Genomic DNA, 72,089 nt, shown 5'->3' with positions numbered 1-72,089 from the left:
TGTGTCCCGCCACCACGTGAAGTGGCCCCAAAAAGTGGTCCTAATGATGACCTTTCTGCATAATTCTCACAAGAAAAAATCCACGTTGTGTCCGTCCTCATCCGCGTGCAAATATTGACCTCGTTCGCCCTCCTGACGCCACTAGATGCCATCTGACGCACCTACTGACCTCACTTCGTCGGCCCGCGGATAGCTTCCTCAAGAAGTTTTATGCGCTACCAACTCCTCCTTATTGTAGAAAAAACACACTAGTATTGATAATAGTGAAAATCGCTGCACTATGTACATGCTCTCCTACCTGTACACATGTGGGCCCCACGTAACCACCTGGCTCTGAAAAATGGGCAATTATTTATTTGATGCACCATGCATGTATATGTACATATGCGCAATCCCTTGCTCCAAAAAACTCCTGACATCGATTGCTAGCGTCGATCTTCTGAATGCTGGCGTCGATCTTCTGAATGGTCATAGATTTGAAGACCCTCTGCTCCCATTCCAAGGCTTCCTTTGTGCTTTCTCTGAGCTCTGCCTCTATTGCCTTATGCAATTTTTCCTCCTCTTCTTGTGTTAGATCCTGTGGCTCTTGAGAGGATCCTGCTATGCTTTCCTCTGGCATGGCTGTGTCCACAGGATCTGCCACATTGTCGATGTCGATGCCCTCATTGGCAGCTGGCCATGAGCTTTCTGCTTCTGCTTGTTGCGGGCCTTTCAACTCCTCAGTTTGCTTGAGGAGTGTCTGCTTTTCCGCTTCAGCTTCTCCGTCCATAGTCACGAGGAGGTCATTAAGTTCAGTGTTTACTCTTTTTGCCTCCTTGAGCTTTATCTTTATGCTCTCCAATCCTTCTTGTAGGGCTTTTTGGCTATCCTCCATTCTTGTTTGCATTGCGATAGAACCTTCAGCCATCATTAATCTCTGCTTCTTCTCGAGAGTCAGCTCCTTCTGGAGTTCTTGCATCTGCTCTTCATATATTTGACTCTCGGAAATGATTTGATTCGAGCTCGTAGCTCTAACTCTAGCATGCGATGCTCGCAGCCTCTGGATGGTTTGATCTTTGACTTTTAATTGGTCCTTGAGCTCAAGGACTTCATCCAGGCTTGCTTCTTGTTCTATCTCTGCCTTTTCCTTGGCATTCCTCATGGCCTCTACTTCTTTTGTTTCTTCTGCCAGCTATAGTGTCAGATTATCCCGTTCTCTTTCAGCATCTCGCAGTGACTTGCTGAGCTGCAGCCACTCTTCTTCAGCTACTTGTATTCTTTTTGCTGCTGCCTCATTTGCTTCTTCCTTTTCTTGGCAATTTTGTAGAGTCGTTGCCAAGCTAGACTGGAGTTCAACTTCTCTCTCTTTTAGACCTTGGCTTTGTGTTTGCAGATAATCCCTTTCCATATTGGTCTTTTCTTCGGTGGCCTTTAGAGTTATCATTTCTTCGTCTGATGCCATAGATTGTGCTCGTATTCTAGCTAGCATTGTCATCACCACGTCCCAGTCATTAGAGGGCGGGTGCAGGTCTACCGTGTCGGTAGCAATTTCCTTTAGCTCCACTAGCCTGATGTCTGGCATCTGTTCTTTATGCCCTATCCTCGCCAAGTCGAATGCGACTATGGAGAGTTCTTCTCTTTTATAGCCTGCAGCTAGCAGGTCCAAACATGCATAATATGCCTCCTCTAGTCCTTTTTGCTGAGACTCATGCTTGGCCTCTTCCTTTGGCTCAGGTTCTTGCCTTTGCTCTTGCTCCTCAGCTTGGTATTCTTCTTGTTTGTCCTCAGCCTCCTTATCTTTTGGTGGGGGGTTGCTAGGCGGTGGTGATGGGTGCGGGCTGGGTTTAGGGCTATCTAGTAAAGCTGCAGGTTTGCCCTTTAAGTCCCTGTCTGCTTTTGTTTTTCTTTCCCTTTCTTGGCTTTCTTGTTCATCTAGCAATGTCTGTCTTATCTTCTCCACTTCTTCCTCGGTGAAAGGGACATGGGGAATGTTTTCCGCTGCAGCATCAAGAATCTAGAAATTCTTGATATAATCTTCAAAGCGGTCCCTCTGCACCCTTCTGGATGATCCGGACATAGACTCTATAGATGGCTTCCATAGTTCGTTTAAATTACCCTTGAGGGCTCTTTCTGCTTGGGAACTCTCCATCAGCCTCTTGAGTCTTGCCGCTTTTTGTGATCTTGTCTCTTTGACCGGCACTTGAGCAGATTCCTTTTTTCCTTTCTTCTGCTCAGGTTTCTCCTCTGCAACTGGCTCTAGCCGTCTCTTCAACCTCGTAGCCACCCTTGGTGCTCGTTGTGGCTCGTCTTCTTTGTCTTCTTTTACTCTTAGCCAATCATTTTGAGATGGGGGATCAGGCCACCTTCCTTTAGCGTGTAGTGCTGCATAAATCACCTTGGTTATCATTTCTCCTGGTACTATGTAGTTTGGCTTTTTGTTGCCCATTTTTACCAAGCTGTCATGTATGTATGCCGCATAGTTGATTATCTTTGGGGTGCCTTTTGTCATTGCCCAAGTAAACGTTGTGGCAATTGCACCTGGCGGCATCCTGTACTTCTGTGTCCTCTTCGTGCACATGTGGAAGTACTGGTTGTACAATTGGCTCATGATTGCCACCATTGGGTTGGCAATGTCTTCAAAGGTGTAATTTGCCTATTTCTCTTTGTACACCTTGACTTCATCCCTTCTTTTTGTCACACTGTCTCCCTGATTGGAGAGATCTAGTGCATCGGCTACAACCCGCTCCGTGATTATAATCTCTGTATCGGGTCTACCTTGCAAATCTGTCACCTTGGCCACTCCATCCTCTTTAATGATTGTTACAAACTCCCATACTCTTTTGACGTCCACCCCTGCTGGTATTGCTTCGAAATAGTTATGGAGGTCAATTTTCTCCAAGTAGCCAGTCATCTTGCTTTGGACAAATTCATTGAGCTCTCTTGGCAGCATTGGTAGCTCTATTACATTGCCTTCAATGTCTTTGAACACTCCCTGGTAGATCTTTAGGTCGTTTGACTCTAACAGATCTTCCTGTATCTAGGTGCTGGTGGGCTTTAGTGTTCCCTCTGGAATGACAAAAGGTTCCACCTCGTCTAGATAGTCTTTGATTGTCATTCTTTTCTTCTTTGCCGGCGACTTCGAGGCTGCCATAGATCCCGTTGCACTCAGTAATCCAAAGTTAGCGTTTTTTCTATATTAGCTGCGAAACTGAGTTTTACTTATCCAAATGACTTGAAAATTGAAATTATAGCTTAAAAGGAACTTGTGAAGATGTGCATGTGCTCACAGTGTAAATGTGGCCAAAAATTTCCATCTAGACATCCTACGCGTAGGATGTCTTTTTCTTCAAAATTGGTTCATACTTGACATGCAGGTAGTGTAAGGCTCATGGAACATGGCTATAGGCCTGGATTTGAACTTGGATATCAAAAAGTAGATTTTTGGGCTGATTCGGGCTTTAGGTCACAATTTGGGTAGAATGTCTATCATAGGTAGCAATTGATGTCCAAATAGGTTGAAAATTGGTATATGGGCTCAGTGCACCATGGTATTGGCTCCCATGATGTCATTCTTTGCACACAAGGTTAAATTTATGATGAAGACATCCTACGCGTAGGATGTCTTTTTCATAAGAATTGCATGAAACTTGTTCTGTGGGTTTTCCTTGGCCTATGGAACATGGCCATGTTCTTGGATTTGAATTTGGATAAGATTTGCTGCTTGTAGGGCTCTGTGTGGTTTTTTTGGGCTCAAAAAGTGTATCTTGAAGGTGTTGGGGTCAAAAGTGATTAGAATGGCTTCAAACTTGTCCTATGGGATCTTGATGATGAGGTAATTAGATCTGGAATTACAAAACATCCCTTCCATGCCAAAAAGGTCCATTAGACATCCTACGCGTAGGATGTCTTTTTCATGATTTGGACTCCTGACCACACAGATTGGTTGTTGATGTGTATGTGAATGTGTTGTGAAAGTTTCATGAGATTTGGACAAGATTTGGTAGGTCAATGACCCATTATTGCCTCTATGCCCTAACTTTGCGTTTTTCCATGCATATGAGGTCAAATCTGGTCCAAATGTGATGAAACTTGGTGTATGGCTCGTAAATGTCATTCAGAACATGTGCATGACAAAAATTGATGATGTTTATGCCAAAAAGTGTCCTTGAGACATCCTATGCGTAGGATGTCTCCTGGTAATGTTTTCAGTGCTAGTGCTCCCAGTGCTTGCCCTTTGCCCCCCTAAGTCCCTTTTGAGCCTAATTTCAACAAAAAAGTCAAATAAATAGAGTATAACTCCCTGTGTGGGCTTCAGAGCCTCCGAGCCATTTTCTGACTTTTGTAGTGCTTTATGGCGATGAAATTTCTCGATGTTGGTCTCCATAGCTTCCCAATCCCTTGGGGATCCTTGCCATATGGTTTTTGTCGACTTTGGCTTCACCCGAGCTCCATTTGGCAATTTATCGCTCTAGTAGCACCCGTGGTTGCGTTTACATATCTTTGATGATTTGTGGTGGTCTACCAGCATAGGACTTGGTTGTTGATGGTCTAGAAAAGCCGCTCGTGAAGTTTGGTGGCAAACGAGCTTGCGGTTTGGCCGCAAGCGCATTTTGACGCTTTGTGTGTCTGATACCGTTGATAGCCGTTTTTCCAGCTCTTTGTAATTGCCACAGTGAGTTACCTCACCCTACCAAAATCACCCAAACAATGTGGCCATCCCTACCATTTCACTGTATATAGGTGCGTGTGAGTTACGGGACTTTTCCCATATCTTCTTAAAAAACCCTCAATTAGCTAGTCATTGGGCTAGTTGAGCCAAAAAAAAAATAAAAAATATAAAAAAATAAGTATATTATGGCCCATGCGTATGTAAATATTTTTTTGTATATAGGGCCTAAATAAAAATTTTTTCATATTTTTTTTGGTATTTATTTAAATATTTCTACCTAGGTGTGTGCTATTTATGCTCTGTACATTGCCTCACCATTACCACAATTTTTTCTTACCATTTTTCATACTCTTTATTCCATATAGAAATATTTTCATGTAAGCTTCTCTTATATTTGGTGTAACTCCACCCCAACAAAAATCCAAAAAAACTAGTTTTATTTATGTGTATATTTTTTCACTATTGTGATTTTTCCCTTCCTACATCTATTTTGTTTTTTTAGAACACCAAAAATATTTATCTTTTTATGGTAGCCTCATAATGAGAGAGATTTCTTTTGACCCCTTTATATTTTTTCCACTTATATTATTTATATTTGACATGTACATATTTTTTAGACCCCTAAATATTTGAATTTCTTAGTTGTACTATTCACTTATATCATAATCTCAACAATATCTTCAATTATAGACCTACCAAATAAGGTCAAGGGTAGGTGGCATGCATACATGCACTATGGAGGGCTCACTCTTGGAGGTATTCAAAAGAATCATCCAAAGAAGGACCCCACAAGGACCTTGTGCAGTGGAAAAAAACGGTCGGTTTTGCTGAATTTTTAAAGTTCACTTGCTCTCCGAATTTGAAAAGGTGATACAAACAAAAGTTGTAGCTCGTGGGCTGAACTTTTGCCTCAAATGTTTTCATATTTTTTTGAGCTACGATCTGTGAGCTATGATTTTATTAGTGGACCCCAGTTTTCCCATGCTATGCAGCCACACTCTCTCTTCCACTTTATCATTTTCCTCTTTCACACACACTTCTCCACTCATCATCCCCACCTCTCTCACCACTCCTCTCTGCACCCTACTCACCTTCTCCTCAACCTTGAAGAATAAGAGAAACCATGGTGAACTCATACCTCCCACACACAATTCCATTCCAAAATTTACCACCTAGTCTCATTTTTCCTCCTCCAATTTACCCATATCTATAAAAAAAACCACAAAATTCAGCCTCTTCTCTTAAAAGACAGCATCATGGTGGTTGATTACTCAGCTTCAATTACCTTGTCTCTCAAGGAAGGTCAAGAGTGGAGAAAAAATGTACCGTCAAAGCTAGTGGACCATCAACAAGCGTAAAAAATTGGCCCTACTCAAGACACTTGGAGCATCAACCTTGTAAGAAATCCACCTTTTCTTACCTCTTAAGATTTTTTATTCCTTATTTGTATCCTACATGGATACTCCCATTGTAAATATCCAATTCCATTTGTAAATTAATACTAACTCTACTAACACTAACCCACTATGAAAAGTCCTATCACCTCCATTTCTCTCCTCTCTCTTTCCCCACCAACTTCCTGATAATTCCAAGCAAAAGAAATTAGATAAATTGCTGAAAATCTAACCCAACCATGGTTAGAGGAGTAACCCTAGCCTTCAAAATTGCTATAAAAGGAGGGTGTAGCTAGCACAAAAGGGAGAGCCATAAGCAAGAGCACTATGCTATAGCTTGAGAAGCCAAGCTCAACCTCTCTAGAAGGAGCTCTTGAGTGGAAGCTCATTGTCTTATGCATGTGCATGTGTTGGAATAGGGGATTAGCAAGGGAACTCTATGCCATTGTAAGAGAGAGAGTGATCATTCAATTGAGAGTAGGAAATCTATCATTTCTCCTACTAGTGTAAGCCCAACATTTACTGAATCAAGGAGGGTGGATTTGGACTAAGCTTGGATACTTTGTCTCCCTTCCAACGTGAAGTAATGGACAACAATGATGCGTAAGTGTCTTGGTGTTTTTTGTTAAGTTCTTGATAGCTTGTCTCTGGTGTTGTCATCAATCTAGCCATAAATCCCACATACTGTAAGAGGGCGACAGGGTGGAGAGGACTCCCCTGGCTTTAAGACAGTGATTGGGGTGGCTTTTCTTGTGATGTGTTGTGGTGAAATTTACGCAAGCTATGTTGAACAAATACTAATCTCACTTTGATTTGTCATGACAGATTTGTAAGAAGGTATTAATGCAACAAGCACCCCCTCCCCCTTTCTCTCTCTTTCTTAAATATATAGTTGTGTTTGCTTGATCATTGCCGATACGTTTCAAAGCAGCCCGAGCACTATCTCTCTCCCTCTCTCTCCCTCTCTCTCCCTCTCTCTCTCTCATGTTTTAGTGTGTGAGAGTGTTCCATGGGTTTTAGGGTTAGTGTAAATTCCTTGCTTGTTTGTGGGTTGCTCTAACGATTCTCCTCTTTTGCGTCCTAGTTCGCTCTTAAACTAGGTGGTGCCTCTTGTGTAGTTGGGATTTGGTTGTGGGTTCGTTGTTTTGGTTTGTGTTGTGTTGTGCCCCAGCCCCATTGAGCAGCACGGGAGCCTTGAAGGGTGTCTAGAGGTTGCTCTTCTTGTTGCCCGCCCCGGACCGCCTCAAATTGGTGCCCCCACTGAGGAACGGCTTGTGTATTTTTGTGTAGAATCAACCTTTAGCATAGTCAAGTAGTTTGCATGAATCACGAAAATTTGTATGATCCCTTCATTCCCATTGCAAGGCAAAAGGTACACATAATTGTTAGTACTAAGTTGCAATTTCAACGTGTCATTCGTAGAATTTTAGGTCCTCTTAGGTTGGCCGAGATAAACGCTTCAGTAAATCCTTTTATTTTGCCTCTCATTAGGTACGACCTTAGTTTGGACGTCTATATTTTTGTTTTGTTTTAAGCATTAGGTCATGCATAGACCATGGATAATGGCCCAGGAATAGAGGTTTTCCATTTCACTCCACACATTAGAATAAACATTGCAATTAGTAGGAAAATCCATTTTCAACAACGTATGGTGTTCATGTTTGGTGCCCAAAGAGTAGGAGAAATTCTCGCATCACCAAACCCTGTCATCCTACCTCTTATTGATTATCATAGGTCGTTTGATGTGAATATCTTTATTTTGTTGTAGAATAGATTGCAAGCTAGAAAACATTATTGTGTAAATCTTTTTAAGAAAGAAAAACAAAAACGGGTGTCACTTTGAAATCAATTCAATGGAAATCCAACGCCAAATGTCTGGTATCCTCTTTTCTTTAGAGAGCCTGGAGAGGATGCAGAATTATTTTTAGCGAATTTCAAGATGTCTTGCCGTATCAAGAGGATAATAACTGATCAAGAACGTGTAGAAATGTTTGAGGTGGTCCTTAGGAAAGATGCTAGCACTTGGTTTGACTCTTTGCCTGAGGAAGTTAAGGGGAATTACACAGAAGTTTTGAATCGTTTCAAGAAATACTTCTTTGATCCCCAAAACACTCAAAAATTATGGCAAGACATTGTTTCTCATAAGCAAAAAGACTTAGATGACTACTACTTGTACAAGCAAGAGTTTCTACGTCTTTGGGCTCTATGGATACGAAATGTTGCTAACCCTGGTGATGGTGCAGAATTTCTAAAGAAGGAGAGGTTCATAGCCGGACTCTTTCCTGACCTTAAGGTAAAAGTTGAGGCGGGTGCACTTGCTACCTTTGATGCAGCTGAAACTAGGGCTGCTGAGAAATATAGGAAACTCAAGTGCTTAAGGGGAGAGGTTCCAATAGAAGGTCTTAGACCCAAAGGTAAGTCACAAGCATCAACATCGAGGGAGCTTCCTGAGGTAACGGCGGAAGTAATTGAGAAGTTTAACGAATCTTTAAGCAGCCTGTCAATTCACCTTGCACAAGCTGTAGGTCCAAAGGGACAAGCAAAGAAGTCTGAAGAGCGAGATCCACGACCTAGGAGAGTCTTGCAATGTTGGAATTGCGGAGAGTCTGGACATGGGATGTATAATTGTCCTTGGCCCCGTGGGGAGCCAGGGAGACCTAACTTGAATTACCGAGTGATGAATGCAGATGAAGGAACTGGTCAACAACATGGGCTTCTACAAAGACCAAATGGACCAAGACCACCTCCACAAGGGGTAGAAGGAGTTCCACCTTTGCCAGATCCAAATGTGCATGTGGTAGAGGTGACAAACTCAAATGAGGTTGACATGGAAGCAAATGGCATTAAGCGTGGCCGAGGAAAAGGTAAAGAGAAAGAGGGTGTCCCATCACAGAGTGACCATGGACAAGGCAAGAAGGCAAAGGAGACCAAGGAAGCTAAGAGGACTCGACGTCGTATCAATCTCAAGACTTCCCTCTTGGACATGGTATGTCTCCATACAACCTGTTGAAAGACATGCGAGGTAAGGGTCCTGATATCTCATGGCCTCAGTTTCTTGCATTATGCCCACAAGTTAGGAGGGATTTAACAAAGGCAGTTAGCACTAGGAGAAAGGTAAAAGAGAGTTTTCCTATTGTAAAAATTGCACATGCTGAAATGAACGAGGATATTACACCGGTGCTAGACTGTTACATCAAAGGAAGATTGGTTAGGAAAGGTCTAGTGGATGGGGGTGCACAAATTTGCATCATGACAGAGGGACTCATGCAAAGACTAGGCATGCACATCCATGAGACACCTGAAATCAAAGTCAAGATGGCAAACAATAGCAAGGCTAGGTGTGTAGGCATTTGTAAAAATGTCTTTGTAGAGGCCTTTGGCATTAAGAAGGCAGTGGATTTCTATGTCATGTCTACCAAAGAAAATGGTTACCCATTTATCCTAGGGAGACCATGGCTAATGAAAATGCGAGCTTTGCAGGATTGGGAGAGTGGAAAGCTAATTTGCAGGAACGAAAATCACAAGAAGGTTGTCTTTGACATGAAGGAGCAACGCCAAGAGGAGCTCCATGAAGAATCATCACAAAGCGAGACGGAGGAAGGCTGGACCGATAGCACTTCAGAAGAAGAAAGTAGCGGGAGCATTACTGAAGAGGAGTCTTCCATCGAAGTCATGGGGGTAAGGTTTAATCCAAGCAACCAAGAGACCTCTTGTCAAGGCTTGGAGGAGGTAGGTCCTCAAGAGAACGAAGGTGTTCAAGATGAAGGGATGCTGGAAGGTATGCTATCAACAACACTTACAAAGGATGAAAGAGAGGAGTTCAAATGTGTGCTAAGGAAGTTTCCTAGGCTTTTTGCTAAAGACTACACCGACGTGCGTGGGGTAGATGTTGTTCAACACAAGATTGAGTTAAAGCCTGAGGCCACACCTAAAGCTCAGAAGCTACGAAGTCTAGGAGTTATAAAGGAGCAGGCTCTACTCAAGGAGGTAAGAAAGCTTCTAGCAGCAAGTTTCATTTATCCAGTGGAGAATTCAGAGTGGGTCTCTCCTGTTGTTGTCACTCCTAAGAAAAATGGCAAGTGGAGGGTGTGTGTGGATTACCGCCCCCTCAATGAGGCAACAAAAAGAGATCACTTTCCCCTCCCATTCCAGGATGAGATACTAAATGAGGTAGCTGGTCATGAGAAGTACATTGTGTGCGATGGTTACTCAGGTTACTTTCAAATAGGGATTGCATTGGAGGATCAATTGAAAACAACCTTTATCACTCCTTGGGGTTGTTATGCTTTTAGAGTCATGCCATTTGGTCTGACAAATGCTCCTGCAACTTTCCAACGCTTCATGAACACTGTGTTTCAAGCATTCTTTGGAAAGTCCATTAGGGTTTTTATTGATGATTTTTGCATTTATAGCTCAAAATCATTGCATCTACAAAGGGTAGAAGAAGGTTTAAAGAAGCTGTATGACATGGGAGGTCAACTCAACCCCGACAAGTGTCACATAGCTGAGGATGAAGTGATCTTGCTTGGTCACAAGGTTTCCTATAAAGGCATTGAGGTGGATCCTTCAAAGGAAAAGGCTCTCATTGAGCTCCCCTCACCCAAGAATCTTAAAGAGGTCATATCATTCATTCAAAAAGTGAAGTATATGTCACGCTTTATTTACTTAGCTTCGGAGTTGTTTCATCCTTTGCAAAAGTTGACACAACAAGTAGAATTTGCATGGTCTGATGAGCTTGAAGAGTATTTTTGTAACATTAAAGTCATTTTGTCAGAGCTACCAACACTCATGCCTCCTTGTTGGGAGTACACATTCTTTGTTAGCTCTAGTGTTGGAAGGGAAACAATTGGTGCTGTGTTGCTACAACAAGATCCCCACAGTACAAGGATGCGACCCATCTACTTTGCTAGTAGGGTCATGAATGCTTTGGAGAGAGACTACACAGAAGCAGAACTCATGATGCTTTCTCTCATGTTTGCGGTGAGAAAGTTTAGATCCTACTTGCTACCAAAACCTTTTGTAATTCTCACTGTAGAGAATTTGTTCCCTTGGGTGTCATCTCAAATGAATCTTAGTACTAGGATCTCAAAGTGGATTATGGAGTTGCAAGAGTTTCAATACTCTTTCAAGGTAGAAGATAGTGTGCGTGCACAATTCGCAGGGATTCTCACTTATAGGGTGCATGAAAAGGAGATTAAGGTGCCTGAAGTAAAGACCCTACCATTGCCACCACCAAAAAGTATTCCTAATGCTTTTACCTTGTTCTTTGATGGAGCTTTTCGTCGAGCCATAGGAAAATCAGGGGGAGGGCTAGTGTTGCTCAACCCAAGTGGAGAGGTGGTCATGAAAGAGAAGTTCAATCTACCAAGTTCAGCTAGCAACAATGAAGCAGAATACGACACACTAATTCATGGTTTAAAGATGTGCATTGGCCAAGGTATACAACGCCTCATGGTAAAGGGAGATGCACTTCTCATTGTTAAACAGATTTTAGGCATTTGGGCATGCAAGAATGAAAGCTTACGGACAAAAGTTCACGCCATTCGTAGATTGTTTAATCAATTTGAAGAAGTGCAACTATATCATATTCCTAGGAAACAGAATGAAGATGCTGATTTACTTGCACAACAAGCCGTTGCATGTGTAAAGAAAGAAGTGCAGGTCATCATGGTGGCGGCTGCTGTGAAGCAACCTAGGTACCAGGGATTGGAGTCGTTGGCTCCCATTATTAGCTACATTTTGGAGGGCAAGTTTCCACAAGACTTCACGAAGGCTCAGAAGAGGAGACTCATGAAGAAGGCAAGCGCATATCTCTTCCTAGAAGGCTCCCTCTATCAAAGAGGGAGGGATCAAGTATGCAGAAGAGTACCAACTATTGAGGAAATTCCAGCCATTCTAAAAGGTTTGCATGAAGAAGCATGTGGTGGTCATTTTGCCCAAAAAATAACTGTGAAGAAGATTTTGCTTGCGGGGTATGTTTGGCCAAGTCTGCATGTGGATGTCCAACATTGGTGTAAAAGTTGTCACAATTGTCAAGTAAATGGGAATAGAAGATTGGTTTATGATCCAAGGCAAATCGTGCTTGCAAATGGACCCTTTGAAAAGTGGGGCATTGATGCTATGGGTCCTCTGCCTAGGACAAAAAATGGTAAACTCTACATTCTAGTGGCTGTAGACTATATGACTAGGTGGGTGGAAGCACAAAGTGTGGCAAAGATAAATGAGAGGACAGTGAGCAAATTCGTCTACACTCACATTTGTTGTAGATTTGGTACACCTTTGGAGATTGTTTCTGATAATGGTCCAGGGTTTAGAAAGGGATTGCTCACAGAAGTCTGTGAAGAACTTCGCATTCTACATCGTCACAGTACACCCTACTATCCCCAATCAAATGGTTTGGTAGAAAAAGCTAATGGTGTCATTGCATGGTGAAAAATAAGACAAAGTTGTGGGATGACTTCTTGGATGGTGCCTTGTGGGCGTATCGAACCACATATAGGGAAGCCACGGAGTTCACACCATTTCACTTGGTCTATGGTCAAGAGGCTTTACAGCCAATTGAACTAAACATTCCAACAATGCGACTTCATGGCAAAGCAGCACAAGATGATCAAGAAGCATGGATGGATCGACTTCTTATCTTAGCTGAGCTTGAGTGGAAAAGAGAAGCAGCATACGAGTGCTACAAGAGGAAAGCTACGCAGGCGAAGGAGAAGCTTGACAAGAAACTAAAGGACAAAGGCATCAATGAAGGAGATCTGGTGCTAAGGTATGACAATCGACTCGATAATCGTTTTGATGCCAAGTTTGAAACTAGATGGCAAGGGCCATACATAGTCAAGAAGGCTTCCAATTCAAGTTACTATCAGCTTATGGACTTGAATGGTAAAGAGCACTCCAGGAAAGTAAACGGGTATCGCTTGAAGCCCTATTTGAGTCGCCTTCTACCAAAGGATCTACCAAAGATCTGTCAAAAGGCCACTGTCTCATGTAAGTATTGTTACATGAAGCATGAGTGTAACTCTAGCCAAAATTCCGAGGGGCCACACAATGAAGATCTTGTCAAGGACTCTGAAGCACTCTCTTTGGAAAAGATGCTCTATGATGGTACATGAATATACCATCATCCAGGGGGAGGGCTAATGATAGCCGTTTTTTCGGCTCTTTGTAATTGCCACAGTGAGTTACCTCACCCTACCAAAATCACCCAAACACTGTGGCTATCCCTACCATTTCACTCTATATAGGTACGTGTGAGTTACGGGACTTTTCCCATATCTTCTTAAAAAACTCTCAATTAGCTAGTCATTGGGTTAGTTGAGCCAAAAAAATTAAAAAAAATAAAAAGTATATTATGGCCCATGCGTATGTAAATATTTCTTTGTATATAGGGCCTAAATAAAAGATTTTTTCATAATTATTTTGGTATTTATTTTAATATTTCTACCTAGGTGTGTGCTATTTATGCTCTGTACATTGCCTCACCATTACCACAATTTTTTCTTACCATTTTTCATACTCTTTACTCCATATAGAAATATTTTCATGTAAGCTTCTCTTATATTTGGTGTAACTCCACCCCAACAAAAATCCAAAAAAACTAGTTTTATTTATGTGTATATTTTTTCACTATTGTGATTTTTCCCTTCCTACATCTATTTTGTTTTTTTAGAACACCAAAAATATTTATCTTTTTATGGTAGCCTCATAATGAGAGAGATTTCTTTTGACCCCTTTATATTTTTTTCCACTTATATTATTTATATTTGACATGTACATATTTTTTAGACCCCTCAATATTTGATTTTCTTAGTTGTACTATTCACTTATATCATAATCTCAACAATATCTTCAATTATAGACCTACCAAATAAGGTCAAGGGTAGGTGGCATGCATACATGCACTATGGAGGGCTCACTCTTGGAGGTATTCAAAAGAATCATCCAAAGAAGGACCCCACAAGGACCTTGTGCAGTGGAAAAAAACGGTCGGTTTTGCTGAATTTTTAAAGTTCACTTGCTCTCCAAATTTGAAAAGGTGATACAAACAAAAGTTGTAGCTCGTGGGCTGAACTTTTGCCTCAAATGTTTTCATATTTTTTTGAGCTACGATCTGTGAGCTATGATTTTATTAGTGGACCCCAGTTTTCCCATGCTATGCAGCCACACTCTCTCTTCCACTTTATCATTTTCCTCTTTCACACACACTTCTCCACTCATCATCCCCATCTCTCTCACCACTCCTCTCTACACCCTACTCACCTTCTCCTCAACCTTGAAGAATAAGAGAAACCATGGTGAACTCATACCTCCCACACACAATTCCATTCCAAAATTGACCACCTAGTCTCATTTTTCCCCCTCCAATTTACCCATATCTATCAAAAAAACCACAAAATTCAGCCTCTTCTCTTAAAAGACAGCATCATGGTGGTTGATTACTCAGCTTCAATTACCTTGTCTCTCAAGGAAGGTCAAGAGTGGAGAAAAAATGTACCGTCAAAGCTAGTGGACCGTCAACAAGCGTCAAAAATTGGCCCTACTCAAGACACTTGGAGCATCAACCTTGTAAGAAATCCACCTTTTCTTACCTCTTAAGAGTTTTTCTTCCTTATTTGTATCCTACATGGATACTCCCATTGTAAATATCCAATTCCATTTGTAAATTAATACTAACTCTACTAACACTAACCCACTATGAAAAGTCCTATCACCTCCATTTCTCTCTTCTCTCTTTCCCCACCAACTTCCTGATAATTCCAAGCAAAAGAAATTAGATAAATTGCTGAAAATCTAACCCAACCATGGTTAGAGGAGTAACCCTAGCCTTCAAAATTGCTATAAAAGGAGGGTGTAGCTAGCACAAAAGGGAGAGCCATAAGCAAGGGCACTATGCTACAGCTTGAGAAGCCAAGCTCAACCTCTCTAGAAGGAGCTCTTGAGTGGAAGCTCATTGTCTTATGCATGTGCATGTGTTGGAATAGGGGATTAGCAAGGGAACTCTATGCCATTGTAAGAGAGAGAGTGATCATTCAATTGAGAGTAGGAAATCTATCATTTCTCCTACTAGTGTAAGCCCAACATTTACTGAATCAAGGAGGGTGGATTTGGACTAAGCTTGGATACTTTGTCTCCCTTCCAACGTGAAGTAATGGACAACAATGATGCGTAAGTGTCTTGGTGTTTTTTGTTAAGTTCTTGATAGCTTGTCTCTGGTGTTGTCATCAATCTAGCCATAAATCCCACATACTGTAAGAGGGCGACAGGGTGGAGAGGACTCCCCTGGCTTTAAGACAGTGATTGGGGTGGCTTTTCTTGTGATGTGTTGTGGTGAAATTTACGCAAGCTATGTTGAACAAATACTAATCTCACTTTGATTTGTCATGACAGATTTGTAAGAAGGTATTAATGCAACAAGCACCCCCTCCCCCTTTCTCTCTCTTTCTTAAATATATAGTTGTGTTTGCTTGATCATTGCCGATACGTTTCAAAGCAGCCCGAGCACTATCTCTCTCCCTCTCTCTCCCTCTCTCTCTCTCTCTCTCTCGTGTTTTAGTGTGTGAGAGTGTTCCATTGGTTTTAGGGTTAGTGTAAATTCCTTGCTTGTTTGTGGGTTGCTCTAACGATTCTCCTCTTTTGCGTCCTAGTTCGCTCTTAAACTAGGTGGTGCCCCTTGTGTAGTTGGGATTTGGTTGTGGGTTCGTTGTTTTGGTTTGTGTTGTGTTGTGCCCCAGCCCCATTGAGCAGCACGGGAGCCTTGAAGGGTGTCTAGAGGTTGCTCTTCTTGTTGCCCGCCCCGGACCGCCTCACCGTTTCTAAGGTTTAGTGCCGCTTCGGGTCACTTTTTGGTCATGCGGGTCATATGGACTTGTCGAGCATGTCGAGATGCTCCTATCCATAAATTTTGGTAGCATTTGGTCTCCGTTTCGTCGATTTCCCATTTGGTGGCCTCTTGCAGGTTTCTGGGAATTAGGATTTTTCTCGATGGTTCCCCACTGGCTTTGGCTATCCAGGACTGGTCTCCTAGACTAGGGCAAGCTACCGATGAAGTCTTGCTGCTTTCGGGTTAGCTGTTAGGCCGCTGTCTCTACTTGCAGGTCTCTACCGCCGCTCGCTTTGTGTGTGATCTCTACGCTAGTTTTCGCGACATAATGACAAATATGCGCAAAAGCTCAAGGTGGTAAGCCTACCTCTCATGTCTGGAGCTGGTCGGGTAGACGTGCGCGTAGTACAAGCTGCTGGAAGGTCGATCCACTCTAGGTGGCAGAAGCTCTCTCCACAAAGTCAATAGTGAGAATGAGCTAAAAATGGGGTGAAAATTTCTTATAATCGAGGTCCCCGAACCATTTTTCATGAAATTTGACATGTGCTCCTATCTTCCTGCGAGATGTAGTTTAGGCTCAAAATTTCTTGATTTGGACTCCATTTGCTCTGTTTCCCAGAAATTTGGCATTTCGGTCAAAACCTGGCTGAAACACGCTTTCCGCTCCAGTCTCATAATTGCACCCCCACTGTACCATAGGTTGTCCTTTAGTCACTGGTCATCCCCATATTTTTTGTTTTTCATTACGACTGTTTTTCACCTTCTTTTTGTATTTTTGAAGTTTTTCTGCCAAAAATTAGCAAAATTAAAATAAAAATAGCAAATCAAACCCAAAAAATCCCCGAAAATCATAATAAATCACAAACATCACCGCAACACACTCACATGCAATTTTTATGGCCGGATTTCTCCGTTTTATCAATATTTTGCCTCAAAAATGGCTATTTCTACTTATATACACACACCTAGGGGCTTGATTTGGCGTTTGGCCCCCTATACCTGTAGCTTCATGCTGTATAAGGGCATATATACTTGGGTTACTCCAGAAAATTTCGCAATCAAACAAAAATCCTTAAAATAGTCAAAAATCATGCCCTTTTTTGCTGTTTCTGTTATTGGTTCCGCATTTGAGAATGCCTTCCTCCCTCCTAGTCGGAGTCCTCCTGGACGATAGGGTTTCGCCTCAAAGTATGTGACGTGCATAGGTTGAAAAATTTGTGCTAATGCCTAGCCAATTAATGTGGCCCTATTTTATGCATATTCGGTCAATGCATGGAAAAATTAATGTTGTGCAAGAGAAGGGAATAAGCAAGGTGCTTATTGGCATTCGCGTCGAGGCTTCCTGTTTTCTTTGTCAGTAGCAGCTGTAACTCTACTGCTCTCTATTTAATTGTCGTTTTGGCAAGAGGCAATTGTTTTGCCGACACTATTGATGGAGTCGTCCCTGTTTTGGAGGATAGAATTGGCTGTGATGTAATAGCTATGGGCCTTATGGCCTTGGCTTTCCATTGGTATCTTGTTGCTGCCGACATTTGTAGAAGGTTTGGCACTTTCTTGGTTGCCACTTGTTTGTCTTTCATCGGCATCCACATATATCGATCCTCCTTGTTGACATGCAGATGTCTGCTTTCCATTGTTGCTTGTATCGTAGGGAGCTCCTTGTGCTTTGGCTTTGGTATCCAAATGTGAGTGACATTGGGGTTATGGCTAAGCATTTTCTTTGGGATCCATATCTGTTTTATGACCTTTGTTTTGGGTTGAACCGTCTGCTATGTTGGAATCCGGTTGCTACATTGTTTCTTTCCCGCCATGGCATTTCTATCCTTCCGCATCCATACTTGTTTACCTTGTTTTGGTAGTCTAGATTTTTGCATTGTGGCCGATGACTTCATCTGTCTGTAATTAGCATGGTTGGCTTTTACCTGGTTGTTGGTCTCAGGTTTCATGTTGATCCTTGATGGCATTTGTGGGTTTGTCTTTTTTGCCATTGATTGCATGGATTGCAGTTGATCATGATGGTATTGCTGAGCAAAAGCTATCACCTGTTGTTCATGTTCATGTTGAATTTTGACTGTCTTTGCTTTCCAATCTATCTGTACATTGTATGCTTTTTGCCAAGGTTGCCCTAGCATCATTGGGTGTTGTGTGCTTTCATCTGTCACCACATAGAACTTGTGTGGGTAAATATATTGATGTAGCTGTACATGCAATATAGTGCATCCTAAGGTTTTCAATGGGCGCGATGTGCTACTTTCCAGCACTTGGGGAGTAGGATGAAGTTGATCTGTGACTTTGAGCTGTTGGTATAATCCGTAAGAGATCAAATTTGCTTGAGCACCCGAATCAAGCAAGGCTGTTGATTCAACTTGATTGTTGCCCACTTTGACTGTAATTATTGGCTCCACTGGTTCTTCCTCCAACTTCATCAGTCGAATGGCATTGATTCTCAATGGTGGTTTACTTTGTTGTTGTTGTCGCAGAAGCCGTCTTTTTGCAATTCGTTCTCGTGCTTCGGCTTGAGCTTCCTCCCGTACTCTCTCTTTTTCCTTTAGTCTTTGCTTTCCTTGATGAATTTGTTGGAGCATCTCCTGTGTGAGTTGTAGGTGATATCTCCTCAGTCGACACCCACTAATCCAGTTTGGCATTTCTTCACCTGCTAATGTAGCAAGCTTGACAGCTCCACTTTGTGATAGATCATGAATCACAAATGGTCCCATCCCTCACTTTTTCAGTTTCTTAGCATGTTGCTTCAAGGTATAAACAAGTACGTAATCACCTGTTTTGAACTCTTTAGTACGCACATGTTTGTCAAAAAATTCCTTTTGTCTTCTCTTTTTAGCATAGATTGAAGCGACAACTCGTAAGCGGAGTTCATCTAGCTTTTCAAGATCATTAATCCTTGAAGAGAGTTCATGCCCTGTCCATTCCAAGCTTGTTGCTACTCGTAGAGTCGGGATCAAAAATTCTATGGTTAGTATAGCATTTAGGTCAAACACAATGTTGTATGGTGTTGTTCGTATTGATTTTTTGTAAGGTACCCTGTATGCCCATAGTGTTGAGTATAGTTGTTGATCCCAATCTGTTCTTGATTCTGACACTATTTTAGTGAGAACCGTGCATAGTGTTTTATTTGTGGCCTCAGCTTGCCCATTGGCCTGTGGATGGTATGGTGCTGATTTCCTATGTATGACCATGAATTCCTCTAGTAGATATTCAATGACTTCATTGAGAAAGTGTGTGCCACGGTCACTGACAATTTCTATTGGTCTCATACAAAAATTGTGCCGTGGTGCGTGCATCAGCTTTTTGTGTTGCTTTGGCTTCGACCCATTTTGTGAGATAGTCCGTATCCACAATGATATATTGGGTATGGATGCGATATGCAGGGGGTGATATAGGTCCCACAAAATCAATGCCCCATTTTGCAAATGCCCTTGCCCCAATCATTGGCCTTAATGGCATCTCATCTCTTTTTATTGGTATCTTGGTGCGTTGACACGCATCACAACGCTTTACAAACTTGTCGGCATCCATGTGCAATGTAGGCCAACAAATTCCCGCGGTTCAGACAGGTTTTGCCGTCTTATCGCCCAAAAATTGGCCTCCACTTATTCTGCTATGTGCATGTTCTAGAATCAGCAGGTATTCTCTTTCACTTGCACAAATTCTAAGTTGATTGTCCTTTCCCCACTTATAGAGTTGATTCCCAATTAACTGAAAGTCACGAGCTTCCAACTCTATAGCTTTTTCCCATGCTCTTGTAATGTTCTCAGGGAACATCCTAGTGGTTAAGAAGTCAATGATATATTGACTCCATGCAGGTGCTATGTTCATCAGAAAAAAAGTTGAGTGATCCACTGGTCGTTTGGCACTACATACTGTACAATTGGTAACATAAGAATGTGTATCCGCATACGTAGTTGTCCAATAAACCCCTAACTGTTTCAGTCTTTGGTGTGTTTTCACTGTCGAACAATGAAATGCACAACCCTGGACATGTGCCTCTTCAAGGTAGCACTCGAATTCTTCCAGATTTATACATAATCGTAGGATTAGTTCAAATTCAAGATGATACAGCCGTCCTGCTATCAACTGGAAGTTTTTTGTTTGTCGAATTGTTTGCTGTTTGGATCTGCATTCCGTTTTATCAAACTCACTTCCGAAGGAAAGAATGCTGACAATTTCCTGAGACCATTTGGGTACCATTTCAATGTTGAAACGATAAGCATCTGGTATGTCATCATCTACCCCTTCAGGAGCTTCCCCGTTTTGTATTCTTGAAAGATGATCTGCTCGCAGATGGGTTTTGCCCTTTTTGACCACAACTGTGAAGTCAAATTCTAGCAATATAATAAACCAGCGTACGATTCTCCCTGTATTGCAAGGTTTATTTACTAGGTACAAAAGAGCTTGATGATCCGTGAAGAACAAAAATTTGTTTGCAAGTAAATAATGCCGAAATTCCTTTACAGCAAATCATTCCTAACCCTTCCCGATCAGTTGTTGTGTAGTTCTTTTCTGCACTGTTTAACTATCGGCTCGCATAGCAAACAGGAAAATCCATTGTTCCGTCTCCAGGTTGAGGTAGAATACTTCCAATGTGCACATGAAATATCTTTTCCCAATCTGGTGCCTTTAGTACAGGTGTTGATATAAGGTTTTCCTTCAGTTTTTGGAATGAAGTTTCGCACTCCTCGGTCCATTCGAAATTGACTAGCAACCGATACAGAGGTTGTGCGATAACTGCATACACGTATATGAATCTTCGATAGTATCCGCAGTGCCCCATGAAGGATTGCACTTGTTTCGCATTAGTAGGCCTAGGCAGGTCTACAATGACTTTGACTTTGTCTAGGTCTGTGGTTATGCCGTTTCTTGAGACAATGTGTCCTAAGATTCGTCCTTGCTTAACCATAAATACACACTTTTCCGCGTTTAGACAGATTCGATATGTTCTGCACTTTTCAAAGACCTTTTGCAAATGGTCAATATGTTCCTCTCGTGGAAGAGAGTGTACACACAGGTCATCCATGTAAATTTCTAAGAATATTCTTAGGTATTCCTTGAAAGCGTGAGTCATTAACCTCTAGAAAGTGGCTGGTGCATTTGTTCAGCCAAATGGCATAACTCGATATGCATAAATCTCCCATTCTGTGGCAAACACTGTTTTATGTTGATCCTCCCTTGCTATTGCAAGTTGGTTGTATCCTGAAAACCCATCCAAAAAGGAATAAGCCCGTTTCCCGGCCACTCGCTCCAGTACATGTTCGTGATTGACAAGGGATAATTATCCCTTATGGTTGCTGCATTTACCTTCTTGAGGTTTACACACACCCGCAGTTTTCCATTCTTTTTGGGAACTACCACAATGGGTGACACCCAATCTGTATGTTCAATCTCATAGATGAATTCCGCTTCCATCAGTTTATCAATCTCTTCCTTGATTCGTTTAGCAAATGTGTCATTATATGTATAAGGACGTTGTTTGCTAGGTTTTGCATCCTATTTCAAAGGAATTGTATGTTGGCATATCAATGGATCAACTCCTTTGAGGTCTTTATAGGACCAAGCAAACACATCTTTATACTTTGTGAGAAGTTGTGTTAGTTGTGCTTCCTCCTCAGGCTCTAAATCGTTAGATATATAGACCGGCTGAGGCTTTTCACCTGGTTCTGCGAGGTCTATTCTTTTTTCATTTTCAGGCCCATCGTAAGATTCTTGGTTGGTTTTCTCCCTGATTGGAGGTGTCATAATGATTTTTCTATCTTGGATAGTAAATTTCCGATAGTGTGCTTGTACATTCATGTTGCCCTTTTCTGACTCCCCCTTACCATCACTATCTTCTTTAGTAGTCCACATCTCTCTCAAAGACCGTTTTAGTTCTTGGTATTTCTGTTTACGCTTTAGTTTGGTCCACTCTTGGTCTTTTGTTGTTTCTTTTTTTGATTTTTCACATTTTTGTGATTTTGTTTCGGTTTTAGCTTTTCTTAGCTGTTTTATTTCTTCTCGCGTTCTTTCTTTTCAATTTTCTGAGAATTTTCTTGATATTTGATCTTTTACACAATCCTTTGCTTTTACAAGCATCAAATAGTGAGTTTTACCTTTTATCCTGGGCATCAGGCTCTCTCTCGCTTTCTTTCCTGCTCTTTTCCTCCTATAGCGTTTTTGGCGTCTAGGGTGTTGATTAGCAAAATCATAAAACTTGATATTCTCGGCTTCATTTCCACGCTCACTTGAGGTGTCTGAACACTCATTATCCGCATCATCAATTACTTCCAATTGTTTAGAGGAGTTGTAAAACTCTTCTTGTTTTGGAGGTTCTACCGTCTCTTTCTTTGGTATAACGCTTACCATGTAATATGGTAGCACATCGTAGCCATCCTTATCGCAAATTTTTTTTGTTGGATTGTCGGTAATGGTACAGACATCTAATTTTTCCAGTATGTGTTCCCATTCTAGAGATTCCAAGGCATCTTCAGGGAAAGGTTCCGGAATATACTCCTTGTCCTCAATTGTTCTTTCTAAGACGCATTCCTCTTTTCTTAAGCTTCCACAATGTGAAGCTCCGCACATCCATAGCTCTTTTGGTTGCCCTAACCATGCTGGTAGTTCCGATCCTACTACTATAGCCGAAGCAAACTCTTCCACTTGTGTTTGGTTTACATCTTTGTAACTATGGTCTTTCAGGTGTATTTTAGTTGTCGTCTCGCCATGTCTGAGGTATATGTGGTCATAACCCCAATCTTGGACCATCTTCAGTTGTCACATGAATGGTCGTCCCAAGATTATCTCATAATTATTCTTTTTGTCAAAATCGACTATTGCGAATGTATGCTCATACTCGATTCCGTAGGAAGTGACAATTACTTTTTCTAAGAGTCCCAGAGGCTTTTCCATGAACCCATCTGCCAATTGCAGTTTCATTCTAGTAGCCCTCAGAGATGGTTTTTCCCATTTTTTCCAGATTTCCTTGGTGGCGATAGCAACTCCCGCTCCGCTATCAAGAGTATCTTTGGAAAGTACTCCTTGGAATTCTACCAGTAGCGTCGTGTTTCCGTCTTCTCCCTCGCAATATTCTCCAACCTTATTCAATGGTACCGGCCTAGTGTTTAGGTTAGGTCTGTCCAACTCCCTGATTCCTTCTTGGAGCTTCTAGGTGGGGTGGGTCTTTCACTCCAAATTTTTCTAGGCATTTTCGTACTGTGGTCCACATGTTTGGCCTTAACCTTAGGAGTTCTGCTAACGTGATTGTGCATGCCACCGGGTGGATAACAACTCAATCAATCCTTGCGAATCAATCACCTTGTTATAAGAAAGTCTTTGAGATGGGATTGCTCTCACTTCCGACTTAGCTTCATATTCTCCCAGGTAAGAGGGTAAAGTTTTCAAAGAGTCTGGTTGGCTGTGCCCTGAACTAATAGATCCTTGGTCTCCCCCTTGTGAATGTATCTCAAAGTTCATTTGTGATCTTGCCTCAAATTCTTCAATAGGAGGTAAGATCACGTTCTTTTCTTTTCTCGTGCTATTCATGTGGTTACTCATCGTGTTAGCCTCGTTGGCCTCTCGGATTTTCTTCCACAGATCATCTAGACCGTTACCGTCCTTATCCATTTCTTCCAATATTTTAGGATGGACCCCGTCAATTGCCCCATCGGTGGTATTTGGCACTATGATAGGCTCTCCGCTGGACTCATAATCATTAGTGAGTCTTTCCTTTGTCTCTTCATGTTTCTCTAATGTTGGTTGGATAGGGGTTGGAGCTGGTGCATCATGACAATTTGCCGGTTTACCCAACGGGTCTTCCATCAATGATTGAGCCGTCTCGATCATCTTTTTACACATATCCAACCTCTGTTTATCTATTTCTGCATATGGATAAGTCATCCACCTTTGCTCCTAGGTTTGGTTCTTTTTAAGTCGAGCTTCATAAGCTTTTAGCAATGCATCCAGCTGCTCGTTTACCTTTTCTGCCAGTACAGATCCTCCTAATCCTGCACTTTTGGGCTCTGCTATTTCCTTGGGTGCTATGGCTGTTGTGGTGTGTGAGCTTAAGCTAGCTAGATCCTCTAACCGCTCCAATCTGTTCTTTGTATGTTTCAACTCATCGGATAGGGCTGTTTGCTCTCGTTCTTTCCTGGATTTCCTACGTGCCTTTCTAGCTTTCCAAGTGCTTCTCTGATTTTTCATTTCTGAACTTTGGGCATCGGTTTTTGGTTCTTCTATTATGGGTTCGGTCGTCCTTCTCTGGGCTTGGGCTTGTGTTACAGCTTGAATAGGTATGATTGTTTCATTTTCCGATCCTCCACTGGAAGGTACTGTTTCTAACAGATTCAAGGTGGCTTTTGCCCCTTTGCTCGGGTTTTTAGGGCAATCAGGAATCAAATGAGTAATTCCACATTCTGGGCAATATGCATTGACTCTAATGATTTCATCATGAGGACAGTCTCTCAGCCAATGGTCTCCGTCACACTTGTAACAGGGTCCCTTGGGTTGTTGAGGTGCTCCTTGAGCCCCTCTTTGTTGGTAAGCCTATCTCTATCCGCCCATGACTCCATTGGCTATGAACAACAATGTTCGTTCATCTAAGCTATATCTTCCTTCTCCTGCGGCCTGTGCAGCACTTGGTGGTCCTTGATTTCCTATCATGCTCCATGATTCTGGTGTCGAGGCTTCTTTCGGTGGATAATAGACAGGGTTTGCCGAATATCCATTAGGATCTTCATAATATGCATGCATAGGCACCAAAGCCTTTTCTTCTGATTCAGTTACCGTTGGTGTGTATCTTATACCAACCGGTCGTAAACCTGGTAGGGGTGGTTGTTGCCCCAACACGGGTTGTGGTCTTTCTACACCTACAGGTCCTGGTAAGTTGCCTGCTTGATATCTGGGCATCGGTGGAACTTGAGGGGAAGCTATTGGAGCTTGGGGAGCGTAAGGTATCTCTCACACATATCCCTTATTATAATAACATTCCTCGGTCCCATGGTTTGTCCATTTTTGTTTAATAGCACACCACTTGGGCTGTTTAGCCTGGGGTTTGGCGTACAAGTTGATCTTTTTTAGCTCTTCATCTACGAGCTGCTCCTGGTTTACCGCTATTTCTCCTTTCAGTGTTGTCTTGGAAGACTTGCTCCCACTTTGCTGTGAAGATGAAACGTCATCAAGGTCCTTGAACTCCCCTCTTTGTAGACCGCACAATTGTCCACAAGGTATAGAGCCTCCTTGGTCAACTCATTCAACGTTGTGCTCCTCTTCATATGTAAGTCTTTCTGGAGATCTGCATTCCTTAGTCCTTAGATGAATATCAGCATAAGTCTGGACTGAGTTGGCAGTTCTTCAACCGGGCAGAACTTAACATATCTTTTTAGTCTTAGGGTTGCCTTCCGTACAGATTCTCCATCTTTTTGTTTGAATTTATGGATTTGTGAGACGGTATTATGATCTTTTTCCCTTTGAGAGAATTCCTCAATAAACTCGTCAAACACTTCCTCCATCGACTCAAAGTCTCTACTCTCCACAGAGTCAAACCAAGTTGCAGCATCATCCTCTAGGGTTAGTCCAAACCCTGCAAAATGGGTAGGAAAATCTAACACCTCCTCGGATCTAATTACACGCACAAAGGCTGCTACATGATCCCTTGGATCTCTGTTTCCTGTGTATTTTTTGTTTACCCATTTTTGCACTTGAGAAAGTCTAATTCTACGATGGTCTACAAACCTCATCATTGGATCACCCCGTCCAAGTCGATACACCTCCTCAGGCCTTTTGTAATAGGCTGGCTCCTCTCCCAGCGGTGCTCCTAAGCCATAATTTCTAACGGTTCTCGCTGGAGGTGGTTCTTCTCTTCGCACTCGTTCGATGGGTGGTCCTCCAGTCTCTGTTGACCCTCGTGCTTTTGGCTTACTCTCTGCTTGATACCTTGAATAGTGTGGTGGTTCTTGCAAATCCTTGAGCCCTCCAGCAGCTTGATAACCATCTCGGTTTCGGTCTAGTTCCATTGTTGCACTCTGTCGAAGCCATGCCTGCAATGATGTTTGGTTTGGTGGTTGGTCTTGGTTGTTGAATGATTGCGATCTGGTGGAATGTGAGGTAGTGTCATACTCATCTGAAAATGGATTCGTTGACCTGCTTGGGGTGTGGGCAGCTCTCAGCATTTCCTCAGGGGCATATGCTGATGCTCCTGGACCTGTTGCTCTTTCTACTTCCTTTGGGAGAATACATTGGTATTCTCGCCCGTATCTATCAACAAAAACTATGCCCTTCCCTGTAGCAGTTTCATAAGAGAATAAGTAAAGAACCTTGTCTTTGCTTAGTTCGTTTACATATGGTCATTTGCTGCGAAAGTAAGAGACAATACCCTCACTCTCATGTTTGTAGATTCCCATGTTCTCGTTATAAGTTGGAATCCTGGTTGTTTTCTTCTCATACATAAAAATAGCTCCGGGTCGATCAATGTTTGGTGGCGGTTCTTAAGTTTCTAAAACCATTTTCCCTTTCGCCACGTTATCTCCATATTTGTTGTAATCTTCAGGGTTACTAACTATTCAATAATGGTTCCCCTTCTCGTCTCGGAATCTATCTCCATCATTATACACTCAGATTATCTCCAATCTTTGTGCTGTCCTCTCTTCGATACAAATGCACTTGCGGCCTCGATAGTGAGAATAGACTAGGGCTCCTCTTGAGTTTGTTACTTCTAAGAAGATCACCGTGAGCCTGGAATCATTCAAAGGATTTTGGGAGGTGCTTCCTCCTCGCATAGGTCCATCATAGGTGAAACCTCCTGGCTGTTGACTACCCATCATGAAGAAAGATTTTTTTGACGAAGTGTCAGTATCACTACCTTCCTCGATAATCGATGCTAGCGGATCTAGCCTTGCGTGAGTTACACTCTCTTTGGTGGACACTAAGCTACCTTGGTCACCTTCCACCTTCTGGTCTCTAACAATGTATCTTCCTGATCTTAAATTCATCAAACTTATCAATGCAATTTATCACAAATTCAACCACTCACCTGGCAATGGGTCATTTCTGCACAACTTCTTGCTTTGTTGCTGAATATACCTGTACACAAGCATTTTAATTTTGGCAATTGAATCAAAGCATTTATCTGCTAGAGGTTATCTTAGTAATGATTGGTATAATTGGAGAGTTAATCTCAACCACTATTGTATTTTATACACTGTTGATGTTCTGGATTAGGTTTGCTAATCTGAAACAGTACTTCCCTCTGATGTTGGCCAATTTATGCGAAAAAGTCTTAATTCAGTCCTTGCTTCGTCAAATGGGCAAACAAGGTCCAAATTCACTTCTGAAAGAAATTCTGGAACCCTTAAGCCAAATGGAACCTCACTGTCTAGGCCAAGTCAAATTTTCTCTACAGTATGCCCCAATAGACATCCTACGCGTAGGATGTCTCCTGCTGTGTTTTGCCTGGATTTCTGCATTGTTGTTTCCCTTTGTTGTGCTGAGTTTACAGCTGCTTTTACTTTTTTGATTTGGACACCTATTAGCTGGTCAATGAGTCAGAAATCTGTTCCAACGGCCTGTTGGTGGTATTGGTCAGTCTAATCAACTCCAAATTGGAACAAAATTGACTAGCAGGCTTGCCTTAGGCTATATAACACCTTACAATGCTCAAAGTCAAATTCTGGCTTCATTTTCTTCCATTAGACATCCTACGCGTAGGATGTCTATTTCTTCAGAATGGATTTAAACTCAAGGCTCAAGCTCCCCTTGAGTTGCTGATCACTTTGGTATACTCACAATTCAGTTTGGAGTCCCAAATCACTCAGAAGACATCCTACACGTAGGATGTCCTTTTGGCCTGTTTGACCCCAGATTTGTCCCACAGCTTCCCCTTGATGTCAGTATCCCAGTGGTATGCTTAGATTTTGATTTGGATGTCAAAAGTCCCAAACTTCAGCTGTTTTTGCTTTTTTTCAGTCAAAAATGCTAAAGTCCACTTTGAACCCAATTTTCTTACCCAAATGAGGTGAAACCCCTTTCAGTCACTCAATATATCATGCAAGACACACTCATGCAGCCATCTTATGGTTTTGGTCTCAAATTAATGTTTTGGCACTATTTGGGTAGGATGTCTAGCCATTTCAGTCTATCTGGCCTTATCTTGTCAAGATATGGCCAAATTTCCACTTTCCAATTGAAATTAGGGTAAACCCTACCTTCTGAACACACTGGTCAACTCAAAATCCCAAAATTCCTCCCAGATTGGCCTGTAGACATCCTACGCGTAGGATGTCTCCTGGCTTAAAATTAAAGTTTTTTCTGACAGGAATGCTCCTGATGCTCTGTAGATGTATCAGAAACACTCACAGCAACTTTTGGACCCCAATTAGGCTTTCAACCACACTTTTGCGTCTTTTACAAACTTGTAATGATTCTACCAAGCAAGTGTACATGCATGAAATTCTCTAGATCTAAATCATGATGTCCTACTTACTCTACTCCTACCTATCATGAAAAAATGGTGATAATGGTGTTTTTGGTTGCTTTTTGGCCTCTCCGCACTCTCAAGCTCTTCTCTCACCGCTTCCACCACTCCAACTCCTACTCTAGAACTTGACTACTACCTAAAACTACTCTAGAACTCGACTACTACCTAAAACTACCTAAGTCTACCTCCTCTACCTAAGTCGAAGGATCTAGGCCAGACACACGCTTCCTAGACTCCCTCTAAGACCTAGAGAGTCCTCCACCCTCTGATCCTATCTAAATGTGAAGCGAGACTCTTGGCAAGCCAAAAATACCAATCCTCAAGGATTAGTCTCGTTCACCTACCTAAGGTTTTCGTCCCCGGTAGGGGCGCCAATGTTGGACGGATACGTCGCGACGGACGTCAGCACAGCGAGAACTCACCTAACAAGTAATGTCAGCTAAGGACGAAGCTCGACCTACAGGTGTGTGGAAGGAAGCATAAGGTGTCAACCTACAGTCGACCGACTCCTAACTAATTCCTAAAGAGGTCTCTACCAATTGTCTAAGTCACAGCCTTTAAGAGTACAAAAGAGGAAACTTCCTACAACACTTGCTAGAGCCGAACACCCATCAAACACTTTCGAAACACCATAGAACTTGAAGGAGACCCTACTATAGGCCGCTCTCCCTAAAGTCTATGAACCAAAATCACGACCCAAAACACCCGGTGCAAAAACACGTAGGATGTCTGGCCAAAATCTGCAGGTCTTCGTTTCTGAAATCTGAAGTGCCTAATGTGTAGTTCTACTCAATGTGAACGAGTGGATATGCTACAATGCGAAATCAAATAACGTATGCTCACCCAAACAACCGATGAAGCTCGTAGGAGGAGCTCCAAAAGCCGGACCGTACGCGTGCAATGTTGGTATCGACGCGTAGCTCTAGTTGGGGGCAACACGCTGCACTTCTCCGCACTCGAATCCGACCACCGTAGCACACGTAGCGTCAAGACGAAGCTCTCACTCTCTCTCTCTCGTACACAGTACGCTCACTCACACACTTCAAACACGTTTTTTAAAATGACAAAAGGCTTTTGCATTAAGGTCAAAAAGTGGTATATATACCTTACAACTTCTCAAACGCTAAAGTTCCAAAATCAACCATCTACTCAATCTAGCTATCAAAACTGGGATACAATCTGAAAACTTCTGTAAGTCCCAATATTTACAAGGTGAAAAATCGGGTTTTCCTCAATGAATGAATAATTACAAAAATAATAGTCCGCCGACTAGTTAAATGCCGTGGGGTGTGTCCAGCTTCTAACACAAAGGTTCAATTGTTAGGTCATGTGGTATCACAAAACGGGATTGAAGCAGACCCTGAGAAGGTGAAAGCGTTGATTCTTATGGAGCCCCCTACCAGTGCAACAAAATTGGCTTCTTTCGTGCATAAGTTAAAGTATTTATCCCGCTTTTTTTGGATGCTGTCTCAATATGTCTACCCTCTTCAGAAAAGGGCTCAATAGGTGCATGGGTTTCAGTGGGATGAGGAAGCTCAAGAGGCCTTTGATAACGTGAAAGGTATTCTATGTCAATTGCCTACGGTGTGTCCTCCTAATCATGAGGATGATTTTTATATTTCTATGATGGTGGGATCGGTGGCTATCGGAGCAATATTGCTACAAAAGGTAGGCAGGAGTTATAAGCCTATTTATTTCGAAAGCAGGGTTATTACTCCAGGTGAAGCTACTTATACAGAGGCAAAACAATGGGTTATGGCTTTGGTCTTTGCTTGCAGAAAGTTCAAAGTATATTTGGTTGTCCGGAAGTTTTATGTGTTAACTGCTAACAATCTTTTGCCTGAAGTGGTGCTACACTTGAAGCCAGGGAAGCGAATCATGAAGTGGGTGATTGAGCTTCAAGATTTTGAGTTTGAGTTCAAAATGGATCACACTCGACGGTCTCATTTGGCGGATATTCTAGTCAACAAGGAGGTTGACTTGCCAATTTATCCAAGGGTGGTGCAAGAGGAGGATAAGGAGGAACCTGACTTGCAAGGGGCTTTCACGATGTGGTTTGATGGTGCTTATAGACGAGCAACACAGAAAGCAGGTGGAGGTGTGGTTATTCAGGATCCACACGGCACAATCATTTTTTCCAAAGCTTACGACTTGGAGGATGTGCATACCAACAATGAAGCAGAATATCTTACCTTACACCTGGGGCTCAGGCAGTGCATTGACTTTGGTAATTCAAGGTTGGTTGTAAAGGGTGATACTCTACTGGTTATCAAACAATTTTTGGGCCAATGGCAGGTAAAGAGGGATTCTCTCAAGAATTGGTTTTTTTCCATAAAGAAGCTGTTGAAGTTTTTTGAAGCAGTACAATTCAAACATGTGCGGAGAGAACACAACCAGGAAGCAGATCGTTTGGCTAGCAGTCGTGTTCAGATTCAAGTGTCGAGTTTGTATGTGGGGCCAGCCACTCCTGCCTGTGCATGTGCATCTAGGGGTTCTCAAATGTCTATGGCGCATTGGTAAAACTCATCAAGATATTTTGCAGGATAGAATTACAAGTCTTGAAACTTTGAAGATGGATCATGAAGCAGCGGTGGATTTTTATGTGAAGCAACGGGAAAGGAGGGTAGCAAAGTTCAACCAACATTTGCCAGCTAAGCAGATTGAGAAGGGCGATCTAGTGATGAAGTACGAGAGTTATCTTGACTTCACCTTTCAGAAGAAGTTCAAGAAAAAGTGGACGGGGCCTTACAAGGTTCATCAGGTTTTTCCAAATGGTACATATGCACTAGTCAGGTTGGATGGTCGGTTTCTTAAACACAGGATAAATGGTCTTCGTCTCAAGCTCTACTTCGAAAGGGAGTTAGTGCCACCGGTGCATCAGATTCTTATGCAGGGGGTGGGGCAACCCGCTTGAAGGTTTGATAATAGGGTGCAATAAAACATTGTACATATGGTTTGCGTTTTCTCATAGTGTTTGCCAGGTTTTATAGTTTATAGTGAAATAAAGCTTCTATGTGGTTGAGCATGAATGCTCAACAGGGGGGTGGGCAATGATGGTGCAGCCAAAGTGTGTCAACTCTAGAAGGTGGCATGGGCAGTTGTATACAAGCAATCAGAAGCATGGCAAAGGACTGGAGCAGCCAGGAAGGTCACGGGATAGCAAGTAGCAGCGGAAGTGTATGCATGATGCGGCTTATAGGCCAAGAAAGGCTCCATAATGTGCTAATTGGGGTAGCAGGTGAAGGAGATGTAGGGTGCAGCTTTTGGGTCCAGAAATGAAGAGCTTGAAGAGTTGAAGGAACAGGTCCAGACGGCTCATCAAACCGAGTTGCAGAGCCCAAGTTATTGAAGGTTAAAGTTTTAGTGGTTTGCAGATTCTTGCCGGACACAGGGCAGCTGGGTACAGGTGGTCCAAGTGGAGCTTGAGGTTTGGATGTGTAGAGCTCAATTCATGGAGCCTACCCGTCTTTTCGGGATTGTGAATCGGATTTTTATTTTCTTTTTTTCGATTGGGTGAATCCCGGAGCCACACTTTGCCAGCATGGTCAAATGGGTACAGGTGGTCCAAGTGGAGCTTGAGGTTTGGATGTGTAGAGCTCAATTCATGGAGCCTACCCGTCTTTTCGGATTGTGAATCGGAGCCACATTTTGCAAGATATGGTCATTTGAAGTTTTCTCGGGGGCCGGGTCTGAGCCCACTTGACCGCATTGGAGTACGTTCCATCTGGCATCTTCTGAGCCTCGAAGAGGTTCTAGAGCAGAGCATACACCATATGGAGCTAGCAGGAAGTGACTACACGCCAAACGGAGTCTGGAGCAAGGAGTTACAACAGTCAGGAGCTGGGGTGCCTTTCTCCAAGGTTGGTCGCAGATGATTTTTTCCATTTTTGAAGCCCTTGGTTCGAGGATGGCAAGAAGTCAAAGTGCAGATACAGAGAAGGCGGTTGTAGTCGGCAAAGTGGGGTTTTAGTAGGTTGTTGCGGCTCGACAATAGGAGATGGAAGCAGTACATGGGAGCCAGACAAAGTTAGGCCAAAAGGTTTTTGTGCTTTAAAAAAAAATAAAGGTACCTTTTTGAAATTCAAAAGGCTTGAAGCCTCCTGGGCCGCCACGTGGCGCTTGATCATCCCATATGCGCTGTGAACCGGAGGACCGCCGGGGTATATTAGCTAGGGTGTGGCCCCTCCACTAGTACACAAGGAGAAGGGAGAGGGGAGCTCTCTTTGGCGCAGCTATGGCGTCCACGTGCATGGCGCTGTTGTGGCGTGTCCGGCGGCGGTTTTGAGCGGCGAGCCGGTGAGGATGGGTGGCGCCCTACGCCCCGCGTGGGTGTGAACCCGATGATGAAGTGGCAGGCCCTTGCTAGAGGCGGGTCCCGCGGCTCTCAAAGGCCGAAAGTTTTGAGGAAAAGGGATGGGGCAATAGCGATATCGCTATTGGCTTCCCCCCTCAGGTAAGAGATGAGCCCCACAACAGAGACCGAGAGAGAGAATCGGAGGCATCCAAATAGTATAAATCAAAGCTAAAGCCGGCCAAATTGAGGACCAAGTGGACAAAGCCAGATGCAAGACCAAAAGGGGGGAGATCCGGCCGGCCAAGGTGGAAGGTGCAAAGGGCAAGTGTGCACACCATGTACATGTTTCCAAAAGCAAACTAGGCCAAGTGTTAACAATGCAATAAAATACTAAAAGAAGCTCTAGGTGAAGGCCACGGCAAGAGAAACTCACCCTTTTTTTCTTTTTTTAGGCCTCTTAGAGGTACCCTATAAAAGGTTGTATATGTGAAAATTTAGGGGCTTTTTTGCTGGTGTGAGTAAGTGAGAGCTTGAAGCTTGTGTGATGCCAAGCTTTCCATTGAAGCTGCATACATTAATTGTACTACCCTCTATGCAATAGTACCAACCATTTTGCCCAATCTTGTGTGTTGCTTCTCCCCAACCCCCTCCTTTTCTCTTGCTCTTCGCGTATTGGTCATAGCTTGCAGAGGGTTTGCTTGCAGCTTGAAGGGTGCCATCAAGAGAGCAGATTAGGAGTGTTTTTGGAAGTCGGAATGGGTGAGTTAAGCAATGTGGGTGCATTTGTGTTGTGGGTGTTCTTGTGCAAGGGGTGAGGTAATTGCTTTGTATGATAAAGTGGAGTTGATAGTGCAAATTAGCCAATTTGAAGGTGTTTTTTGAGAGTTTAGGGGTGCTGTGGAATCCCTGGGCTATAGAGATGCAAGTAGTTTGTGTGCTGGGTGTGTTCCCATTTCCCCCTTTCCAACGTCAGATGAGCCAGAACATTCTAGGGAGGAAACGGAAAATTAGAACAGTGATTTGGAACTCAAAGGGCCGTCTTGGGATTACGTTGAAGAATCAACCAAGAGAAAAGGCGGCGGGACTAACTGGTTACTCCCTGATGACCAAGATCAAGGAATGGAATCTAGGCTCTAAAGACAACCCTAGAATGATCAAAGTTAACAAACATCTCAACCCAAAAATGAAGGAGAAAGCACTCAAAATGTTCCAGCATTACAAAGATGTTTTTGCCTGGGAACAAACTGATCTGAAAGGGGTGGGTCCAGAGGTCTGCCAGCATAGGATACCACTGAAGCCAGGTGCGAGGCCAGTAATACTGCAACGGTACCTAATGAATCCCAATTATGCTAAGAAGGTCAAGGAAGAGATTGACAACCTTCTCAAAGCTGGGTCCATCACTGAAGTAGCGAGTAGTAGCGATTGGTTGTTTCCTATTGTAGTTGTTCCCAAAAAGAATGGGAAGTTGAGAGTATGTGTGGATTATAGGAAACTCAATGCTCAAACCATCAAGGATCCATTTCCATTGCCTTTCACAGATATGTTGCTTGATGGGATTGCTGGGTATGAGATGTACAGTTTTATGGATGGATATAGTGGCTATAACCAATTAAAAATTGCTCCTGAGGACCGGGGGAAGACCACTTTCATTACAGAGTGGGGACCATTTATGTATTTGGTAATGCCATTTGGCCTATGCAATGCACCAGCCACTTTTCAGTGATGTATGATGGAGATATTCAATAAGTTTCTTCATCGGTTCCTCGCCTTATTTATGGACGATTTCACTGTATATCATCTAAGGAACAACATTTACTATTCCTGGCAATGGTTTTTAAGCGCTGTCAGGAGAAGCGGATTTATCTAAATCCAAATAAATATGTTTTCCTAGTTTGGAAAGGATAGCTAGTGGGACATGTAGTATGCGGCCATGGAATAGAAATGGCCAAGAACAAGATCCAGTGTGTTCAGCAGGCCAAGGCGCCCAGGAATGCATTTGAGTTAAGTTATTTCTTGGGATGTATTAACTTTTACAGAATATTTGTGCATAAATTTGCCTCCCAAGCTTTACCATTATATGAGCTCACAAAGAAAACCAGCAAGTTCAATTGGAGTGCTGAGTGTGAGGAAAGTTTTCCAAAACTTAAAAAGTGCCATTATCAGTAAACCAGTCCTTAGACAACCAAATTGGGATGTTATCTTCCGTGTATATGTGGCTGCTTCGGGGCTGGCAATGGGGGCGATACTAGCCGAGCCAGATGGAAGGATTGACTATCCTGTCTACTTCGCCAGTTTGTAGATTCAGTCAGGCTGAACAAGGTTATGCATCCACTAAACGAGAAGCTCTAGGATGGTTTTTAGTGCTACAAAATTCAGGCATTATTTGCTAAGCAAATTGTTTCATTTTTATGTGGATCATTAGTTTCTCTTATTCTTGATTAATAAAGTCATTATTCAAGTCAGGCTAATACCGTGGATGATGTTCCTTATGGAATTTGAATTTCGGATTTTCCATAAACATGGCAAGAACCAGTGTGGCATTGATTTTCTCTCGAGGAGTACGGAGAGCTATACTCAATTATTTCAGCTGGAAGCGGTAGAATCACTTGATCCTAAATTATATGAAGTATATCAGTTCCTTTCTCAAGGTGGTTTCCCAGATGACTGGAAGCAAAACCAAAAGAAGACTCTGGTCATCAAAAGCTTAAAGTTCACCATCATTGGGGTCTCACTCTACAGATTAGGTGTTGATGGTATTCTTCACCGATATGTGCGTATGGAGGGGAGAATGCAATTTATCTCAGAGGCGCATAATGGAGAAGTTGGTGGACACTTTTCTATTGATGTTACTTAAAAGAAGATTTTGCAGGTTGGTTTATGGTGGCAAACACTGATATTTGATGTAGGAGCTTTTGCAAAACTTGTGAGATATGCCAAAGAATGGGTAGACCCACAGATGCAGACATGACTCCCTTAACACCAGTACAACCACTGGGTGTTTTCATGAAATGGGGTTTGGATTTTATGGGAACTTTCAAGAAGGTTATTTCCAGGAAGAATAGGTATATAGTGATGGCTACCTGCTATGTAACCAAGTGGGTAGAAGCGAAGGCTCTTCCTGACAACATAGCCAAATCCACTGCAAGACTTTTATTTGAGAATATTGTCTGTCACTATGGATGTCCTGTGGAGATTGTGTCGGACCAAGGGACACACTTCATCAATGACACTATGGAGATCCTAGATGCAATGGACAGGCCAAAAGCACTAACAAGACCATTAACACTATTCTCACTAGATTGTGCAGAAAAAGCCAGACCAGTGGGATTTAACGCTTCAGACTGCTTTATGGGCATAGAGGACAGCTTATAAGGTCACTACAGAATTAACACCATTCAGAATGGTATATGGCACTGAAGTTGTTGTCCCTATGGAGTTTGTTATTCCAAGTCTTAGAATGGCTGTAGAATATGGGTTAGATTTTAATCACAATCTTAAGAAGCGACTGGAGGATCTTACCCAGTTAGATGAACTGAGGCAATGGGTTATGCTGGAACAGGAGATTGTTCAGCAAAGAAGGAAACAATGGCATGACTGAAGGATTAAGGTCCGGGAGTTTCAGAAAGGGGATCTAGTACTCTTATATCATTCCAGATTGGGTCCTAAGAAGCCAAATCTCAAGATAGTCTGGGCAAGACCATTTGAAGTGGACTGGGTTTTCTCCAATTGCACGCTAAGACTAAAAGACATATCTAGATTACTGCTGCCAAGGGTGTATAATGGAGCTAAAATCAAGCTCTACTATTCAGAAGCTAGAGAGCCTTGCCAGAAACAGGGTACTAAGGATCTGGGCCCTGAAGACCAAGAAATTCCAGAATCAGCTATCTTGGGGCTTTTTCATGTCCAGAGAGTTCCAGTTCCAGAACCAGTTTTAGACCAAGTACCAGTGCGACCAAGCCAGACTTATACCAGGACAAGAACAGTGCAGACAAAGTTATCGTTTTTTAGGGGACGAATGGTCAGATGGAATATCAGTGGTTATCATTTCAATGACGGGTGAAAGTCTTGTCCAATGCATGTCTGCCATTCCAGTTGCGGTGCACAAAAGTCTAGGAACGGTAAGTGGTGGAGCTTTTATGGTGCGAACGCGTATAACGAGTAGGCGTTTTTCCTTGCAAATCCCCTACGCGATGATTACCTCCTATTGTCCACTCACCGTCGCCGAGCTCTGAAGTATCTTCGCTGCAGCCGCAAACTTCATCCTCTCAGGAGAATGTGGATTTTTGTCTGACTTTGCCAGCCATCAAGTAAGTCATCTTCTTCTTCACCTGCTTCATCATCTTCACAGTGCATGGGTAGGAGAAAACTGTCAGAAAAGATGCAGGACACTATCGACGAAACCCAAGCTCTTATTACTTCTATAAAGGCAACTCTTCCACTCATCCCGCACAAAAAAATTCAGTGGTATGTGTTTACTGAGCAAGATAAGGCTCTACTTCAATTGTGGGACTTGCATGTGGTTCTGCAAGTCACAAGGATTGAGTTTGACATAGCCATCATAAGGCAAGTCTTGGACTCTTTCAATGGTGAAGATGGCAGTGCTGTGATTTATGGCAAGAAAGTGTATGTCACACCAGAAAGCATTGCTTTTGCATTCCGGCAGATCAGTGCAAATTTGAAGGAGGATGATGCTACTAAGAGGAAAAGAAAAGCCAGTGCGCAAGGGATTCCAGTTGGACGACTGGAAGCTTCTGTTGCCTATCAATTTGTGGCTGAAGCTGTGAGTCTGAAGAATAACCTGACATATGTGTCAGAGAAATTTTTTTCCATGTTTTTAGCAAAAAGACTAGATTCCAAAGTCTCTATCAACCTCTGCCAGATATTGTTTCACAATGTGCTTCAGCAAACTGCCAAGCTGAAATCTCAAAGTGTATTCAAGGCTTGGTATGTTTGGCAGTTTCTATACTGGGCAACTGCTCCAGACACCCATGATCAGGTGAGAATGGCTTGGAGTCAGAAGCCGTTTCCACTATCCAAAAATATCGACTTGTCATCGGATGAAGAAGAGCCAGAAAGTCAGTCAACTACTACTGGACTCAAAAGGAAGGCTAAACAAGATGAACTTGGTAGTTCAAAGAAGCCAAGGATGACACTGACTAATAGCAGTGCTCTCTTGAAGTAGCTGGAAAGTCAAGTCAAAATAGTGTCTATTGAAAGGACTCCAATTAGCTAGACTGAACAACAGATTGACCAGACCACTGGTGGAATCAACCAGTCAGCAGGTCAGATTTCAATAACCACCAGTACTGGCCAAGATCAAACAGAAAAGGCTAGTCCTGAGCAATCAGCAGACCAGGTTGATAAGGGCAAAGGCCCAGCTTTTCCAAATCCACTTGTCCAAGTCTCCATCCCATACAGTGGAGAAGCCCTGCACTTGACCAAGAAAGACAGGTCACAGCAGCTGCAAACTCATCCACTCAAGGGACGTCTCCTATTGCAAAAATATGATTATGTTCCATTACCTTATATGGCTCCTGTCACAGTCTATGAGCCAACTGATTCTGACCCAACAATAGTTAATGATGGTTGTTCAGTACTCATTCAGTCATCATGGAATACTATCGTCAATTGTATGGGACAATTGCTGGATGCTGCAAGGTTAGAAGATGAACTAATTAAGGTAAAAACTAAATTGAGGGATGCTGAGGATCAGATTGAAAAGCTGGAGCAAGGGAGAGAAGCTCAAAACTTGCACCACACTCTCTTTGAGGCTCACTCAGATAGGACCATTCAGCAGTTACAAAGTAAGCTACCCAAGGTAGAGTCTGAGATGTAGACCATGCGGGAAGAAAAGACTGAAGCACAACGAGCTGCTGATAGGTTCAAAACCATGCTGAGAAAGAAGCGAGTTAAGTTCAACTCTTTACTGATCCACCACAATGCTCTGAAGACCACATTAATAGAAAGATATATCTATAATAATTTGGCCGAGATCTTGAATCCAATAGGCAATGTTGTTTTCGACATGGATAACTTGAAGTCTCTTATGGAGACGATGCAGAGTGATTTGCATGATAAAGTTACTGAATATAATAGTGCTCTGACAAATCAAGTTATCCTTAACTACATTGAACAACAGACTACCATTGAAGAAGATGAGGATAAGGAAGAAGAAGCAGAGAAGGAGGAGGATGAACCAGACGAAGGGCATAATGATGATGATGATGATGCCTCTCCTCCATCTCCACGTCCAGGACATGGTACTGGTGGTACAGGTCCAACTAGAGGAAATCACTCACAGCAGGCAGACCAACCAAACCAGCATGAAGGGCAGCGGTCGAGCAATCAGCACCTAGAAGAGCAACAACCCAGCAACACTGACCGGCACACCAGTCACAACATAGCAATGATGTTAAAGGGAAATGAAAAGCTGTGACTGAGGGACCAATAGGTGAGGAGCAACATTCATTACAGGTCGTCACGCTAAATAAGAGATTGAGATATCAGTAGACTCCTATAACCAGGCGGTATCTAGAGGATGATGATCTTATTTTTGATCTGGAACGCTTTCAAAGATTGTTTGTTGCAGCCAGGGAAATGATTGAGCATTAGAAATCAGCTGCTTTCCATGATCAAGAGGCCTGCCAATTACCTACGCATCCCAGCACAATACAGCGATTAGAAAGGGTGCCTGAATGGATACTAATTGCTCAAGAGAGAGTAACCAATCCACATTGGCAACGGCAGTCTACTGCAGATTGTCACTCTCTGGCTATGGAATTATAGCTTCTGCTGGGAAACAAGCCAACATATAAATGCATGAAGATGTCAAGAATCAATTGAAAGAGGTCTTAGTGCAAATGCAGATTGCTAGGGGAGTTCTGGATCAAAGGGTGCGGACCATTCTTGAAGACCAGACTGCCACCAGCAAGGGACCTCAAACTCGAATGTCAGTGAGAGAACAGGAAACTGCTCTCCGGTGACTATTTCAACTGGTTAGAGTAACCAAAAAAATGATACAACAAGAGAACCAGGCTATCCATAACTTCTTAGAATTTGTGCCTGATTCCCCAGTTCTCTTGTATGCTTTACCGGCAAGAGAGGCAGAGTTGCAAAGATTTTTTCCAGCACTTTACCCTTAATATCTAGAACCAGTCGATCGGCTCACATATTTCAAGATTATTGATGATCTTCGGGATTGATATGAGCGATCGACTGTGGAATGGAAAACTTGGCAAACATAGTTCAATGACGCTCTCCAACTGAATGATCTCCAGGAGCTGAAAGAGGAGGTCAGAGGATCAAACTGTGTATATGCCAATGGAAAATTCAGATCAAAGGCCTCACTAAGATCACCAACTGTTTGGCGAAGCAACAAGCGGCCATTGCTAGAAGGACCATACTTTTCAGAGAAACCATTGTAAAATTCTTTTGTAAAGAAGCATCTCTAAGCCGGGAAATTGTCAAAGGATGTATGATTATTCATATGGGAGAAATTGTATATTAGAGAGCCAGTTAGAGGTTTGGGAGCTTATGGCTGGACAAGCCATTTTGTGAAGACTTAATCTATAAAGGTCATTTTTTTTGTAAGTTTGAGGATGATCTTTTAATGGAGAACTGAGAAGGCAGCGTACGTTTGAGAGCTCCTTCTTGTTCAAACTTGTAATCTTCGCCATTGCGGCTACGGTAATCCAAATTCAGATTTGATTATTGCATTGTGTTCCTCTCCTCTTGCTCTTTCATTCAAGTGTAATCATTCAAGATTCGGTGTAGGTTTTCAACTACGAGTTTGAGGCCTTCAATCGCTGTTTTGAGTGTCTACATGCATGTTTTATGTTGTTTTGACGCTAGGAGGGGCTTTGAGGACCCTAAAACGACCCATTAGGATCACCTATTTGCTGTTTTTGCTGACTTTGCGACGAACGATCGCGATCATTGTACCTTTCCAGAATGCTGTGACAGTGATAGGATATATTCCTGATAGTCCCTTGTAGCTTCCCTTCAAGTTTCATGCGATTTTGATATGATTTGCATAGTAAACGGGTGTGATGACTGAAGAATGGTGTAGGAGTACATAGGCAGATTACTTGATTTACTAGGATTGACACCCTAGTGAGTTCCCATGCCTCATCCATGTCACTTCCCCTGTATTGATAAATATGTTGATGCTCGACAACTATGCTATGGACGTCCGTCGCGGTGACCCACAAACATTGGCGCCGCTGTCGGGGAATACACCTTAGGTGATGAGTGAGTGCACAATTAGACTCCTTAAAAAAGATCAATCCACAAATCCATTTTACACCTTAGTTAGGCTACTAGACGAGGGTTTAGAGCTTAGTGGAGTCTAGAGCCATTGGACCGGCTAGATCCTCTCTTAGGAGATTTAGGGAGCTATGAGTGAGTGTGTTAAAGCATTTTTTCTCTTCAATTTCTCTAATTTGATTGAGTACTGAAATCTCACCCGAAATCCATCGTGTTTGTTTTGTTTGATACATTTTCTTATGTTTTTTCATTTCTGTACTTAGGAGTAGGATAAGTAAATGACATTCCAGACAGATTTGGGAAAAAGTCTGAGCCGAGAAACCAGAAAACCATAACTTTGGCCAAAAAAGCCATAAGACTTTGAAATTCTGAAAATCTGACCAAACAGGATTGATATTGATTCAAATCACAAAGTGGTAGCACAAAACACTAGGAAACACTTGTCAGAGGGAGCAAACAAAATTTCATCAGATTTGGCCCAAGTACTACGATCACGATCTGTGTACCTCAATGTGAGATTTGGACAAGATTTGACATGTGCCTTCCTGATAAGATCCTAAACAACTTTGTCAAAAGTAACCACACTCAAAAACATCAAAAATCAAGGAAATCAGGCCACTTGGGTAAAACTGGTCGAACTTACCCAGACTCAAAAACATCAAAAATCAAGGAAATCAGGCCACTTGGGTAAAACTAGCCAAACAGACCCAGAAAGTGCAAAATGTTGGCTTTTGGGGATCCAAATGCAAAAGACTTTGGGGATAGCCTTAAAACATCAGTGTCTACAAGCATGCCAAATTTGGTTTGATTTGGGCTCAGAAGTACGATCGCGATCGGTGTACCTCAGTGTCAGATTTGGACAAGATTTCATCTGTGGGATCCCCAGGTGTATACAAACATCAAAGTCTAAAGGACCTAGAGCCAAAAACCTCAAAATACCTGTCAAACCATCTGAACACAGATCCAAGTCAAAAATTGCTAAACTGGCTTAGAAATTGACTTTCAGTAGACCAAAACACATCAAAACTGAGAACGAACCATACAGAGGGATAGGCTATACACAGGACAACCCTAGGTATCTCTCAATTCCCAAATCAAACATCAAAATCCAGTCAAACTGATAAATTTGGGAAAACAGACACTTCCAACCAAGAAACGGTAAAAACTTGACCTTTTTGAGTCCAAATACAAAAGTGTCTGGCAGGTAGTCTTAAAATAGCCTAGTGAACAAGCTGGTGAAGTTTCATCTAATTTGGGCTTAGAACTACGATCGTAATCGGTGTACCTCTGGCCCAGATCCAGCTCATTTTTTACTTGCTCATAGACCTAGATTATACAAGATACCAGGAGTTTTCAAAACTCAAATTGGACATACTGTCAATAATCTGCAAGCAAAATTGTGTTGAGATCATTTTGAAGTGTTGAATCTGCTGACAGTTGGAATGATACAGTGATCTCATAGCCATCCAGCGTATTCATTTGCAGAGACCGATCAAGTAACAACCCATGTAGTTGCAAGAATTGGAAGATCTTTCCATCTCCAGGTAAGAGGTTTCGATTCAGTCAGTAAATCCCACTTTCTTCATGTTTTTGAGATCGGGAAAACAAATCAACACCAGACACCTAAATTTAGCGGATCAAACGAGTGTTGCATCAATGGAGAAGAGTTTAAACCAAGGGATAGTGCGACCGTTAGAGCCGATCCTTGAAGAAGTCATCTTCGCCACTTCTTCAGAGAGATCTTCCGAGTATTTCACAGAAAACTTGGGACGAATAAAACTAAAACGGAAGAGAAAACATGGCAGCACGACAATGAGACCCCTCGGCCACACTAAAGCTATTGTTCATCAAGTATCAATATGACAACAAGCAAGGTGCCAAGATATACAAAGATGGTATGGACCGCTATTGTGTGAAAATAGAAGAGAGACCAAGTGAGTTCAGGGACTTAGTGCATGTCAGCTATAGTGGAGACAAGTACCGAGATGACGAGGGTATCATGTACTTGGTAGTCTTGAATCCTAACATTGTAGACAAGTGGGGATTGATGGGCACAAAAGCCAAAATAGACGAGGAACATGAGGAAAAGGAACCAACAATGAGCTTACCGAATGCGAGATTAAGGCGACAAAACAAAGCATTGAGAATCAACATGAATAATGTCTACTTGGGGTTATACAAGTATAATAATGGAGAGCAAGATCTCTATTATAGATGCGAGGAACCCTACGTCGGGGAGATGACTGAGCGGAAAAGACTTTATGTCTTCACCTACACAGAGGGAGCGGAAACGAAAATTGCAACATACGACAAGTATGGAAGACGATATGCAACAATCGATAAAAAATAATTGGAAGGATATACGTATTTTTGGGGACCACTTCATCAGTATTATGTCACTCCAAGCCCACTAAGACCAGCACCTACAATTGTCATGCCAAAATCGTTGACCACAGGTGGAGGGTGGGCTCATGTAGCTGATTCTTTCAGTCAACTCATTATTCAATGCCAAGCCCCATGGGAACGTTACATTCCAGAGAATCAATGGCTACGAATCGAGGTAGTGTTGTTCCTATCTCTACACATACGGCTGTAGGTCCGACAATTGCAGCCACCCCATCACATTTAGCACCTAGTAGTAGATTTGGGGTGGGGGAGCCAACGAGAGCAACCTACAACCTCCATGATGTACGAGAACGATTAAGTTGAGACACGGGAGCAATGAGATTGACCGCTGACCATGGACGGATCAGGCCATCCCAAGTAGCAAAGTGCATGCCAAAGAAGTATAGTGGATCGGGGGATCCATATGCCCATGTATCGCTCTTCAAGAAAGTCTTAAGAGCAGAACAGATCACTGATTTCCACACTCAATATGAGGGATTCAGGCTGACCTTGGAAGGGACGGCCTTAACCTGGTTTCAACCTTTAAACCCTGAAACTTGTCCGAATATTGAACATGTATTGTGCGAGTTCACAGAAGAATTCTCAAAACGAGGTATAAAGCATAATACTGTATCGCAGATATACGCTTTTAAACAAAGGGCGAATGAAAAAGTGAAGGAAGCAACCTTGAGATTCAAGCAATACATTGAGAGGTGCCCGAGGAGAGAATTACCGCAGGACAAGAGATTGTCTATGCTCTTCGTTGAAGGACTTAGGAATGAAACTTTGAAAAAGGACCTTCGCTTGAAAGCCTCTAGCATGTTTCAACAGGTTACAAGGGAAGGGTTATATCTTGTAGATAACTGCAAAGCATATGGGGAAGTGTCAGAGGATACTGATTTAGTAACCAGTGGCTCTTCATCGATTAAAAGCGAACCCTCTACCAAGAAAGATGCCCAGGCATCCTTGATGCCGACAGCTGATTTGATAGAGGAGGTAACAAAGAGAATGCAGCAACATATGAGATCAAATTCGGTGTCGAGACAGTCTCAGACGAGGAAGTGTGACACATGTGGGGGGGATCATCCGACGTCGTGGTGCCCAAAACAACCGAAAGCACCAGTTTTGAATGGACGAGTACTGAAATGGTGCGCCATAGAACAAAAATGGATGAATCATAGCAAGGAAGAGTGTTTTTATAACAAAAACTATGTGAGGGAAAGACCGTATGGGCCTCCAGTAGGACCATCCCAACCACCTCCTCCAAGATATCAAGTTGGACCAAATATGAATCTAATAGCAGGAACAGACAGACCTTAACCTGTGTTGGGTCAACAACCTCCATTACCACAGGAGAATAGGGCCATGATTAGGTATGCTCAACCTTGTGAAGCATCAACAGGAACAAATAGTACACTTCAAGTTTCTTATTATGAGGAACCGAATGAGCCTTACGCAACAGAACCTGAATCACAAATGTACGCAGACGAAGCATATCAACCATGGGGAAATAACGAGGGTATGGCACCACCAACGTATGTAGCACAACCTTCGAGAGATCAATATTTGGTAGACGAAAGAACATTAATGTTCATTTCGAACCAGAATTACAAACCAAGAGGATATCCTAATAGAGCAAGACAACCTATGGGACCACCTCCTCAAAATCAACCACCAATTGGACATTGCTATAGCTGTGGAAGTACGGATCATTGGGAGAGTAACTGCCCTTTCAAAGGCGAAAGAGTGAAAATTTTTGGGTTTTGCGACGGATGTGGTGTGAATCACATATTGCCAGATTTCCTAAAAAATTCGGATAGCAAGGGAAAAGTGACTATGAATATTGTGGGGGTAATACCAAGTGCAAGAAGAGGATCGGAAACCGATCCCATGATCCAGATCAATGCGATAACAAGAGCCCAAGCCAAGGACTTAAGGAAAAACGAGTCCGTGGAGGAAAAGGTCGAGTTGCCGATACCCACAGAACACGAGAGTTTATATGTGAGAACCCATCAAAAATCCTGGAAGGCGAAACGAGACAGGATAAAAACAAGAAGATTGAACAGCCAAATTGCCATGCAAAACGAATTGCAAAAAATGAAAGGAGCAACTCAAACAAGAGAGAGAGAGAGTAGAACTGTTGAGGATAACAACAAGCCTAGGAAAGCGTCCTCAGGGGGATCAGTCTTGGTTGACAAAGTGCTAGAGCCGTTAGATGCTCTATTACAAGCGTACAAAGCAAGGCTAAAAACAAACCAAACTTTAGAGCAAAGATGGTTAACTTATCCTCAACCAGAAGTGGAAACGAAGTGTTTGGAAATGTGTAAATACCTCATTGAAACAGCCCAGGCGTTGATGGAACCTAAGATGGTTAAAACCCTAGAACAAGAAGTGTTGATTCACAAAGAGCAAGAAAAACTAAAAATCGATGAACCAAAATAAGTAAACGAACCCAAGCCTGAAACGATATTGTCACTGCATCATCGAGTGGTGCCAAACACGACTGATGATGCTAAGTCAATGACGATAATGCCAATTCCAGAAGTTGAAGAACAATGGCCCCAACACTTATGGGAAACCATTAGAAACAGAAATAACGGAAGCGCGATGTTACAGCCTACTCCTTCTTGAGATTAACCGGGATAACGGATTTTATCCAGCCGATATACAATCACTGTATGGGGATGCGGGAACGGAGGTTTCGGTGGAAAGCGAAGCCCAATCCTTGAAAACCCTGCCTTCATTTATAGGTGAACATGAGGCACAATCGGAAATAAGATTAGTTCCATCCCAGACGAGAACTATTCCACATATGGTTGACTCAAAAAGTCTTCAAGAGATGCTGTCGACACCTATAACATGCACAATCACGCTGTCCGAACTCTTGAGAGTCAGACCACACTTATGGAAAGACATGGGGAAATATTTAAAGCAAAAAGGAGTAAAGATTCCTCTTCCGAAAAACCCTACGGGAGAAGAAAACAAACAGGAAAGTCAACCCAAAGCCCAACTAGTGCCCATAAATAAGGTCGGAGATTACTGTGAAGGTGAGGAGGGGAATGCAACCCTACCTGTTGAATATCAGGATATAAAAACGATAGCCATCCTAGATAGTGGAGCAGGAGTGGCGATTGCTACCAAGAAAATCTGGGAGAAGTGGGGCCGTCCATCTCTCTCAGGAAACGAGAATGAAACTGCAACTCGCAGATGGGTATGTAGAGAGACCATTGGGAATCCTGGACCAAATAGTTGTAACTTCATGTGGAATTAACTATGAGCACACCTTTGTTGTGGTGGATTTTGGGAAAAAGAACAACTTCGACATTACCTTGGGACGACCTTTTATGCGTCAACTCAAAATGATACAAGATTAGGGGTACGACCAAATCTACCTAAGGCACGAAGAGCTAATAACAAAGATCAACATGAAGGATCACAGCTATAAAGACGTTGCAAAAACAACAGTGCAAGAATTTAATTCAACCACTGTAAATGAAAAAGAAATACCTGCATGGATGCAAACGAAAGAGCATGTCTGGATGTGTGGAGCATCTAATTGTGGAGAAATAATCAAGGAGGAATGCGTTTTGGAAAGATCCGTAGAAGATGAAGCTTATTTCCCAAAACCTTTTTCGGAACATTTATTTGAGCCATTCGGGTGGACTCAAATATTGTCAACCTTGGACATATGTGTTAAGAATGTACACCTATGAAATTTTGTGACGAAGAAGGATACGACCTAGTAACGTTGCAAATGGCTAGCGTCATCCTTGAGTCAGGATCGGAGAGCGAGGAACAAGAAGAACCTCCACGTGAGACCGAGTGTAAAAGAATAATTGATGAGATATCTATAGTGAATGATAGGAATCGAACAGAGGAGGAATTCACGGATTCACTATGCTGTGACCTTCCATCACTGGACGATGAAATCCAACTGATAGAGGCTGATGATGAAAGATCAAGCGCATCAGATACGAATAACAGGTCGAGACAGGACAGGTTTTATGAGTTTCATAACCAAAAACCTAGTCGACGGGAGAGGTATAAAAACCTAGTCGGACAGGAGCGGTATAAATCCAAGAGAACTAGAAAATCAAGGGCGAATAAGCATAATCCGATGCCTCTTGTCAATGATAGAACGGGATATCTAAAGGTTGTCAAAGCTGAGGATTGTGTCAAAGACGAGGTCACTGGCCGGTTTATCAAAACTAAACCGCGAAAAAACAACAAGAAGAACAGACACGAGAAGCAAATGACTAAGTCGCAGAAAGGGGGGAAAACAAAGTCTGGAATGACCAAAACAGAGAGGAAAAAAGAGTACAATAAGCTCAAGCAAACCCTCAGAGACATATGGACGACTGACTTTGAAACAAATGAGGACACAAATTCTGACAAGATGGATTCACTGTCCCATTATAAAAGATATACCATACAAGATAGGAAAAGCATAGTGCAACAACCAATGAGAGAATTGAAGGAACCGGGTACATCGTACGACGGTCCTGAAAAAGCCAAACGAATAGATCTAGCGGGGCCAGGAGAAGATCCAAAACTTGCATATATTGCCACAGATCTTACTGAAGAAGAGGAAAAGCTTTTGGTAGCTACTCTTAAACAGTATAGAGATGTGTTTGCATGGTCATACAAAGATCTTAAGGGGGTGGATCCAAGTATCTGTCAACACACAATACCCCTTAAGAACGACATCAAACCCAGCAGACAACGTCCCTATACTTACAATAAAACGTTTGCGAAAAAGATCAAGGAGGAGATAGATAAACTTAAGGAGGCAGAGTTTATTTACGAAATTGAGCACACCGATTGGGTTTCACCGATTGTGGTGGTCCCGAAGAAAAACGGAAAGTTAAGAGTGTGAGTCAATCTCAAGAAAGTAAACGCGGCTACAATTCGGGACAACTATCCCCTACCCATTACTAATCATGTAATAGAAAGGGTGGCAGGCAAAGAGGCTTATAGCTTCTTAGATGGATTTTCGGGTTACAACTAACTCGCAATAAAGCCAGAGAATCAACACAAAATGGCTTTTGCAACCGAATGGGGTATTTTTGCATTCCGGGTAATGGATTTTCGCTTAACAAATGCACCAGCCACATTTCAAAGGCTGATGGGTCATGCTTTTAAAGAATATCTAAGACAGCTCTTAGAAATTTACATGGACGATCTGTGTGTTCACTCTCTTGTAAGATTGGAGCACATAGAGCACTTGACCAAGGTGTTGAAAAATGCAGACTGTATCGGATTTGCCTGAATCCAGAGAAAAGTGTCTTCATGGTAAGACAGGGCAAAATATTGGGACATATAGTTTCCAGAAACGGTATTTCGACAGACATGGAGAAGATCAGCGTCATTGTTGATCTACCACGACTAGTAAAGGTGAAAGAGGTACAGGAATTTATGGGCCATTGTGGATATTATCGTAGATTTATCTACTCATACGCTATAATTGCAAAACCACTTTACGCGCTGATAACTAAATTTGAGTGGACAGAGGAGTGCGAGGAATCTTTTCAAACTTTAAATCAGAGGTTAATTTCCGCTCCAATTTTGAAGGCTCCGGATTGGCAAAGGATATTTCACATCCACGTAGATGCATCAGCATATGCAATAGGATGCATACTTACACAACCTGGAGAGAACAACATGGATTTTCCAATAAGTTACTCCAGTAGACAACTGAACAATGTAGAGAAGAATTACACGACAATGGAGAGGGAGGGATTGGGTATGGTCTATGCGGTAAAAAAGTTTAGACACTACTTACTTTCCAATAAATTTGTATTCTTCGTTGATCACCAAGCACTGTTGTACTTAGTAAACAAACCTTGCAGTACGGGGAGAATTGTTCGATGGTTCATCATACTGCTTGAGTTTGACTTCACGGTAGTAGTCAAAAAAGGAACTACACACCAAAGAGCGGATCATTTATCTAGAATGATGCATGGAGAAAACCCTGTAGGAGTTGATGATGATTTGCCATATGCATATCTTTTCAACATAGAAATGGTTCCAAGATGGAGTGAGGATGTAATTCGTTTGCTGACTATCGGGTCATTGAATGTGATAAGACAACCATCTACCATTGCAGCATCCAGATCATTGGTAATGTTGGCAGGCAGGCTATACAAACAAGGATCGGATCAAATCCTTAGGCTTTGTGTTAAATCGAGTGAATGGGAATTGTACCTAAACCAAGCTCACGTAAAAACAACGTGGATTCAAAATGGGCATGCACAGATGTATCAGATATTGATGAGAATGGGTGTGTATTGGCCAAAAATGCTGCATAGTGTTCATATGCATGTCAAATCTTGCGCTAAATGCACGCTTCAAAAGCCAATAGAGCACGCGACTCTATTCATATTATCTATGGCACCCCGATGGAGTAACTACATTGTGAAATACCTCACTACCAAGATATTTCCTGAAGGGATGAGTAGATCACGAATCAAAACGATCAGGAAAGAGGCAGAAAACTATGTACTGATTGAGGACACTCTTTACAAGAGGGGAAAAGACAATCAATTGCGAATGTGTGCGACTGAAGACGAATACATTCCTATATTAGATCAAGCACACGGTGGACAAGCTGATGGACATTTCTCAGCTGACAAAACGGCCAAAGAAATTGTTATTGCAAGCATATGGTGGCCTACACTATTCATGGACGCTGAAGAGTTTGTAAAACGATGTGACGATTGCTAGAAAACAAAAATTCCTAGAGCACGAGATGATATGCCCTTAAGAACAATGATGGGGACAAGAGAGTTTGCGAAATGGGGAATAGATTTTGTAGGACCGATAGTGCCTCTGGGATATAAAACACATGCTCAATACATTATTGTGGCAACAGATTATCTAACAAAATGGGTGGAAGCCAAAGCGACAACCAGAAATGATGCAAAAACGACAGCACAGTTTTTGTATGAGAACATCTTCACCCGATATGGCTTACCAATTGAGCTAGTGAGCGATAGAGGAACCCACTTCATCAATGAAGTGATCGAATTCCTATTGGATGAATTCATGGTAATTCACAAGAAATCCGCTCCCTACCACCCACAAGCAAACGGCCAAGCCAAAAGTACGAATAAGATTTTGGTGACAATTCTCACCAAAATTGTTGGCGAATCGAGAGCTGACTAGAATCAAAAGTTGCATTCAGCTCTATGGACATATAGAGTAACTTACAAAACATCGATCGGAACGACTCCGTTCAACATGGTTTATGGAATTCAAGCGATTTTGCCACTTGAATTCCTTATCCCCACACTTCGAGTCGCTAAACAATTAGAATGGACGAGCCATGAATTATCCAATCAGGTAGATGTCCTGGAAAAATTGGATGAAACTAGATTGAGAGCCGTTGCATCAATCTACACGCAAAAACAAAACATGAAATCATTCTTTGATCAACATGTTATCAGCAAGGAATTTGCTACTGGAGATTACGTCTTAATGTATACCCTGAAACAACATTCCCGGAAACTCAAAAAGCGAGGAAATGGACCCTATGTGATTCATGACAAATCATCTAGCGGTGCCATCAAACTTGCGACATTAGAGGGAGAGGAAATGCCTAACTGGATTAGTGGTTGCAGACTAAAGAAATACAACATACCACTCACCACAGAGATGCTTGCCAAAATACACGCTGTGAAGGAGCGCAAGAACAAAGCAAAGGAAACAAAATCTCAAGCGCAGGAGGAGGCCAAAATCAGGATTTTAAAACGAAAACAAACCTTACAACAACAAAGACTTCTTCAACCAGCAGACACAGCTCAAATTCCTTTGTCTATACTTCAAACTGATGAGCAATGGGAAACAGGAATTGATGTTCGCATCAATGTCAGGCTCCCGCATGGCAGATATCAACGAGCATTCATTGACACAGGAGCAAGAGTCAATGCGGTCAACTTCTACACTTACAGGATGCTCACAGATGAACCCCTCGTACAATCAACACGTGATCTACAAGCAACAAATGGTGCAACAATGCCAACATTGGGGATAGTAAAATTACTAATCAATCTTGATGGAAATAGTTATCCTCATCAATTTTTCGTAATGAAAGACGGAGAAATCAGAGAATCAATATGCTTGGGAGTTCCATGGATGAGAACGTACAATGCAGTCACTGAATGGTCAGAACATGCGTTAAGGTATACACATGACTCTAACGTGTACATGACTCCATTCGCCAAAATAGATCACTCGTGGCCAAGCATCCCCATTGACAAAAAGCAACCGGCGAATCATCCAAAAACAACACAAAAGGTTATTCGAAGTATGGATAAAGAAAAGTTTGCTGACCAGCAAACCGAGAAAGTTATGGCTACCTAAGGACAAACTCCAGACAGCAGCAACATCATCTCAAAGACCTTCAGAAGCTACTCCAAAGTGGAAATGGCAACCAAAACTGGAGAAAACTACAGATTCGCCGAAAGAGCTCGAAAGCAAACCCAAAACTCAAAACAAGAAGCCTAAACCTTCAAAATGTCACTGGAAACCTGTGAAAACTAAAGCAGAATCGTACAGATGGGCTCCAAAAATAGTTGCCAGCACAACACCCACAATCAAGGAAAGAGCAATTCGACTTCAAGCTCTTATGTTCCATAAACACCTACCCTCGCCATCAAAAGCCATCGAAAACTACATTCAGTTCCCACATCTTGCACATCATATTGTTACCCAACGCATTGTCTCAAACATCAGAATAGGGCCACATTACACGGCCATGCATAGACACAGATTCCAAAACCCATGCACATGCACCAAACCTTCATCCGGGACAACTCAGACAAGGAAAGGAGGAGTAATTGATGAATCTAGCAACAGTCAGGGCCATTAAGGGGTCCAACGTGCATATATGTATATAATGTGTGTGTTTTTTTTTTCATTATTTAGAGTTCAATTTGGAACATATTCGATCAAAACCTGGCAATTTTAGCATTTTTGTATCATCCGACCAGCATAATAATGAGCTGTAATGATAAAATCCGAAGCATTGGGATGCTTCTAGAGAAAATATATGCTTAGGGGTGAGTATAATAATTTTGGCTAATTTTTGCCAGTTAATAAGTATTCAATTTATTTTGTTTGATTTTCGTTAATAAACATCAAAAATTAAAAATCTCGCTCACAAGTGTCGGAATCAAGTTCTGGAAGCAAACCCGAAGTATCATGATAAGGTTATCAAGCATGGAAGATATGAAGCTAATCCGAAGATGTCAAATTTCGGCCTTGATGATCATGACTACATTTCGCCAAAATCGCATCAAATGGTCATACGACGCCGGAATGACAAACGGTTCCACCCACAAGTGGTATGCGGATTATATCGGGATCAAAGGTGAGGAAAATCAGCCCTGTGTCATGAAAATCTCGGGAAGATATAGGTCAGGTAGGCCAAATTCTAGCTCATTGTTCATTTTCACCTTTTGAGAGAGAAGGAGAGAGCTTTTTGACCTAGAGTGAGCTGCCACATTTCTACCCCGTACCGATGGTCGGAGCCAGCATTTCACACCAGATTTCATAGGTATGTTCCTTATCAAGTAAAGATCAAGTCTATTACACATGCAAGCGCGAACATTGCACAAACAGGCGAAGGAATCAAATCAAAGTCGGATTGGGTCAAAGAGGTCAAGGTCCCTTAGAGGCATTCAAACAAAACTTTTTTCAGGCACAGAACACATCAATGAGCTCCCCACAAGGTCAAGAACAAAGCCATATGGTCAAAACACAATTTGGTGGTGGTACACCAATTGCGATCGGTGTACCTCACTGACAAAAATTGTGATAGAACATGCAAAACATCTCCTCTCAGCCTCGCCTACAATCTGCTGGTGTCAAAATCAATTTTGGCCTCCATGGTACGATCGCGATCGGTGCCGCCAGATGCAAGTTTTGCAACTTTTGACTTGGCCGAGGCTTGGAACTCAGTTAAATGTGCACACTCTTGAATGTTCAAGGAAAATGCACAAATTTTGCTCATGGAATGGGCCAAATTTGTCAAACACAACCGAAAAGGAAAAATTTGATCAACAACTATCAAAATCCGGTTAAAAATAATGATGGATGGTTTGAAAGGTACACTTGTCCAACTAAGAGTCCGAACAGTTGTAGAAAACCTCAGATGGATCTCAGAATCTCCTACAAGTACAAATATAGTCATTTTAGTCTCGAATGATCATACAAAGGTAGAATTGGAGCCGAGCCAATGTCCAAACCAAAAGGTCACTTAAGGATGTTCAAGCATCACATGGATATCCAAGAAGTGCCTGAAAAATGCACAAATCTGGAAAACCTCCTAAGACAGGGTATGAAGTGCCTGATAAGGTCAAAATCAGACAATGGAGTAGGCTGATGGTAGCAGAACCTCATGGAAGCATTGGGAGCTCTAAAACTAACTTCAACTAACTCGAGGATCCAACCAAACTTCATCAGGAAAACCCAATATGGTTAGACTTAGTAAAATATGGTTAAATAGTGAAAAATTGCTCTACTTTGTTCATTTTAAGTCCAAACTTGAAAATAAATCATCAGTGGGCTAGGCAGGCATGGGGGTTCATGACCATCTAGTTTTCACCCAAAAAAGGCCCAGAACACCGGTCGCGATCGGTGTACCTTAGCTTCATATTTTGACAAAAACCTATCAGATCCCTTGTATACACCTTGTTCAAGTCACCAACCAAGCTTCAAGCCATTTGGACAACAAAAACTCATAAAAAGTCAGAGTCTAGTCCAAAACTCCCTTGTAACCCAGAAATGTGACTTGTAAACTCAAAAGTAGTTCAAATGACACACAGAGTGGATCAGAATGACCCTCCAACTATCAGCAACCCACTCATGTGATCAAATCTAATTTTGGCATTTGTACTACAATCGCGATCGGTGTACCTCAGACCCAGAACTGGCTCAGATTTTTATCAGCCATAGCTCTAGTCTTCCTAGTCCCACTGGTGAAATATGGACAAAAATGGATGAAATTTGTTCAAGTTATGATCAATTTTAACCTTTGATCTGTTTTTTACTAAAAGTCTAAATGCGATTGATTGCGAAGGGAAAATCCTGACAGCTTGTGATTCTCCTGACACAGAGTGCCTCGCCAAAAGAAAGAAAGGCATTGGACAGCAGCACCATATGAAGTGGAGGAGCTCGCCTCAAATGAAAAGGCTCACTATCGGATGAAATTCTTGCTCAAATCCTTGTCCACATATTCATCTCAAAGTTTAAGGATGCGGATGGTGACTTGGTAAAAACAACTATCATGCCACAAGAGATATGGAACCTCCACCGAAGGCCGGAGGTAATAGAGGCTGTGCGAGCTGTACACTTGGAGCATTTTTTTAGATTACAGCCATGGGGAACAGATTACATGAGGGCCCATGAGCTCATGAGCTCGATACAATATGATGGGCAGGCAATGCTCACGGATAAGGATGGATCGAAGGTGAAAGTAAAGATCATGAAGGAAATCATCAACGAAGCTTTGCATTTCCTCTCAGAGCAACACGATCTACTGGCAAAGACAAAGTCACTGGATAATGAGAAAGCATTTGTCAAAGCAAAGGGAAACAAATATAAATACAGTGACATGATATACGGAGAGCTGGAATTGCTGATGAGATTGATCTCCCAACATTTCAGAGTGCAAAAGCCTCCTCGCTACACCGAGCCAATCCTACACATTGCCGTAGTCATGGCTCTAGCGACGGCAGAAAATAGAACCATTCGCTGCGACTACGGTTCGTACATTCTGGACAATCTGATTGAAGCAAATTTAAAAAGCTCGGCAAAAAACAAAAGCTACCTGAACGCAGGGCCGATGCTAGCCAGAATAGCATACCAGGCTTTGGGAATGATCGAAGATTTGCCAGCTGCCAGCTCTCAAACGACCATGATCCAGAAAGACAAGCTGGTTGCTCACTCCGTAAGGACGACCCCCGGTGCGACATCATCGCACTCAACAAAGGCCACCAATAAAAGTTCGAGTGATGAAGAAAAAATGGAGACGGATGATGAAGGAAAGTCTCAAGATTCTAAAGACAAAGGGCCCTCAGAATTTGAGGAAAGTGAGGAGGAAGATTCAACAAAGCCGCTCGAGAGAAAAAGAGGGGAGAGAAGTGCAGTACCGCAGTCGAACCTGCAAAAAGCATATGCGAAAGCTCAAAAAAGAGTCGAGGAAAGACGAACCAAATTACGGGCTCACAGTCAGGCTCAAGTGGCTGCAACACAACAGGCACAAAAAAGAAGATTCGAAAGGGAAAGGCAAGAAAGGATAGAAAATGCAACTCGCCTACAAGCTGAGAAGCAAAGGTTAGAAGCAGAACAGAAGGCTGCGTAAGTGGACATTTCTTCGCAGTCCACTGAAGGAACGAAGGAGAAAGACGCGGCTGATGAGACAAATCAGGCGGATCAGCTTAAGAAGATCCAAAGAGAGAGGAATCTGGAAGCGCGACGGGCGACGAATCTCACCCGCCAAAGAATAATCAGGATTTTAACACTAGGTTGGTAATGGGACACTTTTATGTCCTGGGACACTTTTATGTCCTGTTAAGTGACCATTTTCCTTGAATTATGTCAAGAGTTTCAAAATGGATTTTGAGGTGCTATCTATCTAGAAAGTTGTCTCATGAGCTGAAAAAAACTCGACATTTTTTTGGAATATCAATTCCATCTTTAACCTTGTCCTTGCACAACATTTCACAACCTAAGCTGTGTGAAAAAACGGGTCCTGTTTTTGGCTTTTTTCAACTTTTTTGCAACTATACCACTCTAGAATCCATGTTTGTGAGGTCTATAATGCTAGAGAACTATCTTTAGTAGTCCTCAACATGTCCTGATGCCTCTAGGGAGAAATAAATGTTAAAGTTGTAAGTTATGACCAAATTACAAAAATTGTCAAATCCTGTTTTTTAGCCAATTTTAGCTCTTCTATGATTTTTTTGGTGGCTTTCATGATATCCAAATGCACTGTTGATTTTCTATGTCACATATTGTAACATAAAGCTAATATTCCTTGAGTTTTGGGGCACCTAATACCCTATTTTGCATAGTAGACAACGATGGTTGATTTTTTCAATTATAGAAGAAAACGAAACATTCTAGTATATCAAGTATAACTTTTTCAATATTGTTAGTTTCTTGTGACAACTACATGCATTGTGTAGGTAGTAACCATATCTAGTCATAAGGATCCAATTTGGCTAGATATTGAATAGTTTCTATAGGATTCTACAACTCATAATGTTGAACCCAGTTTTTTCATGTTTGCTGTATTTAGCACTTCATCTTTGTCCCCAAGATTCCCCTTGGTAAGAGATGTATTATTCTTTTGACATGCTCCATGGCTCCTTATGAGCCTAAAGGACAATAGGGAACTAAGAAAAGATGCATATAATATTTGTATTGAGCATGGCTATAGAAACTTTGACGATAGGTTTGCAGAATGGTAAAAATTCAACTTTTTTGTACCTATTTCTTTTGGAAAAACAAAAAATAGTGAGTGAGAAGCAATCATATGTTCTGATCACCAACCCATTGAAGTTAACTAGGGAATTTATCTCAAGTCCTACAAAAATCCCTAACACTTATTTTTATGCAACAAAACGTAAGAAATGACTATTTTGATGAAAATGTACTCGTCCATCAACTTTGGAGGCTTGGTGTGACCAAAAGATGAGAAATTTTACAAGTTTCTTATTTTTTCCACGTGTAGTAGTCCTTGAACTATAACCTCATGAAAGGATTTTATAAAATGAGTGGATCTACTATGGTTTTGGAGGTTTTTTTCAAAACCGTGAAAGGACACTTTTATGTCCTGTTAGGTTACCAACCTAGTGTTAAAGAAAAAAAAAAGAGGAAGCATCTGCTTCGCAACAAGGGGAAGAGACTTTCAAGAAGAGACATGTACGAGAAGAATCAAGTCCACCTCCTCCTTCGCCCAAATCACCTCCTCCCTCGCCTAGAAAATCGCCTCCTCCATCACCAAAATATCCTCCTCGTCCTCCTTCTCCATCGAACAAAAAACAGCCAACTCCTCCCCCTTCAACCTCGCAAAAGGAATTTATACCACCTACAGAATCCCTCGGATACCACAAAGCCTGCCAGGCAGTGGCTGGTTTTGATTACAAGAAAACTCTACGGGAATTAGAACGGCAATTCCAGTGTCAGCATGTGGTGCTGAATGAAAAGGAAAGGCAGGTACAGGAAGCCCAACAAAAGCAAGCATCTGGGAAAGAAGAGTTAGAGAGCCTGAGGACGCAACTGGAACGCACAACGGAGGAAAGAGACCTTGAGCGATAGCAGGCTCAGTCTCTGATCAAAGACTTGGTGGACGTCAAGACAGACTTGACCGCCAAAGAGAAGGAGTGCCAAGAGTTGACTGCAAGAGTCCAGAAAGCAACGGAGCAGCTTGCCTACGAGAGTGCAAGATTCTAAAGACTTAGCAGTTCCTACAGTACTGTCAAAGGCACTCTGACGACTTTAATGGCGAATCAGGAACCTGCTGGGGCATTGTTCTCCACATCTGACTATGCCACAGCAGTGAACACTATAGCAGCACTAAAAGCAGAGCTAGAGCAAGAAAAGCTTCAAAGACAGCTGCTCGTATCAGCGATGGTGGCCCAGACAACAGCAAATGAGCAAAAGTTAAAAGAAATGGAGCAGCAACTAGCTCAAGCAAGCGCTGAACTACAGAATCAGAAGCAGATCGGTGACACGCTGCTAAAGGAAAAAGAAGATCTGCTTTTTCAACAGCAAATCAAAGTAGACAAAGCCCAGACTCAATCGCAACTGCTTCCCGGACAACAAGCGCCAAATTTGCCTGGAACATCAAACCAAGGGAAACAGGAGCAGGAATTTGAAGGGCCCAATCTGGATATAAGAGATGAACTCAATGAGAGCATTCAGGACATGCGAGAGGGGCCAGCCAAGGAGTACATGCTCTATGAAAAGAAGATACTGGAGTCAGCAACCCTAGCATACTTACAACCAGAAGAGCAGGTGGAAGGATTTGGCCATGAGTACCTCCCGTTTCCTCTGCTATTCCATGAAGCAATTTTGTGGAAAGAAAAGATGTGGCCAGCCTTGCCACGAAACAAAGAAGGGGGTTAGGAAGGCATTGCACTCACAGTGGAAGAAGCTCAGATGCTTGTGGATGACCACCCCAAGTGGAGGCGGAAGTGGTTGGACAAAAGGCCACAGGATCTAACAAATTACCACAATGCTCCTCAACATATACAAATAGATCCTACATTCTGCCCAGTCCCTCGAAGACGCACTTGGAAAGATTTCACCACATGGAAGGGGTCAAGGCCACACAAGCTAAATTACCCGGTTTTGACAGCGCAGCAACCCCCTACGGTGGTCTACATGGTCAGCACACTGAATTCAACAGTCACATTGTTGTGGGATGTCCCCGATTTGGCGTGCAAAATGTTAGTAAAGATAGCCCGGATGATCGTCACCTGCATCCAGGTGTTTAAAGACATTGAAGGCGACGATCATCCGTGGAATCTGTTCTTGGAAGGACACAGAGGCATCTGCTGGAATCTACAGGATTCACTGCCACGACACATCTTGATGGCCATGTACTCCAGGCTAATGTACCTACCCTCACAGTACTTGCAGACATTTGAAGAGGCCTTCATCACAGGATTCTTCAAAATGGATTCAAGGATTTTCCATCCCATGGCGAAGGACCTCAAGGCAAGGTACGTAGCATACCAACACACCTTATCTGAAAATCTATTCAGACAGCATCTAGAAGCCCTCGAAGCCGTCCTGCGAACAAGAAGTTTTTCAGCAACACTCGCTTCATTAGAGCCGCATCAACGGCCAAAGCACTGATCATGCACGAGGGCGTGCAAGGATAAGGAAGGGGGGAGTGTTTGGCGAAGCAACAAGCGGCCATTGCCAGAAGGACCGTATTTTTCTGAGAAACCATTGTAAAATTCTTTTGCAAAGAAGCATCTCTAAGCCGGAAATTGTCAAAGGATGTATGATTATTCTTATGGGAGCAATTGTATATTAGAGAACCAGTTAGAGGTTTGGGAACTTATGGCCAAACAAGCCATTTTGTAAAGACCTAATCTATAAAGGTCATTTTTTTTGTAAGTTTGAGGACGATCTTTTAATGGAGAACTGAGAAGACAGCGTACGTTTGAAATCTCCTTCTTGTTCAAACTTGTAATCTTCGCCATTGCAGCTACGGTAATCCAAATTCAGATTTGATTATTGCATTGTGTTCCTCTCCTCTTGCTCTTTCATTCAAGTGTAATCATTCAAGATTCTGTGTAGGTTTTCAACTACGAGTTTGAGGCCTTAAATCGCTGTATTTTGAGTGTCTATATGCATGTTTTATGTTGTTTTGATCCTAGGAGGGGCTTTAGGGACCCTAAAACGACCCATTAGGATCACCTGTTTACTGTTTTTGCTGACTTTGGGACGAACGATTGCGATCGTTGTACCTCTGCATAATGCTGTGACAGTGATAGGATATGTTCTTGATAGTCCCTTGTAGCTTCCCTTCAAGTTTCGTGCAATTTCGATATGATTTGCTTGGTAAACGGGCGTGATGACTGAAGAACGGTGTAGGAGGACATAGGCAGATTACTTGGTGGTAAGGCGATTGATTTACTTGTAGAGTAAATGGTTGCATCTCTTCGAGTTCACTTCATTAGGATTGACACCCTAGTGAGTTCTCATGCCTCATCCGAGTCGCTTCCCCTGTATTGATAAATATGTTGATGCTTGAGAGCTATGCTATGGACGTCCGTCGCGGCGACCCGCAAACACCAACCAACTGCTGCACTCACTGTTGAGTCCTCTAAACTGCCTGAAAAGGACATTATGGCTAAACCAGGCCTAGGACCACAGTATAGAGATATGGCTGAGATTCTTTTTGAATCTCGGTTCAAAACCAATCAGACTCTCCCAGAAGGATGGATCCATACAGCCTCGCATTGTCACAAACTAGCCAGAACTCGGATCACCAAAGGCAGACACACGCTCTTTGATCCCGACACCAAAACCTATCATCCTCTCACGCCTTATGAAATGGAGATGACCACAGAAAGGCAGGATCAACTTGATCAGGAGGCACTGGGACTTGATCAGCGGGTTCAGTGGAAGGATACTGGGTAGTTCCATCTCAGAATTCGGTCAAGGATTTTTCCTTCTTCTCAGCTGGCACAGACTTTGAGTCCTCAAAACAGACGGTGGATTTTTTACCAGTTTTTGCAGCAGATGCTGGATTTTTCCACTCAAGGGTTGGTGTCATTGGCTGACGGCCCCTGGAATTACAATTATAAGGGCGTTCAGCACTTGATGACAAAATTCTAGAAGAATTAGACGGTGGATTTTTTCTCATAAATTTTGGAATCTTGCCAAAATTCAAGAGAGGGAAGGATGTAGATGGCTAAGAGAGTCTCACTGGGTGGGAACCGACTCCTGTGACACGAACAGTGGATCAGTAGGTAATTACCACGACAGTTATCATAGTAATTCTCAAAGCATATAAATAGGACCCATTACATTGTAATCAGGTTAGCAAAAGTCGTGGGCATGAATTGAGTCACTTGTCTACTGTACCTCTATTTAAGCTTTTGATTCATAATCCTTAGCCCTGAGTTGTTCTTAATCTACATCATCTTTATTGTAATCTTTCATCTGTAATCCTAAATATAGCAATACAGTATACTCCAGTCATACATACTTTGTACTCATTCTCTATGAGTCTGTATCTGAATCTAAAATTCATTCTCAGTACCTTAGTCTAGTTTTCATTTCAGTAGATGTATTCCAGTTCAGTTTCTATTTTCTTGTTCAGTCTACTGTTTGAACTAACACATCACCAGTAGCAGTAAACTTCTAACACTAGAATCAGTTATTTAAAGAGATCACCTCCAATTCTAGGTGCATTCAACATTTGTCCATCATAACACTTGTAATTTTACACAATATTTGTGGGATGAGTAGATCCTAGATCCACCACTTGGTCATTTAGACTAAGAATTGACAAGTAGGTGCATCAAAGATTCACCACTTCGCCATTATCACAAAGGCTTGAATTATGGATCCAATTGTTGGTGTCTCCTAGATCCACCACTTGAACATTCTAACCATGTCAAAAAGTTAGGTGCATTTAACACTTGGCCATCATAACACTTGTAATTTTACACAATGTCTGTGGGATGAGTAGATCCTAGATCCACCACTTGGCCATCTAGATTAAGAATTGGGAATTAGATGCATAAAAGATCCACCACTTGACCATTAAAACAAAGGCTTGTAATGTGCATCTAATTGTTGATGTCTCCTAGATCCACCACTTGGCATTCTAACAATGTTATAAATTTAGTTGCATTCAACACTTGGCCATCTTAACAGTTGTAATTTTACAAAATGTTTGTGCGATGAGTAGATCCTAGATCCACCACTTGGCCATTTAGACTAAGAATTGAGAAGTAGGTGCATGAAAGATCCACCACTTGGCCATTATAACAAAGGCTTGAATTGTGGATCCAATTATTGGTGTCTCCTAGATCCACCACTTGGCCATTCTAGCCATGTCTTAAAGTTAGGTGCATTCAGCACTTGGCCATCATAACACTTGTAATTTTACACAATGTTTGCGGGATTAGTAGATCCTAGATCCACGACTTCTCCAATTATACTAAGAAATGAGAATTAGGTGCATCAAAGATCCAGCACTTGGGCATTATAACTAAGGATTGAATTGTGGATCCAATTGTTGGTGTCTTCTAGATCCACCACTTTGCCATTTTAACCATGTCATAAAGTTAGGTGCATTCAATTTTTGGCTATCATACCACTTGTAATTTTACACAATGTTTGTGAGATGAGTAGATCCTTTTGACCAATTTAACCATGTCTTAAAATTAGGTGCATTCAACACTTGGCCATTATAACACTTGTAATTTTACACAATGTTTGTGGGATGAGTAGTGCCTAGACTCACCACTTGACCATGTAGACTAAGAATTGAGAAGTAGGTGCATGAAAGATCCACCACCTGGCCATTATAGTAAAGGCTTGAGTTCCCTAGGAGGTCATCTAATAAAAATGTAACCTATCACGTGAGTTCAACAAAAGAGTATTTAAAGTTCTTGAAACTTACAGAAATATAGATACAGAAGGGCATTATTTTTTCAATTTTGAAAAAAACTTACAGTTTTGAAACGAAAAGGGTACAATATATTCTTAACCAAATTCAAAAATAAGGGGTTTTAGAAACATGTCTTGAACGCACATGATATGGTAGTTTTACACATAGTGAACTCCCTGAGCTTGAGTTGTGGATCCAATTTTTACTGTCTCGTAGATCCACCACTTTTGGCCATTTTAACCATGTCTTAAAGTTAGGTGCATTCAACACTTGTGCATCTTAACACTTGTAATTTTAAACACTGTTTGTGGCATGAGTAGATCCTAGATCAACTACTTGTCCATTTAGACTAAGAATTGGGAACTAGATGCATCAAAGATCCACCACTGGGCCATTATAAGGAAGGCTTGTAATGTGGATCGAAGTGTTCGTGTCTCCTAGATCTATCACCTTTCCATTCTAACCATGTCTTAGAATTAGGTACATTCAGCATTTGGCCATCGTAATACTTGTTATTTTACACAATGTTTGTGCGGTGAGTTGATCCTTGATCCAGTACTTGGCCATTTAGACTAAGAATTGTGAAGTAGGTGCATCAAAGATCCAACACTTGGGCATTATAACAAAGGCTTGAATTGTGGATCCAATTGTTGGTGTCTCCTAGATCCACAACTTCGCCATTCTAACCATGTTTTACATTTAGGCACATTCAACATTTGGCCATCATAAGACTTGTAATTTTAATCAATGTTTGTGGGATGAGTAGATCCAGATCCACCACTTGGCCATTTAGATTAAGAATTAGGAAGTAGGTGCATCGAAGATCCACCACTTGGCCATTATAACAAAGGCTTGAATTGTGGATCCAATTGGTGGTGTCTCCTAGATCCACCACTTGTCCATTCTAACCATGTCTTAAACTAAGGTGCATTCAGCAGTTGACCATCATAACACTTGTAATTTTAAACAATTTTTGCGGGATGAGTAGATCCGAGATCCACCACTTTGCCATTTAGAATAAGAATTGGGAAGTAGGTGCATCCAAGATCCACCACTTGGCCATTATAGCAAAGGTTTGAATTGTGGATCCAATTGTTGGTGTCTCCTAGATCCACCACTTGGCCATTCTAGCCATGTCTTAAAGTTAGGTGCATTCAACACTTGGCCATCATGACACTTGTAAATATACAAAATATTTGTGGGAAGAGTAGATCCTAGATTCACCACTTGGCCATGTAGACTAAGAATTCGGAAGTAGGTGCGTCAAATTTTCACCACTTGGCCATTATAACAAAGGATTGAATTGTGAATTTAATTGTTGTTATCTCCTAGATTCATCACACTGCCATAGTAACCATGTCTTAAATTTAGGTACATTCAACACTTGGCCATCATAACACTTGTAATTTTACACAATGTTCATGGGATGAGTATATACTATATCCAACACTTGGCCAGTATAATGAAGGCTTGAATCATAGATCCAATTGTTGTTGTCTCCTAGATCCACCACATGGCCATTCTAACCATGTCTTAAATTTAGATGCATTCAACACTTGGCCATTTAGACTTAGAATTAATAAGTAGGTGCATCAAAGATCCACCACTTGACCATTATAACAAAGGCTTGAAATGTGGATCCAATTGTTGTTGTCTCGTATATCCACCACTTGGCCATTCCAACCATGCTTTAAAGATAGGTGTATTCAACACTTGGAGATCATAACACTTGTAATTTTACACAATGTTTGTGGTGGATCCTAGATCCACCGCTTGGCCATCTAGACTAAAAATTGAGAAGTAGATGCATCAAAGATCCACCACTTGGCCATTATAACAAATGCTTGAATTGTAGATCCAATTGTTGGTCTCTCCTAGATCCACCACTTGGCCATTCTAACCATGTCTTCACTTTAGGTGCATTCAACATTTTGCCATCATATTACTTGTAATTTTACACAATGTTTATGGGATGAGTAGACAACACTTGGCCATTTAGACTAATAATTGGGAAATAAGTGCATCAAATTTTCACCACTTGGCCATTATAACAAAGGTTTTAATTGTCAATCCAATTGTTGGTGTCTCCTAGATTCATCACTTGGCCATAGTAGCGATGTCTTAAAGTTAGGTGCATTCAACACTTGGCCCTCATAACACTTGTAATTTCACACAATGTTTGTGGGATGAGTATATACTAAATCCAACACTTGGCCAGTATAATGAAGGCTTGAATTGGGGATCCAATCGTTGTTGCCTCTTAGATCCACCACTTGGCCATTCTAACCATGTCTTAAAATTTAGGTGCATTCAACACTTGGCCATCATGACATTTGTAATTTTACACAATGTTCGTGGGATGAGTAGATCCTAGATCAAACATTTGGACATTTAAACTAAGAATTGAGAAGTAGTTGCATCAAAGATCCACCACTTGACCATTATAACAAAGGCTTGAAATGTGGATCCAATTGTTGTTGTCTCCTATATCCACCACTTCGCCATTCTGACCATGCTTTAAAGTTAGGTGTATTCAATACTTGGAGATCCTAACACTTGTAATTTTACACAATGTTTGTGGGATTAGTAGATCCTAGATCCACCACTTGGCCACCTAGACTAAGAATTGAGAAGAAGATGCATCAAATATCCACCACTTGGCCATTATAACAAAGACTTGAATTGTAGATCCAATTGTTGGTGTCTCCTAGATCCACCCCTTGGCCATTCTAACCATGTCTTAAATTTAGGTGCATTCAACACTTGGCCATCATAACACTTGTAATTTTACACAATGTTTATGGGATGAGTAGACAACACTTGGCCGTTTAGACTAAGACTTGGGAAGTAGGTGCATCAAATTTTCACCACTTGGCCATTATAACAAAGGTTTGAATTGTGAATCCAATTGTTGGTGTCTCCTACATTCATCACTTGGCCATAGAACCATGTCTTAAAGTTAGGTGCATTCAACACTTGGCCATCATAACACTTGTAATTTCAGACAATGTTTGTTATATACTAGATCTAGTAATTGGCCATTTATACTAAGAATTGAGAAGTAGGTGCATCAAAGATCCACCACTTGGCCATTACAACAAAGGCTTGAATTGTGGATCCAATCGTTGGTGTCTCCTAGATCCACCACTTGGCCATTGTACCCATGTCTTACATTTAGATGCATTCAACATTTGGCCATCATAACACTTGTAAATTTTAAACAATGTTTGTGGGATTAGTAGATCTTAGATCCACCACATGTCCATTTGGACTAAGAATTGGGAAGTAGGTGCATCAAAGATCCACCACTTGACCATTATAACGAAGGATTGAATTGTGGATCCAATTGATGGTGTTCCCTAGATCCACAACTTTTCCATTCTAACCATGTCTTAAAGTTAGGTGCATTTAACACTTGGCCATCATAACACTTGTACTTTTATAAAATGCTTGTGGGATGAGTAGATCCTAGATCCACCACTTGACCAGTTAGACTAAGAATTGGGAAGTAGGTGCATTAAAGATCCACCTCTTGGCCATTATAACAAAGGCTTGAATTGTATATACAATTGTTGGTGTCACCTAGATCGAACACTTGGCCCTTCTAACCATGTCTTAAGGTTAGATGTATTCAACACTCGGCCATCATAACACTTGTAATTTTACACAATGTTTGTGGGATGAGTAGATCCTAGCACCACCACTAGGCCATTTAGACTAAGGATTCAAAAGAAGTAGGTGCATCAAAGATCCACCACTTGGCCATTATAACAAAGGCTTGAATTGTGGATCCAATTGTTGGTGTCTCCTAGATCCACCACTTGCCCATTATAACCATGTCTTAAAATTAGGTGCATTCAACACTTGGCCATCATAACACTTGTAATTTTACACAATGTTTGTGGGTTGACTAGATCCTAGATCCACTTCTTGGCTATTTAAACTAAGAATTGGAAAGTAGGTGCATCAAAGATCCACCACTTGGCCATTATAACGAAGGCTTGAATTGTGGATCCAATTGATGGTGTCTCCTAGATCTACCACTTGTCCATTCTAATGATGTCTTAAAGTTAGGTGCATTCAACGCTTGGCCATCATAATACTTGTACTTTTGCAAAATGCTTGCGGGATGAGTAGATCCTAGATCCACCACTTGACCATTTAGACTAAGAATTGGAAAGTAGGTGCATTAAAGATCCACCTCTTGGCCATTATAACAAAAGAATGAATTGTACATACATTACTGGTGTCACCTAGATCCACCACTTGGCCATTCTAACCATGTCTTAAGGTTAGATGTATTCAATACTCGGCCATCATAACACTTGTAAGTTTACACAATGTTTCCGGGATGAGTAGATCCTAGAACCACCACTTGGCCATTTAGACTAAGGATTCGAAAGAAGTAGGTGCATCAAAGATCCATCACTTGGCCATTATAACAAAGTCTTGAATTCTGTATTCAATTGTTCGGGTTTCAAAGATCCACAAGTTAGCCATTCTAACCATGTCTTAAAGTTAGGTGCATTCAACACTTGGCCATCATAACACTTGAAATTTTACACAATGTTATGGTATGAGTAGATCTTAGATCCAACACTTGGCCATTTAGACCAAAAATTGGGAAGTAGTTGCATCAAGGATCCACCACTTGGCCATTATAATGAAGGCTTGAAATGTGAATCCAATTGTTGGTGTCTCCTAGATCCACCACTTGGCCATTCTAACCATGTTTTAAATTTAGGTGCATTCAACACTTGGCCATCATAACGCTTGTAATTTTACACAATGTTTGTGGGATGATTAAACAACACTTGGCCATTATAACAAAGGCTTGAACTTTGGATCCAATTGTTGTTCTCTCCTATCCCCATGACTTGGCAATTCTAACCATGTCTTACATTTAGGCGCATTCAACATTTGTCCATCATAACACTTGTAATTTTAAACATTGTTTGTAGGATTAGTAAATCCTAGATCCACCACTTGGCCATTTAGACTAAGAATTGGGAAGTATGTGCATCAAAGATCCACCACTTGGACATTATAACAAAGGCTTGAGTTGTGGAACCAATTGTTGGTGTCTCCTAGATCCACCACTTGGCCATTCTAGCCATGTCTTAAAGTTAGGTGCATTCAATACTTGGCCATCATGAGACTTGTAATTTTACACAATATTTGTGGGAAGAGTAGATCCTAGATTCATCACTTGGCTATGTAGACTAAGAATTGGGAAGTAGGTGCATCAAATTTCCACCAATTGGCCATTATAACAAAGGTTTGAATTGTCAATCCAATTGTTGGTGTCTCCTAGATTCATCACTTGGCCATAGTAACCATGTCTTAAAGCTAGGTGCATTCAACACTTGGCCATCATAACACTTGTAATTTTAGACAATTTTTGTGGGATGAGTATATACTAGATCCAAGACTTGACCATTTTGACTAATAATTGGAAGTAGGTGTATCATACATGTACCACTTGGCCAGTATAATGAGGGCTTAAATCGTGGATCCAATTGTTGTTGGCCCCTAGATCCACCACTTGGACATTCTAACCATGTCTGAAATTTAGGTGCATTCAACACTTGGCCATCATAACACTTGTAATTTTACACAATGTTTGTTGCGATGAGTAGATCCTAGATCAAACACTTGGCCATTTAGACGAAGAATTGAGAAGTAGGTGCATAAAAGATCCACCACTTGACCATTATAACAAAGGCATGAAATGTGGATCCAATTGTTGTTGTCTCCTATATCCACCACTTGGCCATTCCAACCATGCTTTAAAGTTAGGTGTATTCAACACTTGGGCATCATAACACTTGTAATTTTACACAATCTTTGCGGGATGAGTAGATCATAGAACCACCACTTGGCCATTAAGACTAAGGATTCGAAACAAGTAGGTGCATCAAAGATCCACCACTTGGCCATTATAATAAAGGCTTGAATTGTGGATCGAGTTATTGATGTCTCCTAGATCCACCACTCGGCCATTCTAACCATGTCTTAAATCTAGGTGCATTCAACACTTTCATACACTTGTAATTTTACACAATGTTTGTGGGATGATTAGACAACACTTGGCCATTTAGACTAAGAATTGGGAAGTAGGTGCATCAAAGATCCACAACTTGGCCATTATAACAAAGGATTGAAATGTGGATCCATTTGTTGATGTCTCATATTTCCACCATTTGGCCTTTCCAACCATGTCCTTGAGTTAGGTGCATTCAACACTTGGCCATCATAAAACTTGTAATTTTACACAATGTTTGTGGGATTAATAAATCCTAGATCCACCACTTGGCCATTTACACTAAGAATTGAGAAGTAGGTGCATCAAAGATCCATCACTTGGCCATTATAACAAAGGCTTGAACTGTGGATCCAATGGTTGGTGTCTCCTAGCTCCACGACTTGGCCATTCTAACCATGTCTTACATTTAGTTGCATTCAACACTTGGCCATAATTAGACTTGTAACTTTAAACAATGTTTGTGGGATGAGTAGATCCTAGATCAACCACTTGGACATTTAAACTAAGAGTTGGGAAGCAGGTGCATCAAAGATCCATCACTTGGCCATTACAATGAAGGCTTGAATTATGGATCCAATTCATGGTGTCTCCTAGATCCACCACTTGTCCATTCTAACCATGTCTTACACTTAGCTCCATTCAACACTTGGCCATCATAACACTTGTACTTTTACAAAATGCTTGTGGGATGAATAGATTCTAGATCCACCACTTGACCGTTTAGACTAAGAATTGGGAAGTAGGTGCATTAAAGATCCACCTCTTGGCCATTATAACAAAGGCTCGAATTGTATAAACAATTGCTTGTGTCACCTAGATCCACCACTTGGTCATTCTAACCATGTCTTAAAGTTAGGTGTATTCAATACTTGGCCATCATAACACTTATAATTTTACACAATGTTTGGGGGATGAGTAGATCCTAGAACCACCACTTCGCCATTTAGATTAAGGATTCAAAAGAAGTAGGTGCATCAAAGATCCACCACTTGGACATTATAACAAAGGCTTGAATTGTGTATCCAATTGTTGGTGTCTCCTAGATCCACCAATTGTCCATTATAACCATGTCTTAAATTTAGGTGCATTCAACACTTAGCCATCATAACATTTGTAATTTTACATAATGTTTGTGGATTGAGTAGATCCTAGATGCTCTTGTTGTCCATTTAGACTAAGAAATGAGAAGTAGGTGCATCAAAGATCTACCACTTGGCAATTATAACAAAGGCTTGAATTGTGGATACAATTGTTTGTGTCTCTTAGATCCACCACTTGGCCGTTTTAACCATGTCTTAAAGTTAGGTGCATTCAACACTTGGCCATCATAACACTTCTAATTTTACACAACATTTGTGGGAAGAATACATCCTAGATTCACCATTTGGACATGTAGACTAAGAATTTGGAAGTAGGTGCATCAAAGATCCAACTCTTGGCCATTATAAAAAGGCTTGAATTTGATATATAATTGTTGGTATATCCTAGATTCACCACTTGGCCATTTAGACTAAGAATTAGGAAGTAGGTGCATCAAAGATCCACGACTTGGTCATTATAACAAAGGCTTGAATTGTGGGTCCAATTTTTGGTGTCTCTTAGATCCACCACTTGGACATTCTAACCATTTCTTAAAGTTAGGTGAAATCAACACTTGGCCATCATAACATTTGTAATTTTACACAATGTTTGTGGGATGAGTAGTTTCTAGATCCACCATGTGAGGGCCATACCCAAACTCGACCCTACTCACCTTCCTCAGTCCTCCAGACCGTTCTAGGGAATGACGTAGATCTATCTGCAGGTATCCCTCACACTTGGGACCGACACTCAGATAGGACTCCGGTCTATCTCAAATGCCAACCCAAGGGGGTACATCCATTCATTCAACGATTCTATCCGCTTCTCATAATCAATCTGTCCTTGACAGATTTCCGCACCCAAAATTGTGGTCCTTAGTCTTGATTCTCTTGACCTTTAACTTGAGGATCTGCTCTTGCTTTCTTGTTATCCCTTGGTGCATGGCGATAACCCCTTTTTCGTGACATGCAGGCATGACAGTTATCACTTTTCCCTAAGAAGAGGGATCTTGTAATCTACCTGGTCTCCCTCGTCCCCAATTACCCATTTTTATCCCACGTTGTCCTAGCATTTAACATAAAAAATTTAAATCAACATCCGGACATTTGACCCTCCGGATCCGACCACCCACCAAACCATTTCATGAAAACCGTTTTCCGAGGTAGTATTCTACTACAAAATAAGAAAGACAGCAGTCTATCAGACATCATCCGGCAACAAGCAGCATGCAATCTGTTGAATACCCTCATTCAGGAAAATTCATCTGGTTGTTCTCACCAAATCTTTATTTAGAAACTTTTAATTCATCTCCTTTCCTTTATTTGCTATAATTAGCTTGTAACTAGTTTCCTAACTAATCATGCAACACATTTAGTTTCAACCAATTCATCTTGCCTCCCCATTCAGGACCAAGATAATCGGTTACAAGCCATCAAAATGGCAGCACCTTCACAATATTTTCCAGAATTAAGTATTTGGGAAAGGCTCATCAAGTAATTTAATCATTCCTTCCTAAGCATTTTATTTCGATAGGTATAGCACCATCTGGTGATAGATGCACATGATAGCCCCTATATTCCTAGCCTTTTCAGTTCCTTTTTCAGCAACCAAGTCCAACAAATTTCCTTAATTAAATTCACATCATCCTCCCTGAGTATGATCTTTTCATCCAACTATTGGCATCAGGCCATACCCGGATTATGGCCAATTTCCAATAAGAAACCGCAGGTACTTCACTCGGCCGGGCAAAAATAAAAAAAACCCATTCATCCCTTATCCCTCGGACATGAATGACCTAGGTATAAAAACTTGCCGGTTACGCTGCCCTAGCCGAAAAGGGACAATCTCCGTCAAGTTGCCAAGAGAATCCTCTCAATGGGCCGGCCTTTCAATCAAATTGACCCCAAGAAGATCCATCTTGGTTTCCAATCATTTCCTGACAATCTTCAAAACTCCTAATCAAATCTATGGTTTGCAATGGGCTATCCCTATCACCTCTCGAGATTCCTTTTTAACTCCTAGTTGGTAATTTCTAGGTTCATTCATTTATTAAACTTAGTTCCTACTTTCATTAATTGCCAGTCAAGTTTATTTAGAAAATACAAGCGAGTTTTTGCCATAGGCATTTGATGGTTAATGTCTCTTCGGAAATGCCAACTTTTTACGTTCAATCCCCATTTTGTACGATCCCCAATCTTTTGCAATCCTTTGCCATCCATGGGGCATCTCCATGGAAGCTTGTAGAGTTTTCGATTCAAACAACACGGAGATCAATTCCGCGAAGTTAGCCCCTATCTCCCCCGTCCTGTATTTGAAAACAAACTTGAAATTGACAACTTTAGAAATACTCTTCAATACCAAAAATTAAACTACTTCTATCGGGTTTAGACAACTACTCTTTTCTTATGGTGCCTAGCTTTCCATTTTAGGAAGCTAGAATGTCGTCCTATAATTTATGAATCTTCGAAATTTCCATCAAAGCTCCCTTTGGGGATAAAATGGGAATCTAGAGCTTTCCATTAAATCTTAGAAAGAGAGGATTAAAAC

The 72,089-nt window shown here is 41.8% G+C and overlaps 1 pseudogene; it reads right to left on the bottom strand.

Annotated features, from left to right (window-relative positions):
• Positions 1-32,706: 32,706 nt before the first annotated feature.
• Positions 32,707-33,187, bottom strand: LOC147448795 (uncharacterized; annotated as a pseudogene).
• Positions 33,188-72,089: the final 38,902 nt, after the last annotated feature.

Source organism: Adiantum capillus-veneris, chromosome 10 (genome assembly GCF_014529385.1).
Source record: "Adiantum capillus-veneris isolate H3 chromosome 10, ASM1452938v2, whole genome shotgun sequence".
NCBI classification, from domain to species: Eukaryota; Viridiplantae; Streptophyta; class Polypodiopsida; order Polypodiales; family Pteridaceae; genus Adiantum; species Adiantum capillus-veneris.
Note: the sequence above shows the minus strand (reverse complement) of the source record. Positions and strands in the feature narration are given on the sequence as shown.